This window comes from Anabas testudineus, chromosome 9 (assembly GCF_900324465.2).
Source record: "Anabas testudineus chromosome 9, fAnaTes1.2, whole genome shotgun sequence".
In the NCBI taxonomy this organism is placed as follows: domain Eukaryota; kingdom Metazoa; phylum Chordata; class Actinopteri; order Anabantiformes; family Anabantidae; genus Anabas; species Anabas testudineus.
The window spans coordinates 15566461-15625959 of NC_046618.1; the positions used below are offsets into that span (position 1 = coordinate 15566461).

The 59499-nt window shown below is 43.1% G+C and overlaps 1 protein-coding gene across 1 annotated transcript; it reads right to left on the bottom strand.

The window, feature by feature from the left end:
• Positions 1–3359: 3359 nt before the first annotated feature.
• Positions 3360–46397, bottom strand: ptch1 (patched 1). The gene is made up of 24 exons (XM_026343183.1): positions 45826–46397; positions 44084–44276; positions 31770–31959; positions 31497–31566; positions 31241–31332; positions 29581–29782; positions 29326–29447; positions 27416–27563; positions 25857–25988; positions 25563–25718; positions 25218–25316; positions 23988–24113; positions 21253–21371; positions 20105–20777; positions 19217–19526; positions 17792–17934; positions 14168–14351; positions 12803–13083; positions 11067–11204; positions 10773–10915; positions 7319–7418; positions 6820–7176; positions 6179–6728; positions 3360–6075 (listed from the first exon to the last, which is right to left on the bottom strand). Exons 1-23 carry the CDS (start codon positions 45994–45996, stop codon positions 6180–6182), a joined length of 4698 nt encoding a protein of 1565 aa, XP_026198968.1. The 5' UTR covers positions 45997–46397; the 3' UTR covers positions 3360–6075; position 6179.
• Positions 46398–59499: the final 13102 nt, after the last annotated feature.

Here is a 59499-nt window from a genome sequence, read left to right on the forward strand (position 1 = left end):
TTCCGATAACTGAGCTCTTTGCAATTTATCAAATGCTGAGCATATTTCTCACGTCATTCTCTGTAGGGTTATTTGCTGTTATTCACCACTGCAGCTTAAGGAAATGTTCTTTAACGCTTATGTAAGCCTGTCCGCTGGGGATTTGGACCTCACATTCTTCTGGATCGATCTAGAAGACTGCCTCTGTGGGAGATAAACCCTCCAGCCAAGTCAAACAGGTCCCTGGGTGGGACTGAACACCAGCACAAAAACCCATCTGAAACCACCCACCTTGAGGCTCCTTGCAGAATAGAAGAGAACAGAAGTGATGGTTTTGTCATGAATTGGAGCCGCTGTAGAAATGTACCACATGCCATAATAGTTGTTGTGCTTCAAATGAACTTGTGAGTATTGTCTCAAAGGAATGATATTTTGGGAAATAAGAGTATTCACTTGAGGAGAGATGAATGAAATAAATCAACTCCACTCTCATCTCAGTTTGTCATCGTCAGTATAAACTGTATTACATAAATATAGTTAGTAAGTTATAGCTGAGTAGCTCAGCTAGAAGTAGGTGAAACAGACAAGCTGGCTACTCAGGTATCAGTTTTTGTTTTTGTTTGATCCATGCATTAACATAAATGTAGTTTAGTTTTCCCTTGCGTCTAGTTGTTATGTGAAGTTAAGTGATTTGTCTTTTGGCAGTTCATCATCTCAAAAGTACAACAGTTATCTTCATTTAAATCTCTGCAAAAGCTAACGAGCGTAATGAGCTTTAATATTAGTAAAGCTGCTATTAAGCAAACTGTCTTTGTTCAAACGTGTATTGCAGAAGACACACACACACACACACACACACACACACACACACACACACACACAAAAGCAAACACAAGCCCAAAGTTGAATGGTTTTCAAGGTGTCTGTGAGGACTCAAACGTAAAACCCCCATTTGTCTGGATCTGGAGCCGTACCACGCCATGTGATGTTTCCTGCAGATTTATTCTTAAACTGTGTTTATAAAGAATGTGTAAATCTGGATCTGGATCTGGCCAGAATGCATGTGTGTATATGTATGTGTCCCATGCAGTCATGTCAACAGAGCAATCATTCATGTAGAGGAGAGTAAACACTTAGAGGGCTTACCCCTGCCAGAAGGTGATGATGGACAAGCTTTTCAGAGAGCAGAGTGAGGGTTGGAAAGAGGGAGAAGAAGGGAGGCAGAGGGACAGAAAAGAAGGACTGGAACACAGGAATGCACAGCTCTCTTTATACAAGTGCCTTCAAGCAAACAGTATGGTGTAAGCACAAAAGCAAGAGAAATAAGCGAATAAATAAAAGAAGAATGAAAGAAATGATTCTGTCTACTGTATAACTCTGGATAGGGAGCCCCATGAACAGTGGACTAATCCACTAGAGAGGGAACTTCTTTATTGCCTCCTCTCTCTTCCTCTTTTACTCTCCCTCAACCTTTCTCTCCCTCCAACCCCCTTTCTGTTGGCTGAGAGGACAGGTACAGGAAATACTCATTCATTAAAAAGCTGGAGCTCGTTAGCTTCAACAGAGCACTCTTCCCTATATGTGCATTTCCACCTCTGAAGGAAACTCTTAAGTGTGTGTGTGTGTGCTTATGTGCATATGTGGTATATAGAGGGTAGCTGAAGGAGGCAAAAGGGTAATGAAGGGCCATAGGAAGAGAGTGTGTTGGTTTGGTGACCTGGGGTCCTGCAGCAGATGAGGGGAATGCTGGTGAAAGTGGTCGTAACAACATTAAAGCTCACTGAACCATATCACATGCAAACAACCATGGGGTGGTCATGCATAATTCAATTCTTTTAGACACTTGCCCATTAAATCATTGGAATGATGTCTTTAAATGAATCCACTTTCATTTTTGTGAACATGTATTTGAAACTAAAATCAGCATTTTTAAGAATCTTTATCACCCTGAAGATTGTTGCAAGAGCACTATTCAAATTCCAAAACCTAAATAAGCTTTTAATTTCCGCCACATTATGATCTGCATGGGCAACACTTTTGTCTCTCTCTGTGTTTGTTCTGCTGTTTCGTCAAGGAACAGACTAAAAATGTCAAGTCCAGTTAGAAAAGTTCAAAAGGTGACACACAACACCCTGCCACCCAGCTTTTTAAACACACCCTGCCATTTGCAGGATGTCAGTCTGCCTCTTTGCACTGGTTGGGCAGTACACAGCAGCGTAGTGTGCCTTTATTGGCTTTAAAAGATAATAACATGCCTACTGCCTGCCTCAAACCACTGATCCAGGGTCAGTGAGTTCCTCAGCCTTTCCGAGCCTCAGGTTGAGGCTGTGGCTCAGGGAAACTATAATTCAGTATTTGAAGTTTGAACAAGAGAAAGAATGCTGCTAGTTATTTTATAGTATTTGTCAATGCATATGGTTTAATTGTATTTAACTGTATTTTCAATTAAGAGCTTTAGCTGTTCGGATTCCTGCAGCGATGAGTCTGAAACAATCTCTTACAGTATGAGAATAAATAGCTGCCACCCATGCAGTTGACAAGGCGCTCTACCTCTCTCGCCATCAGAGCAGCGAACTCAAGGCCACATGCCTTTTTTCATTACTCTGAACAGCCCAGCTGTATTGTAACTACAACCAATTTCCTTGCAGTCTATAAAGCTGTCAATCAAAATCATTCCGAACAGGGAGTGGAGGTAGGGGGGCGGAGCTGGGTGGGCTGTTGTGGAGGGTTGCAAGGCTCCAGGCCAGATGTCAGAGTTTTACACTGCAAGACCCCATTAGAAGGAAGGAAGGAAGGAAGGAAGGAGAAGATGGGAGGAAAGAGGAAGGAACAGAGGCGAAGGCATGTTTACCTGTTTCTATGCAAGGCTGAATAACCAACCTGGCTGTTACTAAAACAGAGTAAAAACCTATTCATTAACAACAGTTATAGAAAGTTTATGAAGTACTAGGAAATTAATAACATTTATTTTTGATAAGAAATCTGCATATTAAATTTTTTGGAGTTAAATAATAATAGCAACATTTAAGTTAAACAAAGATGATGTTGGTAGCTGGTTAGCTTAACTGACCACAAATAATGGAAACAAGAGGCAAAATCTGTGTACACCTCATTAGGGACAAAGAATATTATTATATATTATAATATATTTTCAACAATCATTCACGTAAAGCCAATAATGAATGCTCTGAATTACCATAAATGTATCTGCGATCTCGCATATTATTAATATTACGTTATTCTTTAGGAGTTATCCTCTAGTACATATTTCCCAAGGTCAAAGCATTCCTTTAAGTATAAAACTCAAAAATCAACACAAAGTCACGCCAAATAAATAATTTTAAATCTCCATTTATTAAAATTATAAACAAAGAGACAAATAAGTTATAATATTTTTATTTGTTAGAATTCTATCAGTGTTTGAACATTAATATTTAGAGAGCTAGTACAATTTTCTATTTTCATGGCTAGCCTTTGACAAACCCAAAAAACAGCTGTCTCTCTCCAAGGATTCGGAACATAATACTGAAGGGGAGGTGTTGATGTTGTCTCACAAGACAGTTAGCAATGAAAGTGTGCACCTTAAGGCTTTTTTTTCTGTTATGGTATATCATTACATATAAACTCTTTAAAAATATACTTCTGTCAAATACCTTGACAACTACTATGTACACTACAAAAATAAATTTTCATATAAATAAATTATATGGCATACATTTATCTTTGTAACTGAAAACAGCATACATCCATGCCAACTGAGACCAAAATGGCAGTCTGGAAGAACCACTGATTTTTTTTTCCTTTTAAAATCCTCTAAGAGCTATGATGAGACCTGTGGTGTAAAATGTTATATTCTCTTTTTTCCTATTTAACATTAGTAAGCACTTTATACAGATCAAACTCCATTAATGTAAAAACATTAAACTGTAATAGTGTTTTTTTTTTCAATAGTCTTAAAAATCCCTGCATTTGTTATCAACTGGCATCACAACAATAACAAAAAAAAAAAGGAAAAACAAAATATTTTATATTACAAAAATATAAATATCGCAATTGAATGTTGAAAACAAAACAAAAACAGATAAATGAAAAAACATTTAAAAATGAATAAAATAGTTGCCAGCTATGATTCTCTCCGCTACTGCCAATGTGACATTGGGAGAAAACAAACAAACAAACAAACAAACAAACAAAAACCTCAACAACAACAACAACAACAAACATAACAACCTATTTTATGCAAGCAGCTGACATAATATGGTGGAAAAACAGAGGAAAACTGCAACGATGTTCGAGGAAAAGCTCAAAAGGAGTGAGAATGTAAATGTGGAGGCAAACTGAGGTGTGAAGGGGTGAGTGGGGGGGTTAAAAGGCCTGGTTCTGGAGCTGAGAGGGCAGTTTACAAGAATGCATGTTGACAATGACACACCTGTACTGTACTGTAGATATAAACTGGGTAGTGCCTATAGAGAGGGAGGCTGGTGGTATTAACTCCAACCTATGAGGCTCTGGGCTATGCCATCTTTTCACGGCAACTGATAAAAGGTACAATTAGGGTTGTAGCATTACTGGGCCAGTCGTCTTTACTTTCTCTGAAGCAGAGCTGAGACAGAATGAGAGGTGTATGTCACCATTTACACACACATATAGAAAGACACACATAGAGCATCAGGCAGTCAGGTAATATAGGGCTTAGCCCTCAGCAGGCTGGATGGGCTAGCTTATTGGTTAGACAGAAATAAAGAGCTACATGAGGTGAGATATTCCTGTGAGTGAAGTTTCCATGAAGTCAAGTGCCATGTTGAATTAGGTTGTACAGTATAGAGTCTGAGTTTTAGCTTATCCACTTATCACAGCCACATAGGGTGAAGAGTAAGCACCCCACGATGACCCTGCTACAGAATCAGTGAATGTCCCTGTAATGGCAGAGTGAGTTTCTGAGGTGGGTTTACTACTTGGATTTCAGTATACAAGACAGACCCTGTCTGAGCCTGCTAGGGTTAAACAATACATAACCTTTTACAGTAAAATACGAATAGAGAGCAGCCTAACAGACAGTGACACAAAGCTGAGAGCAGAAACAGGTTTCAATGCAGAGGCAATAAGTAAAATAAACAAACAAACAAACAAACAAAAAAAAACAACTGCTTTTAAAGGTTCTTCATATCTGCTCGTCTTAAATAGCACGCATAGCGTGTCAAGTTAAACAGTAACTGTTTCATAACTACCACAGGTTTGTGATAAAAATGTATAGTTTAACATGCGTACCTTTATACAATAATAAACACATACACATACACATAGAACATCCACACACACACACACACTATATATATATATATATCTCAATCATAGCCCTGTTTGATAACTCTAACAATTCCCTCATATTTTAAATGAGTGTAAATGTTAGTCTGTTCTGAGGATGTATCTGATTTATAAGCCAGAAAAAAATGGGGTTGTTTCATACAGCCCCACAAACACACCCAAGCATGCACACACACACACACACACACACACACACACACACACACACACACACACACACACACATATATATATATATATATACATAGACAGATCACTTCTTTTGTTTAAAGAGACATTTGCATAGAGTTATAAATGTATATTATTTAAAAAAAATATTTTGAGCAGCAACAGTAAATGCTGACAGGTATTTTTGTCTAGATGAAGCTTCCTAATGGCACAGATCCACAGAAGAGTGAACAGTAATCAGAGATCTATCTCTCTTTCTCTCTCTCTCTCTCACACACACACACACACTCACACACACACACCATATAAAATGGCACCCCAGACTGTTAACATGAGGAGTTGTACAGCTCCTAATATTATAGCTACTTTTTGTTCATATTTACATATGTATACATCTTTTAAATATAGGTAGAAATATCTAAGACAATAGTCCACTGGGTTACAGTAAGAATGAGCACCATGATGGCAACACTGGCAAGTTTCTAACTGCTTCGGGCCAGGTGCGAGTCGGGCTGGGCTGTGCTGTGCGGGACTGCCAGGCCAGGTCAGCTGCTTAGTAAGAGAGGAGTCCATCTTTGGCCGTTGTACTTTTATTCTTCACAACTGAAAGCAAAAATGAGATCTTATTGTCAGTACAAAAACAAAATTTTCTACAAAGGACAGTCATTCTACATACATACATCTATGGGAGTATCTGAGAGCTCACCTCAGCTAGCCCGTCTGCCACTGTTGCTCTCAGCTGCCTCAAACTCCAAATCCTGTAGCTCCATAGTTTCCACCTTGACTCCTCTGGCCCCTGTGTGGGTGTCCAGTGGCACATGTGGGTCCTGGAAAACAGGCTCTGGGTCCACTGGTCCTGATGAGCAGTAATTGTCTGTTGCAGTGTATCCTGTGTATGAGGAAGCAGGGGGGCTCTGATTGGACAAGGGGGGTGGGTGAACAGCGACAGTAACAGAGGCTGACGCTGTTACCGTAGTGATGGGTTGACAATATGGGGTGGGGTTGGGGTGGTGGTGCGGGAGGTGGTGATTAGGTTGTTGGTTGTGTGAAGAGCGGGCTCTGTGGCCTGCTGAGTGTTCTCTATGACCATGTGAGCTGTAATGGCCCCCAGCCTCAGTAGCAGTTTCAAAAGCGTCCATACGCGGATGGGCTGGGGGTGGGGCCTGCCAGTGCAGCTGGCTCTTGGGGTCCCTGCTGCTGTTGCGCTGAGTGACCCCGGGCTGGGGCCCAGAATCACAACCCTGAGAGGGGACAGACTGTTGGATAAGACAATAAGTTGTTTAATTTCTAAGAGAAATAAAAGAACATTTGTAATCTGAGAATCACACATGGAAGATCTTTTCTTACCGAAGACACAGCATAGGCTGGAGGAACAGGCTGCCTGGCTGATCGCCTATGCCCTGATCCTGCTCTCCTTTCCTCCTCTGTTCTCGCTGCTCTGCCCCTGCTTGTCTGGTGGTGGTACTGCTGCTCCTCTGCTCGAGCTTGCCCTCTGTGTGAGGGCAGGTTGTAGTTCTGCAGATCCTGGCTGACACCAGACACTGTGGTGTAAGAGCTGTACTCTGAGTCAGACGAGTCTGAAGCTGCACCAGAAGTGGTGGTGGCCGCAGCGGTGTGGTGAGGACGAACTGAGAAATGGACTACGTGAGGAGGGGCCTCTGGGGATGGGGTGGGCAACCGGCTTCGACCATCGACTGGGGATACCTGAGGGGTGAGAAGAGAGAAGGTGAAGAGGGCAGCAGTAAGAGATGTATAGTAAAGACTGATGAAGCCCACGCGTGATCAGAACTAATCATATTTGTGATCATAGATTCAGGTTTTGGAATTTTATTTTTTACAATCTTACCTCTGGATAGGGTCCAAAGTATGACAGTAATACAGGGAGAAGAACCAATCCATTCAGTACTCCAAGAACTGTTAGGATGGCCAACACTGCAAAGAAATACCTGCAATACAAAACACAAGAGTTTTTTCTTAAAACTAAATTTAAAGTGCAAAGCTGGACACACATTTGGTACAAAACATCATATTTCCTTCTGGCTTCCTCTATGACACAATGTTAAACATACAAAATAGTACAAAAAAATATTATAATTACATGATGGGAACAAAGAAACAGAGTTGCTCAGACAAACAGTAAAGCAGAGAAACCAAGATGGCGAAGAAACAAAGAAAATACCTGTGCAAACCACAGAGGTTTCAACATAGGGAGACGTGTGAGATCAACCATAACACATGCCCAAAATGATACTTCTACAAACACACCATGGCCACTCCCCAAACACACACACACACACACACACACATATATTCAAACCCCCCACAGACGGGCAGACATGCATCGTGGTTTTGAAGAGCAAAACAGAAATGTACCTTGTGTGTTTCTAAGTTCTGCCAAAGAGGGTTAGTCTTTAAAAAAAAAAAAGGCGCAGAGAGAAAAGAAAGGGGAAGCATAATTAGCCGGAGCTGGTTAATTCAAAGGCACAGGAGGAGAAAAAAAAAGGAGGGGGTGGGGGGTATTGGGGGTGAGAGTGCTCTCTCTTGGGTGTGTGGTGTATAAGCAAACATGGAGAAAACAAAGCAGTAAGGAATGTGAAGGGAGGGTAGGAAGGGGTAAGGGAGGTTAAAAAAAGGGGGAGGGGGTTGGGGGGTGAAGGGGACACAAGAGGACAGGGGCCTCTCTCTCCTCCCCGGCTCTAAAAAAGAGAGAGAGGGGGAAGCAAACAAATGAAGTGAAGGGTATAGAATTTAAACAATTTAGTCTAGGAAGAAGAGAAGGGGACCCTCAGAGTACCACCCCTCCCTGGCCTCTCTCCCTCTCTTTTATTTCTTCCTCTCTCGTCTCTGCCTCGCTTTTCTCTCCCTTCTTTCCAGCTAAGCCCCTGTGAAATTCCCGGCCACTCCACAATCCCCTTCATCTAATTAAATCTCCAATGTATCAGGTAAGACCCCCCAATCTCCACTCCTAAATCCTCCCTCTCTCCCTTCCTCTTTCTTACCGATCGAGCTCTGTTCATTAGGGAAGGCTTTCCTCCTCACTTGGTTCTCCAGTGGAAGTTCTCAGGCTATCAGGGACACAATGATGAACCATGAATCCCTTGGCCTGATGCTTGACTCTATCGTTAGTGTGTGTGTAAGTGTGGGCTAACTGAGGTGTAGATGCACTGGTATGCTTTGGGAAGAGTTACAAAGGAATTTGTAATGAGTTTGGACTTGACTGTCAGATTGCGTGTTAATGAGAACAATCAATGCCACTGTTACCTGCCCTACAGGTGGCCGACACCAACAAAAATCACTTAAAAGTGTTATGTGTACTAGTCACGGGGTCCACAAGGAACCAAGTCCACAAGTCTACCCCCAGGAGAACACTGAACAACAATGGAGCACTTGGCATTGTTGCGAGAAGGAAGTCGCTATTCTCTAAATAGAACATGGCTGCCCATCTACAGTTTGCTCAAGACCGTGTGGATAAGCTAAAACGCCATTGGAATTTCTGTGGACCACAGTAGAACTGTTCGACTTGAATGAGACGCGTTATGTTTGGCAAAGACCAAAAAACCCATCCTATCATAAGAACTGTGTCCCATCTGTTAAACGTGGTGGTGGCAGTATCGTGATTTAAGTCTGCTTTGCTGTCTTTGGACTAGGACAACTTGTCTTCATTGCTGGAGCTCTGAATTCTCAGGTGTACAAAGAAATTCTACAGGAAAATTTCATGGTACTCGGAAACTAGATCATGCACCAAGCACAAATCATTCTAAGAAAGAGTGGTTATCGCAGAAATTGAATGCTTGGAATGGCCTTTTCTCTAAGAAGGATTGGGCTAAAATCCTTCCTAGTGGATGTACAAGGGTGATAATCAGTTACTGGAGATATTTAGTTGAAGTTATTGCTTCAAATAATGGGTAAATAATTGCCATTTGATTAGTTTCTCTTTATCTAGTTTTATAACTTGTCTGATCATGTTTTAGGTCATATTTGTGCAGAAATAGAGGAAATTCTGACGGGTTCACAAACCTTTAAGTTCCATTGTATAAATGCACATACATGTACACATGCACGCGTGCAGCCCACATACCAGGCCGAGTGCCCTGCTGGGGTGTTTAGAGTGAAAACATTCACAGGGCTGATGGAGAAAGTCAGGGAAACATTTCTTTCTGTGCAAGCAGAAAAATACAAGCTTGGCCTGTTGTTATTGCACCGTCTTGGGACACTGCTTTGTTTGTTCAGACAACAGCAGAACCTTTAAATGGAGGACTGAGCCAGAAACCAGAGCACACCACTGGAGGTGAGGAGAGAAGGACTATAGGCCTCCCTGTGTTTGTGTGTGTATATGTGTGTGTCTGTTTTTATGTGTCTCTCTTGAGTGTGTGTGTATGTGTGCGTTTTCTCACAGGCAGGCACGCCATCACTGACCCCCATAATTGCAAGATCAGGGAGCAGGTTGGGGGGGGGGATATATGAAGAGAAAGGGCAGAGGTCAAACTACATTGTACAGTTGCATATGTAGCAATGTAAGGAGCATATAAATTAGTTGATGAACTCAGTGGAAACTTCTTATATTCCAGGCAGAATTACTCATTTCTTTCCTTGTATGGCAGCTGGTTGCAACCTTTCTATCTCATGCTTAGAAGAGTACACCTACCAATGCAGATACCCCCCAGTGTGTCGGTTTTAATTTCCACTTCTGTTTTTCCACCACTGCACTTACTTCTTCCCATGATTATAAAAAAAGTCTAGTGAGGATAGTTTAACTAGCTGAGGGAGATTACAAAAGCCAGAGGACTTTTCTGCTCTCTCGGCCTCACCGTTTTTACTTTCTTCTAGTCCTCCGTCTACTTATAATTCTCTATCCTTTCCCTGGTTTCTCCTAAAATGTCAGGCATGAGAGACAGTAAGGCAGAGAAGAGAAGGATAAAAGAAAGAGTCACAAGGGGAGAGGAGAGTGGAGAAGGATAAAGGCCTTGTTTATGAGCTCAAGCCCATAAAAATGTACCAAAAAACAGGTATGTAGCTGGAAAAGGGGTGAGGTTTGCACATGGGGTACAAAATGGAGATGCGGGTGGAAGGCAATAAAGAGACCGAAGCAGAAAACACAGGAAGAGCGTGGCCTTCATGCATGATTGGTGTCTGAGATAGATTCCTGTGTGACATACAGGTTGAGGCATGGGCTCCACGGTCTACCAACACCACGCAGGCGCCATACGATAACCTTTAGATTAGAGCAATCCTATTTGCTTATAGGGTATATTCAGCTAAATTAATGTAGCATGCATATGTATGTTTAATTTTGTACTCACTTGACAATAAAGTCGAACTCAGAACCTGCAAGCATTAGGACACCTAATAGGGTGGAAAAGGCTCCATCGAGTACTGGTGCAAACATGTGCTCCAATGCCAGCACTGCCCGCTTGTGACGATCCCCTATAGCTGTCAGGAATGCCTGCAAAATACACACAAACAGAAAAAAAGCATCTAAAATGTAAGACATTAACATTCTTGGGGACTGGAAACTGCTAGTAGTTAAGATCATGTATTACTCAGAGCGTTTTTATTTTAGTTATTGTTTTTGTTATCGGTCTGTGTGTTCCTACCAGAGCCACATGGACGGTGAACTCCACTCCAATGCCCACAGAGGCTATGAGAATGACCACGGGGACAGCACTCAGTTTGATTCCCATCAGCCCCATGAAGCCAAACAGCTCCACAGTCATGAGAGACAATACCAACACCTGAAAAGAAATGAGGAGCGATTACAGCTAGAAAGGAACGTGTGTGATCAATCTAAAGCAGTTTTACACCTTTACTCTTATGGAGGATGGAAGAGAAATACTGTAGATATATAAACATACAGGTTATCCATTGTGTCATATTTTTAATTTGTACAATTTTTTAAAGGAAGCATAGTAAGCAGTACAAAATAAAAGAAGTTGATCCGTGTAAACCAGGCTAGACTGGACTGAATGTACAAAAGACAGATAAGGGGTAATAATACATGTGTGAGTAGCCACATTCACATTAATTTCCTTTGACAGTTTCAGCCTTAATAGACTTAGTACTTCTATATATACAGATATATATTGTTACTCTATAACCTCTCCAAGGTAGGCTATCTTAGTTTTGTAGTAACCATAGATGTGCGTGAAATGTGTGTGTGTGTGTTTACTGATGTGTGTGTGTGGAGGCTTCACAGCAAAGCAGGACAGGAGCTGGGAGTAAACGCCACTATCAGCTGACAGGTGTCAGGTTACATGGGGCCCAAATCCTTTGAAGAGGCCTGAGGTGGGCAGGGGAGGGAGCTGAGCGTATGTATATATATATGTGTGTGTGTGGGTCCATATACGAAGTGTAGAAGCACAGAGTGTGTCCATGTGGGGTATTTGGGGGTATGTGTGTTTGCTGTCAGTGTGTGCCTGGCTCTGTTTACACTGATCTGCTCACAAGGACAGATACATTAAAAAAACATTTGGTGGCAGTCAAATTCATATTAATTTCTTCAGATCTTTGCAGACTTAGTACTGCTACCTGCTACTGCTTTAGAAGCACGTGTCTATATATTTAAGATGGATTTCAGGAGCTCTAGCTAAAAGGGTTTCCAAAGTCTTAAGGTTCAGGGTCATGGTACTGGGAGTGGTCTGGTCCTGCACAGAGCAAATGGCTAAACTGACACCTCTCCATAACTTGCCTTTTGATCTTTCTAGTAAAGCCTGGAGGATGAACATGAGGTCCCCTCCTCCTCCATTTAAGGGCTCAGGTGGCCCGTCATAAAATACAACCCACCAGAGAGAAAAACCAGAGCACTCTGTGTATGTGTTTCAGTGTGATTTATGTACCTGCATGTTTACACGTTCAAACTGTATGTGTGCAAGTATATACACGTCTGTGCTTCAAGTGCGTGTGTGTGTGAAAATGTTTGTCTGTGCATATGAATGTGTGTTTGCACGTATCCTTGGAAACTCTTTTTGTGAGAGAAGGGGAGAGAAGTGTGGAGGATGGAAATTAAATCAAACTTTTAATAGGTTTAGTGTGGTAGAAAGTTGCTTGAGTAACTGTGTCCTTTCTACATTTATTTCAGCATTGGTGTCTGGGAGTGTTGCTCTAGACTAAACAGACTGGCCCTAACAAAACAGCACAAGATAAACACTGGTGAGTGGGGCTACAATAACACACAGCAGCCCCTTCTCCTTTCCGACTCTCATCTCGGAGATGCCTTCTAGACCACACGTAAAAATCAGGAAATAAAGGGGGGAGAGCGGGAAAAAGGCTTTTCAAATAACTGGAAGTCTGTGTTTTTTTTCTCTTCACATAAGATTTTAGGTCAAACACTCACTATGATGCCAGCTGTCCATGGGTTGAGCAGGAAGAGGGCACAGACTAGAAAGGTGCAGGCGAGCACGACACTGATGGACAGCAGGAGCCAGTGGCGCAGACTGACGTACTGTTCCCAGAACAAGAAAGGGTATCCGTTGGGGTAGGAGGGCAGGCCTTGCCGACTGTAGTTGCTGCAGATAGCCCGCACGCTCTCAATAGCCTCCACAAACTGCGGCGTCTCCCGGAGCCCGTTGAGGTAGAAAGGGAACTGTGCGTATTCGATGGGCTCAGCAGCTGGGACTGGATAAAAAGACAATGACAGAGGGTTAGGGTAAAAACTGTGAAAAACTGATAAGGGTGCAAAAAAGTGAAATTTTCCATGCCTGAAAATAAAGAATTAAGACTACACGGCACAAGACCCTATTAATTTGGAGGGATTGTTGGGTAATATGTGGGAAGTGGCCCTGGGAATACACCTGCAGATCCATTTGTCTATCCTACTGAACCTTCTATTAATTTAGTGTATATGTGCAAATAATAATAAATAATAAATAACCAGTATCAAGGTTTTCCCTCCCTAACCAACTTGTTCTATCTTTGCACAACTGTGTGTGTGTGTGTGTGTAGTGGGGGTGGGTGGAGCACTGTGAAACAGAGCTCCATTGACTCAAACTCAGCCCGTCTGTGGCCCAGCCTGGCTAATGATGGCCTATCAGTTCCAGACACAGCAGAGTGTCAGAGCTAACGTTGATTCACGGTAATTACGATGTCAGAATCGCCACTATTACCACACCCTTAACTTAGCACCGCCACATATAAAGCATAATATGGATGCATAAACACGCATACCTGCCTGTCACTCTGCTATGAGGTCATCTTTGGTGCTGACAAGTGCATTCATTCAGATTTAGCTTACAGCTTAATAACTAATAACACATTTCTGCATGTGTTTATCTATCTATATAAAACTTTTTTGGGGTGTTTTGAGTGGCCATATTCTATATTCCAGTCTGCAGGGCACTTGCTAACATGGTCTAGCCTATTATAATCTCCTCTGTATACATTTTCATTTGAACATATGTTGGCTTATAGCCAACACAGACGTGCTGTGGGGGCTCTCACACAGCCGGGCACTTCACGCTGCTTTTCCAATCGTATTACCCCCCATAAAGGACTACCTGCTTGTTATTAAACTAACGAACCTCACGAAAGTTAAAATGTCAGTAAGCAGCCAGCAAATGCAACTTATCCCATGTACCAAGTATGAACTTCACATTCTAATTTCTGCAATGTTGCATTTGTTGGTGCAAACAACATTTTAAATTTTACAATTGTACAGAAAACTGTGGGCCGTATTTTGTGAACTCATTATATGTTGTCTTACTGCTGAGGCGTGTCTCGGGCATGGAGTCGGTACGGTCGTGGAGCCACTCAGGAGGGTGTGGGCGAATGTTGGCCAGCGAGGCGGAATATGCCACAGGATCATTGCTGACCCAGGCAGTTAAGTAGATGTAGAAAGCCCCGGGGTTGATGATCCCATCTGCATCCACAAGTCTCTGACGAGTGAGCTACAAAAATTAAGAAGGAGATAAATCAATGATTATACAGAGATAATGAAGAGCTACTAAGCTGTTTGTTCTTAAAACACCATTTTCAGACATACACTTACACACGTTTCAGATGTTTAAATGTGGTCCTTCACATTTATACTGAGCCAGCCACGTTTAGAAATTTGAAAATTGAATAATTAGCAAACGGAAAATTGGTGGGGCTTTCACATGAAATCATATTTCGGCCATTTTGTATACATTGGACACAAAAACGTATTGTGGAAATAAGACATGTGGAACCAAAACATTCTACAGGTGAACCGACCACAGAAATGCTTATTTATACACATGCATGAGTGCAAGAGAACGGAGCAGCTTTCAAAATAAGAGTCAAATATTAGTCTCTCTCTCTTTCCAACCAAAGAAAAATCAACAAGTCAAACACTGGTCGCCTTTCTGAAAATTCCCGTACTTCTCATCGCAGCTTCCCAGAATTATCATGCCACATTAAAACATGGAAAATGTTGAATCAGCTTCTCCCTTTACATACAGTAGATACTGGCTGGCCAACCTCAGTGTCCTGACTACTCAGACTAAATCTCTGAAGGAAGCCTTGCAGTACTTTTCTGACAGCCGCCACTGCAGTTGAACGTGCCGCCAAATTAATTCTAAATAAAGCAATGTATTGGTAATTGTTAGAAGAGACAAGGCAGCATCATTTTTCCAGATGATGTCATCTGCTTGCTCATACTAAGGAGGCTGTAGTCTTGGTTGACCTGTGCCTTCAAAATGCCTCTAGATAAAATAATCCCAATCGAAAAACCCATGATCACATCGTCTGGAGGAGTTTTTCCAACTAGCACTTCAACTTAGCTCACTTTCGCCCTCCCATGTGGAAGCAGAGGAATGTAGCTTAGCATTGCTACATCTCGAGAGGTAAAACCATTACGGCACATTGCTGTGCCACTCTTCCTTCTACAACACAGCTGAGGTCTATGTCAAAGTTCATTCTGACATAAACTCCTTCCTCCTTCCTTGAGGGAGAGTTCTGGGGCTGAAGCTTAACTCATGGAGTAGGTTTTTTTTTTTTTTTTTTTTTTTGTGATGGGTGGGGAGAGAAAATTTGCTTGAGTTAGCGTAACAATAAAAAAAATTGGCTGGAGTCCCCGAGTGCGTCTGTGTGCAGTTAACCTGGTTGTTAACACTGAAGGAAATGCCACCCAGCAAATGGAGTAGAGCAATAAAAATAACACAACATCTGTACAAATGTTGCTCACACTTGCTTCTCCTGACCCCTACGGGTACTCAGAACGCCCGGCACCACAGACCAACCTGGCCCTGACAAGAAAAGAGCCCTTGATAGTGTGAGCACTTTTAAACTTTCCACTTCCTCCTCCCCTCAAAACCCATCTCCTTCTGCATCCTTATCATTCTATTGCCTTATTTTCAAACCACAAACACATACAACCTATCTCTCTCTGATATACACACACATACACAGACAACCAGCTCCATATGACTCCCAGGCGAGGCCTTGGTTGCCAAGCATGGACACAAAAGTTAGCAGCGACAGATCAAAGCCAGAACACTTCTTCACGGATCCGTGAAGTGGCATATCAAAATAAAATATCTACACTGTAGCTTTGCAATTTGCCAAGATTGGAAAAGATCTGGTCCTCATTTTCAGGCATGAAAACAGCTACTGCTGGAGGTGCACACACACACACACACACAGACACACAACAGACATAAGCAGAATACACACACAAAACATAAAAATGCACACATAAAGCTGCCTATAATAAATGTGTGTGTTTCAGCTGCCCTCACTGAAAGAGGACGCAGCACTGAAGCACAGAGGGAGGGAAAGGGAGGAAGAGACAGAAAGAGCAAGAGTGGTGCTGCAAGCAAGAGTTGGTGGGGGAAGAGTTTGAGGGAGCGAGAGAGCTGGATTCCGCAGGATCTGGAATGAATTTGACAGCAGGATACGCAACAACTGTATGTCTTCAAGCTGGCACAAGAAGCCCAGGCAGCTCTGCTGGCCGCCCTCACACCTCACAGCAAATACGCTTCCCTCAGAGTCACCGGACGTGACATCACAGGGCCGCACACCAAGCTGTTCTCTGCTTCCAGGCGACTAGCGGAAAGTTTGAGAAGTGGTTTGTACACATCTATAGATGTGCACGCAGACTCTTACATGGACTAGAAATATAAACAGACAACAACACTGCTTAGTTATACGTCAAAGTCGATCCTTGATGAAAACGATCACAGTGTGCCAAAAAAAAAAAAAAAAAAAAAAAACTCGGCTTGTTTTGTGTTTGGTGTTTGCTTAAATGCAGGCCAAGAATTTTGTTTTTATATTTCTCCAGTCCCTTATCTTCTGTTTTTGCTGTTTCCTGCCAAAGAATGCAGCCATGCATCCATGTATGTTGTTTTTTGTAGGTGGTACTGAACTAAAAACAGCATGCAATGCTCTGTTGAAGCTGAGCAAGTTTCCTCTGCACCACGAACACAATCTTTCCTCTCACTTCCTCCTGATTCTATCCCACTCTTCTTTCATTATCAACATGTTGGCATCTCTCTGCTGACAGAGGAGATATTTGATTTGACCTTACATGTTCCCTTATTGGTCTCCTTCTGAGGCCTAAGCTACTAAACAAGCTTCACCTGTATGATTGCTAGATGTCAAACACTCCTCAGTACATCAATAACTAAACTGGACACCAATGTCAGATGATTGAGAGGCCATAGTCCACTTTTAGCTCTGGAGCACTCATGAAGAAATCTGGGTAATGTTCTTCCTAAAACATCACTAGCTGCACTCAACTGAGCAGAATACAGTAAAGACAAGCAAGACTTCCAACAAGCAATATATTTGTATGTGTGTAATGAAATCGTTTGTCTTAATGTATCATTGAATGGAGGGAAAACAAGGACCCCCTTAAACACGTAGAGCTCTTTTCAAAACGCTCCATATAAGTTGTTGCCTTTTTGTCAAACTACCTGTCAAATCACTATTGATGCAGCAAACTTCTCTGATGCCCTAGTCTTAGGTTTCTCTGTTATCCACCTATTTGTTTTAGTCCTCTGCCTCCACATACTTCAAAAAAACGAATCACTGCATTTTGTCAGGGTCCCGCATGAACGTGCATCCTACACATAGAACTACCAAGCGGGAAAAATGCTTTGAATGAAGAGGTAATAGGTTTTTCAGGGACGAGCTGCAGCCCTATTGAGAGCTTTGATTTCCTGGGTTCAGTAAAGTCATCACCGGAAAAAGATGAACACAGACAGAGAGAGTCGACTGTGTCTCCTCAGCATAAGCACACAAAACATTAGAGTCCACTCCATATCTGCATGTGTTGCATTTAAATTTAGTCAGTGTACAATTCCTTTTATCTTAACTTTGATTTTACTTTAAATATTTGCAATATTGGTCCCAATCCTATACACACCTGGTTAAAGTTGATGGGCTTGTCCCTGCGTCCTGTCTGCACCAACAGCTTGTACGCCAAGACACCATCATCAGAGCCATTCTTGTAGCTGTTGAGAGTGATGCGGCCGGCCTCCCAGTCCTTGTCAAATGCCTGCTGGAGACCTGCGAGAAACCGCAACAAGACAGGTTGGTTAGATGCAAATGCTGTGGATAAAAATGTTACACGCACAGTTACCTCCATTTTTCAACAGCACACTTAGAAAGCCCAGCTAACAAGAAATTCCAACACAGTACAAGAAAGCTGCAACCTAACCCAAACCCTAAAATGAGTTTGACTGATTTAATATGATAACTCTGTTTTATTCTCAACCACCAAACAAGACTTCAAAGGCCTCAAATCTGCTGCTTTTGATTCAAAGCGATCATTAGGGAATATATCAGTAACATGTGTCTCTTTTTTCTATACTACTCTCTAATCCATATGTGTATTACTCCCCTCCTCTCGGCTCTCCCCCAAGGCCCACGCTGTGGTCCGTCTGTGGGAGATGTTGTTTTGGGTCTCGTTCCTTGGCCTGTCTGGCTCCAATTTGTCCCACCAATGCAGAGAGCAATATCAGACACAGCTCTCTCTCTCTCTTTCTCTCTTTCACCCACACACTCTCTGTGTGGTTTCCAGCCAGCTCACACACTGTGTGACTCAGACAATGTGTTTTATCACTAGGGGAAAGTCAGTGAGTGCGCTTCCTCACTGAAAATGAACCCTTACTTGGGTTGACATGTGGAAGGTAATAGTCTTGCACACACTGTCTGTTTTAGGTATGCAACCAGCAACAACTTAAACTGAGCACTGCAACCTTAAAAAAATGCGTATGGTTCTATCCAAAATTGGCAAATAATGGATTTGAAGTTCTACACACAGTGCTAGAATAAGTTGGATACATGCTTGTTTGAGTTTGCATTGCCAACATTATCTGCAACTTCCTCGACTGCCTTTTCCAAAATAATACATATTGCTGAATATAAAAAATATTGCTTCCTATTTTATCCTCTCATCATCCCCAGTTATGGAAGACACAAGTGATTTTGATCAGCTACTGTCAGTGTCCATTTCGTAATCCCTCCTACTTCTGAATTTGTGCCCAACATCTTGTTTCCCGCAGATTCATGTCAAAACACAGAAGAAAATAATGACTTCAAATCTGTTTCACAAGAAAGTAAATGATTCCCATGCCTAAGCTACCCTGAACAGTGATGTTAAATACGGTACCAATAACTAAACCATGTGTGACATCAGTACTAGGGTACAATTTAAGTAATCACTTTCTCTGAATCATATTGCTAAATGTGCCTAGTTTGTTGTCAAAAATCGACAAAGAGGGTGTGGCTCAATTCAATCTGGAGCTGGCCGAGGTGGTAAATATAAAATATGGAGCTTGATTTTTACCTTGCAGCCAGTCCCTAAAGTACTGAAGCCACATGCGAGGCAGCTGTCCATTGTCCTCCTTCAGCACATAGTGAACAGTGTGGAACCTCTGGTGGAGCTGGTGCAGCAGAGGCTGGTTCTGAGCATAGTCAGCCCGCTGCGTCACCACATACATGTTGTAGAAGGAGAAGAACTTGAACTGGGCACCGATGAAGTCATGCTCGCTGGTCTCTCTTGGCACAATGTCGGTCAACTCCAGGCCATCCCTCACCTGTGTGGTGCCATATAAACTGACTCCCAACAGGCTGAGGAACAGCACGATCACAACCACCTGGAGAAACAGAACGACAAATGAAACTTACTTTGAATTAACTTCAATAGTAAGATTGTTGAAAAATGTCAGACTGGCCAAGAAACAACAGTAACGCTTCTTTCCCCCATCGGATTTCAATTTCAGAAAAAATTGCCATGATGCTCAAAATATAAGAAAATTAAAACCAGATTGTAGGAAAGAAAAAGGTTTTCAGCAATAAGCATAGTGTTGGATTGAGGCATCAGCAGAGTGCTTGAAGTCATTTGGTAATAAGGAGAAACATTTGACAGTGTGATGAAAAGTCCAAGATTTTCTAATAATGTCAAGTACAGGCCACCAGATGATTTCAGTTCTGCACGGCTTTTACAGGACAGGCCACCCACCCGACTGAGGTCAGACTGTGTGTGTGCTTGTAAGTGACTCAGATAGGACATGACCACAATCCCCACCCTCGACTTCCTCCTACTACTCTACTTGCTCTGGTGAGTAACCCTCCCAATCAAATTATCACCACGGTGAGTCAGCACAGACAAACTTTTACCTTATACACAAAAGCTGCTCCCCTTCTTTCCCAAAACACGCACACATCAACTCACCTTGGTGGTGGGCTGCAGAAGAAATGGAGCATAGTGCTTCTCAGCAAAAGAGGCCAGTGTCCAGCGAGAGCAGGGAGGCTTGAGGCAGTGTAGGCCCATTGAGGCTTCTCCGAACTGGGACAATAGGTCCCGTGTGGAGCTGTTGTTCTCTGGGCTCTGGCCAGTCGATGAGGCTGCATCACCCTGAGGGACAGAGCTGGCATTTGATGTCTGCGCAGCGGTGGGAGGTGCAGGATGATGATGGGAGAAGCTGGCAGAACTTCGAGATGCCCCATTACTTCGCATGCCACAGTTGTTGTTGTTGAGGTTGCTGCTGCTGCTCCTGGTGCCACTGGTACTGCTGCTGTAATAGTCATTGTTGGGGTTGCTTCTAGTTGGAGCCGGGTTCATAGGCTGCACGGAGATCTGGGATCTAGGCTCAGCTGTGGTGTAGAAGGCCTGAGTTCGGGGGTCATACTCCGTCCTGAGCTGCACTGTGGACTGCATGGTGATTTGGGTCTGCTGGGCAAAGCCATGGCTGCTGTAGGAGGGAGGGGGGCTGCTGTAGCTCGGTGGAGGAGTGCAATACGAAGGAGGAGGGGTGCGATAGGATGGCGGAGGACTGTAGCGGCTCCCATCAGCCCCATCTAGGTACGCCTGAGGCTCGATCTGGATCACACGATTGGCACATGGGCTGAAGAGATAAAGAAAGTGGAAAATGTCAGAAGAAAATATGTAGAGAGATGTAAAACAAACATCATCCGATTTTGTCAGCCTTTGTTTTTGAGACGCCTCTCTTCCTCTCTGCCAGTAGAATGAAACATAAAGCTGAAACGGGAATTTAATAGTGTGTCTGCACATCTGTACGATCCCCATGCCAACAAGCATGTCTGGACTGGCAGGAAGACTGGCAAAGTTTAATAAAGTCTGTGACACATAAACAGACAGTCAAACAACCCAGCAGCCAAACAGAAACACTTAACTTAAGCAGTAATTAGATTTTGACCGAAGGGGAATTAAGATGAAAATATCTCGGAGACGACTGCGTGTTAAAGTTACTCATTGTCAGATCCGACATCACAGGAAAACATAAAATGAAGAAAGAACGAACAGGAAAGCAGCAGCTTTTAATCAGAGATGAAAGAGTGTGTTTGTGCGTTTCTGCACACCTGTAGAAGCAGCAGAAAATGTCAAATCGTCTGTCTTCTCGTCTGTAGAGGTCCATGCTGAGGATGGCGGGAAAGATGAGCAGCACCATGGCAAAGTTAAACACCACAACCACTGCAGCCTGCAAGAGACACAGAAGCTCTAAGGCAACTAGGTTTCACAATATGGATGCATAAGATTTATTTAGATTATTCAACAGAAGCACTAAATAAACAGAACATTTATTCCAGACTAAAGCTTAATTCTAGGGTTCAAATGCAATTAAACCTTCTCGAATAATATTCCTTTATTTCCATCCACACCTAACTTTCAAACTGCAAAATGACTGTGGGATGTTGTACAGCTCTAAAGAATGATCGTTTCCCCAATTCAAACACTGGGAAGCCTTAAATGCACCTTAGAATAACACCATCCGAAAAACCTGACGTCAAGGAAAAATGGCCTTTCAACACATTTTCACTTCCTTTCAAGACAAAAACACTGAGTGCACAGAGAAAAAGTGAGACGTGTGTGTGTGTGTGTGTGTGTGCGCAATAGAAGCCAGTACAGTGTTGTGGTTAAGTATTTGAAGGTGGTGCACTGGAGCAGAGGGTGGGGGTTGGGGTTAGGTTGGGGCCCTGCCCAGAGTACAATCTGGATCTTGCGTACTTGCCAGACCACTACACACACACACACACTCATATTCTCACACAGAGACAGACACACAACTCTGTGTGCCAGACCACCCAAGGAGCCGGAGGCCCGCGGGGCCTGAGGTGATGAGCAGGCGCTGCGGCTGTGCAGACAACACACACCCCTCATACACTTACACAAAAAAATGCACACACACACACACACACACCTACTGCCAGCTTAACAAACTGTACAGCCTCCTACTTAAAACCACACCTTAACACCAACCAGACACACACTCACACATCTTCGCCCTCCCTCATTCCTGAGCTCAATACTCAACTACAGGGAGAATAATGTGGGAGAAAAGGAGACAAACCTGGAAAAAAACCCATCCGAGTATAGTAGAATAATTAAATCTCAATTGGCCAACTAACATCCAGACGTATACAGTGTGACTCCATGCACGCACACACACACTCACACACACACACACACACACATATAGAGACCGCTAGTTGACCCCACAGTAGAGAGATTTATCATCACATCTGTCCTCCGTGCCTGAATGTGTGTGTTCGTGTGTGTTTTCGTGTTATCTGGACAAAATTCCTGTTGTTTTTTTTTTTTTCCTTCATACTGATGGAAGGAAGCACATGAGAGACACAAATGAAGAGAGAGAGAAGGTTTGGATTGTTTGTTTTTGTTTGTTTTAGACCACTTTTGAATTTGAGCAGATGTTAGTTCATGAACATTGCACCACCTTTATGGAAAGTAGCTGAATGGGAAATATAGCCCCCTAAAATGTGACTCAACCATTAACTCATCATATGGATTTAGCTTCAGACCTCTCGTCTTGATTAAGACTTTCCCCAAAGCAATATAACTTGCCGGCCTGTGTACCCACGCTGGCACCTACACACTGGGCTGCTGTGACTCAAGAGCTAGAGAGCCCATCCACCAAGTGTGGGGTCGGCGGTTTGATTCCCACCTCCTCCTGTTCCCTTACACCTATGCCTAATTTATGTTTACTGTTGCTGTACCAATACTAACTCCATCACCAAGCTGATGTGTCAGATAAACCTATTTACATTTATGCTGCCCTTACAGCATTTGTTTGTATTATATTACACACATCAACAGTTTAATCCGACCTTCTCTTCTCTTCACAGTGTGCATCTCTATGACAGAGTGAGTGAATTAATAATTCTGTAAATGATTGGAGGCATTCTGTCAGGCTGACAGACGTCTCTTTCTGTCCCAGTTTTCGACTGCGCTAGTGACGTCTATAATTACTGACAGATGTTAAGCGAAGTCAGAGCTCCCCCTTGGATCCCCTCAACACACAAACGTTTCTATAATTCTATAGTTCTGAGGACACTTACAGACATAATGCATTCCTTATCCCCTAAACCTAAACATACCCTTAAACATTAAAACTATATGTCTACCGCCAGCCATAACCTACATGTAACTCTAACTTCAACTCCAAGTCCAGTCCTTTGAAGTTTTATGGACCTATGGAAGTTTTAAAAATGTCCTCATAATGTCATAATGTCTTCACAACAATAGTACTGGACTAACATTGTCCACACAATAAAAAACACACACATATTTAGACACACACACACAAACAGCTAGACTACTCCCCTTTTCAAACCTCCCACACAGTTACTACAGGTCTCTGCACTCACTCAGACATACCCATGAATTTATGCGCACACACACGCACGCACACACACACACACACACACACACACACACACACACACACAGAGGGATTCAGTTACGTGGCCCTTAGCCACAATCTGGACAGACACTGGGCCCACCACTAAACAGCCTCGAAGAAGGAGGGAGAGAGCCTGATAGATTTAACAATGCACCCGCACACACACACACACACACAGACACACACACTTTCGTTTTGATGAATGAAATCAATAAAACAATGGTCTGGAAAAATCTGGAGTCAATGAGGATTGGAACCAGACTATTAGTGAGAGAGAGAGGCCCCACACGACTGAATTCTCTCTCTCTCGCTTCAACACATACACATACACACACACACACACACACACACACACACACACACACACACACACACACGCTTACTGCAAGGCCATACCTGTAGAGAAAATGCCCTGAGCGCTGGGATGGGGATGAGGGCTGCCATGAAGAAGGCTGTGACGTTACTGATGGAGGTGAGAGCCACGCTGGCCCCCGTCCGCTTCAGACACTCCCCTGTACGGTCCTGACAAAGACAGACAGAGAGGTAGATGAAAGGAAAGGCAATGAAACACAACTCTTTTGATCAGATTATAGCCAAAGGCAAAAGTGTAATACTTGAGATTATGTACAATTATCGTAACACTGATATGAGTGACAGTGATTGCGATGTTTCTTGAAGGCTTGAAGTGCTTAGATAATCCACCTGGGCCTGTCTACTGTTTGAGGAGTAGAGGGAAAAGGTGCAAGAACACAATGACCCGCTGCCTCTCAAAGCAAATCAATTTGAAGCGAACTCACTGCTAATAAACGACTTTCTTTACCATCTCTTCTAGCAAACTCGCACAAAAAGAGCAGTGACAAGTAAGCAGGCACACCCCTGGAAAGGCTGGCGGCGAGTGTGAGAAGATTTGAGGACGTGCAGGACCACACAGGGAGTGTTTGCAGGCATATGCATCCTTGTGTTTGTCAGCGAGTGTGTGTCAGACAGGAGAGATCAGGTTCGGCTCTGTTTAGTTTTCATCTCAGCCACACAAAGGAAGCTGGGGGATGAGGGAGGTACTGAGACGAGGTCTGGGAGGGAAGGGAAGCAGGGGAAAACACAAACAAGCAAATACATGCCTGTGTTTTCCCCCTCTGGAGATGAAGAAATATCCCACTCCACAAAAACAAATACACACATACTCATGTGATGTTGCAGAAATATACACTTTATTTACACTGCAGTAAACTGTTGATTTCCCTTTTTGTGGTGCTTAATTCCACATGTGCGTCTGCACGGGGAGGAAAAGTTGTGGAGATAATGCGTGCTTTGAGTAGCCTACCACACAAAATCCTTTGTTTTATTGTATTAAAGCACATTATACACTTGAAATTATGGTTTTAGTCCAGTGACGTCAATATATACATGTGTGTGATGCAGACGATTCTGAAATTAGTGTTTCAGAATCGTCAAATTTTGGCTATGCAGTTATGAAAAAGGAATGAATTCATATGCAGCACTGCTTGGATAAGCAGGCTGAAGCGGGCTGAGCGTGGCAGAGAGACGCTTTCACACATTCCTCTACGGGGGAGATAAGACGGCAGAGAGGTAGGAGCCATGTGAGCAAGAACGGGACATTCGCCTCACCTCGAATGGGATCCTCTTGTTCTGTCCGGTCTCACTGAATGCATGCGCAAGAAGGAAGACATCATCCACTCCAACTCCCAGAGCCAAGAAGGGTAGCACCTGTGTCAGACACAAATCCCATGAGCTTTGTAAGCCAAAAAGAGCAACACAGACAGTACCACAGTTTTTAGAATGTGCGCATTTCCCCTCATACTTTCCCTGTTTGAGAAACAACTAAATGATAAACAAGTCATCAAAGCTAAAAGTATAAAATAAAATGTTTCCTCTGTCGTTTTGAGCATCAGTCTGCGCTTCTTTACTAACAGACCAGAGTCACTGGCCTATCCAACGATAGGTGTCAGTTACCTGTGTGGTGGCAGCATTGAAGGAGATGCCCAGGAGAGAGCAGAGGCCCAGGCCAGCGGCCACAGACAGTGTGACAAGCAGGACACCTGCCAGCCCTACAGCTCCCTGAGACTTGGCACAGTCCCACCGCAGCATGGTCAGACAAGCATAAGCCAACTGGGTAAAAACAGCAACAACCAGAATTAATGGAGATCTTCCTTTTTTTTTTACTTGTACATCCCGTTTCTGTCTTCTTCAATCTAACAAAGCCGTTTACAAAATAATTGATTTGCTTTTTTCAATCTCCGTTCTCACCATCAGCAAGTATCCACTAGCAACACGGATGACACTGATGTCAGAGAAAGACTTCAGAATGTCCTCCAGAGTAGTGGTGGTGAAAGACAGGACCTTCTGAGACGAGTTTGCTGTCACACTTTGCAGTACGGCCTAGAAAGGGAGACAAACAGAAAGAGGTTAATATCGAGGTGAAGAGAGCAGGAAAGGAACATTAAAAATAGTCAGAGACCATTTGCATACATCATTTTTGCCCCCTCTAAGAGGTTTGATTTAAACTAAATGAGTGCAAAGCTCTATTATTATATTAATAATAAGAAAAATGTCTTCTGAACCACATTCTTCCTTTGATATACCACCACCAATTTTCCACACACACGCAGCTGATCTTTGCATACTGGCTGATTTCAATGCAATTAATACCTCTTAATACCACTTCTCCATCTGTTTAATAATAATTCTACCCTCAATGCGTATCCCTGAAGGAAAGAGGAGCCTTTCAGCTTCCAGCCTGCTTGACAAATGACATGTAATATACAGTCATGTGTGTCTCAAAAAAAGACAAATTGCAGGCCTGAATAAGGAGCTCTGCCTCTGTTGTGGGAGGTATTTGGGAGAATCTGTGGATAGCACCATGACCCATCATCTGCCTCTCTCGCTATCTCAGGGAAGACAGCTGGCTTCAACATTGAACTGCAGTTACTGCTCAGTGGGGAGCAATGCTGGCTGACACACATTAGGAAACACACACTAGATCACACATGCACCCGAACCCAAGTGTGAACTTGCACATGTGTCGAGCGCATACCGATATGCATGCGCCTATTCTTCCTTCAGACGAGCCTAATTGTGCATAACGCACACCACAAACACACACACATTCACACACAGAGTAGCACTATTTGGCATCTTTTACTTATTTTAAGAATTTCCATTGATAAAAACACTGTCGGAATAAACAGCTCCACCACTTTTATCTGCGATTCCTGTGCCCCAAAATGAATGGTTTACACATGCACTTGTATAGACACACACACATACACACACACCACACACGCACACAAGGTCACGCCATGTCGAACAGAGTTTGGGGCCCCCAAAACAAAGACCAGATGATGTCACACATGAGCCACCAATGGGGCCACAGCTGGGAAAGCAATTGTCTGTGAACTTTTGAGTGTGTTTGCATGTGTGTTTGTACATGAGTATGTGAAAGAAAGAGAGAGAGAGAGAGGGAGAGAGAGAGAGGGAGCGCTAGCGAGAGAGCAAGAGAAGAGAAAGCGAGATATCCAGCACTCCCTTAATGTATTCCAGACATTCTCTCCCCGTTGCTCGATTGCTCCTCTCTACTGAGCAGTGAGAAGAAAGCTTTAGTCCTTTACCACACACCAACAGAGGTTGTAGTATCTATCAGGGGCCCAGGCTTTGGATGGGGCCTTTCCATGTTCACCTGCATCCGGCCAGTGATTTACAACGTGGTTGTAGAGGACTTAGGGTACATTTCTTTTCCCTGTTCCCTTTCCTTGTCCTCTTTTCTGAATCTTTCTCTCTCTCTCATTTCAGAGTGCTTTGGCACTTACCTCAGAGTATCTCCTCTGCCAGGCTTCCAGTATAGCTGCAGCCTTTTCTTCATTCCAGTTGATGTGGGAAACCACATCGTAGCCCTGAAAGTGCTCAAACATCTGCTTGGGAGTCATCAGGTGAAACATGGTCTGTAAGGCCTGGGCACTGGAAAGGAGAGAAGGAGGGAGTGTGGCAGAGCGGGAGGGAGGAAAAAGATGAAAAGGATGAAAGAAGAAGAACAAAAAAAAATGAGGTCAATGGGGTGCAAACCTTCCGCTGGCTACATCAAACTTACATCGCAAAATCAAGCAGGTGATGAGCTGGCTTTCATAGAAAAATCTAACAAAGCTGGAACCTGTATTAAGAACACCAAACTGTATTTTTGTTTGATTTCCATCAACAACTAGCATGAAAAAGCTCAGGGTTATTCGAACTCAGTCCATAGATAACAAACACTGTATGCTGGGTAAGCTTTGAGCACTTGCGGCCGCCCAGAAATAACAAACCATCTATCACGAGCGCCAAGCCGAGAGGGAAGAAGAGAGAAGCAGAGAAGATGGAATAATCTCAGAATGCCTTTAAAGCAAACGGACAGAAAATCTGCTTCATTTCTAAACCAGGACGTCCCAGAACAGAAAGGGTGCTAATTTAACAAGTAAGTGAAGAGGGGAAATGGGATAAAGAGATGTACTAACCCTAACACTGGAGTATGTGGGATAATAAGTCATTTTACATAATGGTGTGTTAAGTACACCTTCTCTTTAAGGAGGATAGTGTTTCGTGTGGTTTGACTATTGAGCCCACTGCCCCAAGACTTCAAGGCTTCATCTGCCATGGACTGTGCAGCACAAACGTGCTCTAGTTAAAACGCCTAAAATTTTGTATTTCTAACTTCCAGCTTTGGTCAGAATATATTGACCCAATATGATAGTGACAAGAGAAGTGTGTGTGATCCTGTCGTCGAGTCAACCTGTGTATTTTCAATCATCGGATTCTATGAACCAACATTAGCTGGTCGCTCTCTTTATGAATGTGATCTCTGTAATATGGTGATAATCGCAGTAATGGTGGAAGTTAGTAAACAAGATGTAGACATTTAGTGCCGGCAGTAACAGCCCGATGGACAGAGCAAGTAAACCACACAAACGCACACATACAGGCAAGCAGGCACGCACAGACACCCTAATGACCCGAGCTTGCCAGGAAAAAAACATAACCACAAAACAAACAACACACCCCACTGTACTCAGTACGTGTGTGTGTGTGCGTGTGTGTGTGTGTGTGCAGGTTTGCCTTTGTGTGCATAGGCATGTGTCATCCAAACTCCACTTTTAAATTAAAATAAGTGGTCCATTAGCAAGATGTTGGCTAATTTAAGTAGCTTTCTGCTGTTATAGGAAGCTTCTTATTGCTCAATAAAATGTGTCTATTTTATGTTTTATATTTACATAAAAATTGTGTTTAATGTCATATTTTACTGAATTCTGTTTTGGAGGGTATACAGCTTACTGCCCACATAAGACGGTGTATATGTCCATGGGTAGACCACATAATCTACAAGTTTTAGCCTGGTGCCTGCGCTGGAAGTAAATCCATGTAACTCAAATCACTGTATATTTGGACAAACTGGTTAGGCAATAGATCACTCTATGCGTGCACGTGTGTGTTTGTGTGTGTGTGTGTGTGTGAGTGGGCAGTGTCCAAGCAGAACCGGCAGAGCTGAGCAGGAACAGCTGGAGCTCTAAGATTTCACTGGAATCTGCTAATGACTGCAAGATTTACAGCACGCAGCGCACACGCATGCACGCACGCGCCATTTTCTGGGAGCATAAAGGAACAAAAACACACACACTCTTTCCAGAATAAGTGCTGCAGTGATCACAGCAGTGTTTATGAGGGTGTGTATGTGTAAGCATGGCTATGTTACCTGAGCAGGGGCCCACTGCCATTCTTGGTGGTCCCTCCTACGATCAGTTCCTCCTGCCAGTGCATGTACTTCCTGGACAGGCCGTGGCAGCCACCACTGAGGGCCCGCGCCACGTCAAATGGCTAGTGCAATAAAAACAACGTGAGAAAATAACTGTCAGACGTTAAAGTTAAAGGACTCGGTTTTACTAATTGCATCACACTTATATAGATATTCTGAACCAAAAGCTTGAGCCCACTTTATCTATGCTCCTACCTTTGTTGAGTTCTTATTGGGCGCAGTAAGGGGGCAGTCTGGGTCAGCAGGGTTGAGACAGGGCCTATCCATGTAGCCATGTCCAACATCTGCTTTTTCCAACATTTCCTCGAAGACTTCCACTGGGAAGTTTGCCTTTCGTAGCTCCTCAAGGAACTCCTTGGGGTCAAAGTTGGTCCACTGCACTTTACTACGGTGGCCCCTAGGGATGGCGCACATTTATTTAGAAAATACAACACAAATACAGATATGCAACAAATAGAAAAGCACCAGCAAAAAGGCCTGTGAATCTGGGAAAGCCCCCTGGTAATCTACCACTGGCTTTCTTGTCAGACACATTTTCATATATGTTATAATGTATTTCATAAGATCTGGTGTTATGGGCAAAATATAATATGCTACTTTATCTCCTTTGTCAGCAACAGCATCTAGTTCTATCGCTGCCGAGATTAGTGTTGACAGATTCGTCAGAGATTCAGCACAGCGCTGGAAGTCTCGTTTTTCTAATGTTGACGCTTTCATTTTTGTGTGTGCTTTGTCGCTGGGGACCACTGTACTTTATCTCTGCAAAGTTAACAGTAAACAGGAATTCTGTTAACTGACTTTAACTACGTGTATTGTAAGCCCTGTCTGCACCACATTTGTTATATTTATGCAGTTGGTAGAAGAACCGCTGTGTGGGGTTGCATTAGTTTGAGGTTTAAGAGTAATAACAACACAAAACAGCCACATTTCTTAGATCAGACAATAATCTCTTTCTTGCTAGGTGGCAGAAAACAATATCTGGAGAACAATTCCCATCATGCAATGGCCAAGTGCTGAAAACCAGTCCTTGTCTCTCTATGCACTAAAGGCCTAGCACATTCCAGTCCCTCTTTCGCTGAATCTCTCTCTCTGTCTGTCATTCAGACCACATTGTATGTGCTTAACCAGGCTTGGGTTATTATTCACAGGCTCCCAACCAGAACATAGTAAAAACCTTATTTACCATCTGAGACCAATGGGCAATACACACAGACATTCACATATTCTGATAACAGTGACTGCTGATTCACTTCCACACTTTGACAAAACACATGCATGCACTGATGGCAATGGCACACACCATGTGCATGTGCACACACACACACACACACACATGCAGAAGTAAATGTCTGCTGAGTATTACTGTAGCAGCAGGCCATTAGCAACAGAAGGGCCAGACAATGGTGTGAGGCCCAGGGCTCGAGAGAAACTATCGCCAGCGATACGCATGCCAGCAACCACTACAATAGAGCCTTCAGAGGGGACGAGTTCAGTACACACACACACACACATGCACACACACTCGTGTTCCTCTGTGGTATCTCTTTGGATGGGTTGAGTGTGTTTAGGCAGCTTCTACTAAAAAGGGTAAAAACAAGATCTCAAACAGATCTTCTCCCTCTCGCCCTCTATAGCCTGAAAACAGCCTGAACATAAATCGTGCCATATAAACCATTTCTATAAGCTCCATGCAACGGCTCGGCTTTCAAAATCAAAAAACATTAAGCAGCATTCGGTCATTTGACTGAATACTTGAAACATGTCTGATGACACGCTGTGTTGGCATGTCGCGATCATGATGACACTTCATAAAATACTGATTCTAGTCTAGTAAAAAAGATTTTAATGCACTTACGGGAGATAGACCATCCCAGACTGGAGCTTGGCTCCCTCCCAGAAACAGTCTAAAGGGGTGATGATAAGGCAGGGATGTAGCTTTTCGATGATCTAATTGGACAAACACACAAACATAACAAGAGAGACACATATTGACGCCGGGAAGTGGAAATAGAAAAAGCAACAATACTGAAAAAACCAAGACTACTTATATTGGTGATGTTTCAATTCAAGGAGTGAGGAAGTAGGAGTCATACTAATCATGTGCATCTTACCTGATTCATAAAATGAGTTTCTGTGACTAGTTCTCCTGATTTGTAGCATAGGTCTTCTAATTTCCATTGTCTGGAAAAAAAAGAAAAAATGAATTTTTGTCATGACCATGTAACACTCTGCCGACAGAATGATAATAAATGGTAATAAATCTTTCATCGTGATGCCCTTCTGCTAGTACTGTTATCTAAAACACATCAGTTTCATATATTTGTTCTAGGCGTATAACATCATATTGCGCTTGATATGAGTTGTCCTTAAGAAGAATGAATTACCTGTTATAAAGGTAAACATGAACTCTGCTGGCTTGGATAGCTGATTCCAGGTGCTGCAGGAGCGCCTCCACCGTTAGAACATTGGCTCCCTCCTCCCGCGGCATCTGAATCATCAGCTGAGGGTTAAACATGGCCTCCTCGCCTATCTTCTGTCGCGTGTACTTCAGTTCCTGGTTCACACGCCCGCCAACTGGATTAAAAAAAAAAAAAAAAGATTGCATATGTTTAAAGTCAAACCTGGCAACCCTCTTTGCAAATATACAAGCACACTCTTATTGTATGTACATGTATTTCTACCAGATAATTCAGATTACTATTTAATGCGTCTTAATCACCACTTTTCTCCTTTTACAGACTTGTTTTTTATTTTAAGCCTGCTGATTCCTGACATTGTTGTCTTGAACTATGCCTGTGCCACCAAAGAACATAAAAAAACATTGATGGATAAACTTCATTCAGCATATTCAGCTGGCCTCTGTGCTGCCAGCTTAAGCATATTAATCACTGCAGTAATTATCAAATGGAAGGCTTGTACCTATTTGCTTAGTGCAATCCAGGTGGTGACTTTTTTTTGGCCAGGCGGTGAACATCATATGTTTTAGAAACATTTTGTCTCACAAACACACTACATTGCAGTACAAATATTCAGATTTCAGATTTTGCACAAACAAAGTCAACGTTTCCGTTCAAACGTGCTAACAAGTCGGCACTGCCACACCACGTTAACAGCATATGTGTGTGTGTGTGTGTGAGACATTGTGTGTGTGCTTGATAAAGAGAAAGAGGATCTCTTCCAGGCTTCGCTCCCAGTATCGTGGATGGACTAAGCCCTGTGCGTGCACTCTGAGCTCTCTACTAGCCCGAGCTACAAAAGCAGTCTTTCAGGCCCTTTAGCTGCCCTGCTCCACCCCAGTACAGCCAAGTGAAGCCTGGCAAAGTCTCTCTCACACACACACACACACACACACACACACACACACGAACAAATGCAGGCAACTGCACTCATGCAAGTTTGGGCAAAGTATCAAATTTTCAATCAAAAGAATAACAAAAAAACAAAAAAAAAACGTGATCCACAAACTTTAAAGCAATATCAAAGCACACTTTTCTTTTTTGCATACTTCACACTCCATTCAGCCTGAGATTTGTGTGCGTGCCTGCATGCGTATCGTTAAGTTCAGTGTATCTGTGTCTGATTTACAAGCAGATATGAGCCCTTCCATCATCGGTGAACTGAACGCTCAGTGAAAGACCGGGCAATTTATGGTCATCTTCTTTCATTTCCTTTGCAAACGCAAAATGAAAAATACCCAGCGAGGGCGCCGACTGTGTGAAAAATCTGTAACATTTAACAACTTAATCCAATTTAACAATTCCGCTCGATTCGTGCAACAGCAGGCATAGATTGAATATTTTCGGCCCGTTGTAATGGCATTAAAGTTGAACATAAGCATGCCTGTTCTGCTGGGCTGGACCACCCAGTCAGACCAATGGAACATGGAGGGAGGGGGCCATGTCTTGGGGCATTAGGAAAACACACTTGATTTCTTTTTTTCTGGACCCAAACAGCATTCCCATCTGATCCTGTCTGAAGGCATGTTTATAATACTCATCAATAATAGCAGGCTAAGGCTAACTGGAGCGACATGCTTTCCACTGCAAGGCCAGCTTAGTTACACCAAGCCCTCTTTGAGGGGAGCACGCATGGAACTGATTTAGAGCTGACAGTCCACTAACAAGTCATCTTGTCTGGTACACTCAACACTCAAAGGCAAAGCTAGTACGAGGCTCGCTTTGACTGGCCTGCCAACAGGAAAAATAACAACACTGGTATATGGAAGGAGCAGTTTTCAGTGTGTGTGAGGAGATGATTAAAGGTGTGAATAGATAAAGATGGGAGGATTGATGTTGGAAGGAACTCCCGGGCCGTTCTGACACTTCGCAAGCTGCGGACCGCCACTCAAAGACCTCGGGTTTACAGCAAGCAGCCAGGAATGGGACAAGTCAAAGGAATGTATTCTTTCGCTACAGGAAACAGCACATTACAGCCTCGGGCTTAGAGAATTCCACACTTCGCGAAGCTACAGGGTTTTGGGGTCAACACTCACACAGCCTCGGGGTGAAATTAACACCCCAGCTGGACCAAGAAAATGTGTGCGAGTATGTGCGTGCGTGCGCTCTGGCATACGTGCAAGCATGTGCACAAGAGTGTGTGTACACACAGCTGTGTTTCTTCAATGACACATATTCCCGTATCCCTTCTCCCTCGAAAAACTGGTTGACCCCAGCATTGTGCTAATATCTTGAAAGTGTCCCCCCTCCGAGATCGGCTGCTTTGACCTACAACCCATGTGTCACTTTCTTTCAAATGCTTTTCATACCAGCTCCATTGCTCACTTCATCTTGTTGTTTCTTTATTATAGACTTTCTATACTTTTCTCCTCAATTTATAATTAGGATTGTTGATTATTTGTTTATTCGCGTAGACAGTGTTCATGTGATGTCACCACAGCCCAATAGAAGTCCTTAGACATGCTTAACAGATAGAATAAGAGAAGAAGTGTAGCCAGCAAGTGTTTGGCCTTTTTACATAATAGAAAATGTGAAAAGGGTATCATTATATTCTGACTTTTATATAGTTCATCGACAAAATAACTGTCAGGTTAATCATTAACAGCTCTAGCCTTGGCTCTACATCAGTTATTTCATTAATTGTGTCAGCGCTGCCCTCCACCAGATGTCTCTGTAATTCACACAACTGTGAGGAGTTCATGTGCGCTGCCACCTGTGAGTGTGTGCTATAGCTGTGTGTCTGTTACAATACCTGCATGAGTAGGAGTGTTGTGAGAATGGAAGGAGACGAGTCCTGTGTGTCTCACTGTATTGGATCCCTCAGTGTGGGTATTCAGCGTGTTGCATAACATTAACCCCTGGTCCCCCCTATTCTCAAAGTAGGGGACGGGGCCGGTGGGGATGAAGGGAGAGAAAGTAGGTTTCTAAGGAACTGACATCACCCCCCCCCCCCTTCTTTCAGTGCTGAACTCCCCCTCCTCTTTATACTCTCATTTTCTCTCCCTTTGCTCTATTCAGCTCTACTCTGATTGGCCAGATCATGATGGCAATCAGCCCGGCCCCTGTGTCAAAGCCAGCCCACCCCCCATTTTCCCTTGCCAACTTTCTTTCTTTACCATGCAACACACAACACCATGGCCCCACCCAATGCACATCTCTTACGCCTGACAACGGAAGCATCCCACACTTTCAGGGACAACATGAAGCCAACAGCAGCAAACAACCCCAGCAACTCGAGTGCGATGCTGGTATGAAAAAACACACATATCCATGTTACTCACGTCCTCCTCCAACACATACAAGAATGACATTGTATCTGCACCTGAACACATCACGTATGTTGTGTTTGTGTATGGCTTAACACACACATGTACTATAAATATCCTCCACATACAGCTAAACAAATCTGTGTGTTGATGTGTGTGTGCACAGAGAAAGGATTAGCTGGATTAGGTACCCTCTCAGCAGGGACCCCCTGTGGTGAGGAGGAAGCCGCCCGAAACCAGGTCAGCTCTCTGCCACCAAGTCTACAGCGACCTCCCATATCCTGAAACCCCTATACTACAAGACGTCTACACAACTCTTTGGAAAACATCTACACGAGGACATTTACACAACAGTTTTCTCAAATGTAGTTTCTTACACAAAACAAAAGTCATAAAAATGCTTTTATTTATTTATTAAAAATCCAAGTTGCATGAGTCTCTCTGCCATACATAATAAGAAGAATGAGATGCTTTATTGATCTCATTGGGTAAATAGTTGTTGGACAGCTGTATGTAGACGATGCACTCCTACACAGTTTCAATGTCTTGCCCAAGGACACCTTGACATCTGGCTAGGAGGAACTGGAATCTGAACCACTGACTGTTTATACACGACTGCTCTACCAACTGAGGCACTGAGGCACCATTTGGATACTGAATCCTTATAAGTGGTCAGTCTTTTATGAATGGTTTAACAAGCTCTCAAACATCTCTCACTTGACATGGCTTGGTCCGTGCTACTGGTCAGTACGTTCAGGCAGAAGTTATTAAAGTAAGAGTTGAATGCGTGTCACTACCTCCTATTTTCTTGCCTTTGCAGTTTTTTCTCACCTGCTACTGCTGATCACCTAACAGAACTGAGAAGAATCCACCTGTTACCGTCTCCCTTCACTGTTCGTCTGGTTCTACCTTCTACAATCTGCTATCACTTAGTGTTTGTCACTAACTCGTGCTTTGTTTCTTGGATTTTCCTGACGGGTAAATATCTGCTGCTATATATTATTACTGTTCTGTCAAAACTAAGGCTAAATGTAAGTATCTGCCATGAGGCATGATCTAGTTATAAGATTAAGATTATATGAATATCATTTCCCAAAATATAGAAAAAATACTTTTAAAAATTGAAACTGTGCCACTACTTTTACTTGTGACTATGTTACTATGGCCAAGTAACAAAATTCAATTTGTGTTGATTCCCGTCAAAGTAATGTCACAGGCACTTATAGTATCTGGAATGACTCATACAAGAGCAAAGACATACTTCTACTAGCCATTAGTTTCTGCTCCATTGCAATATCCACATTTTGCAAGAAGTGGGCTTTGAAGGGTGTCTTGCATTTTTTCTAGCATTAAAAGTCAAGTTGTGGTGGCATTAAAAGTGGTTGTGGTAGCAGCTTACACAGCAGTATCCATTGCATTAATAGCAGTTTTAAATGTAGGAGTTCTTCAATGCAGGTGTGCACACATCCACAAATATGTGGTGAAAGGCCTCAGTGAGAACCAAGACCCTAGCTGACCCACGGTGAGCACCTCTCACCCGCTCGCTTTCTCGCTCCCTCCCTCCCTAATTTCAGCTTTCACAGGGGATGGGGGGGCTGCCACACAGAGAAGGAGTAAAACAAGACTGTGGGTTACTAAAGAAGACAAAAAGCGGAGAGGATGAGGGAAAAGAGAGAGGAAGAAATAAGAAAAAGTGAGTGCAAGTGCTCCAGCATGCAGCTGTAGCTGCATGAGCAGACACACAGCTACAGCTGCCCCCTGACACAAATGTGACACCCCAGCTGCCAACCCCTGCCCCCCCTCCCCTTCCAAACTCCCACCCATATCACCAACCCTCACCCCCTCCCCAACTCCATCATTACCATATGTATGGATCTTCTCGTCCCTGATTATGCTAATCACCTGTCCGGCCCCTGCAGCCCCTAAAATGGGTGTATTTAGCAGTCGGCTGGTTCCCAATGCATCTTCCCCTGGGCCCGAGGTGTACATTCACACACTCCTCAATGGGCAGATTCTTCCACGTTGCTGCCTTCATTCAGGTCCTACTCTCCCCTCTGAACCCCCCACCTCCACCCAGAAAAAAAAAAAAATCCTATTCATTTCACAGAGCAATGGAAAGAGTAGTAGATGGAGAAAACCTCTGACGGAAAGTCTATGTTTGAAGCATGTATGTGTGCAGCGGTTGTTGATGAATAAAAAAAAAAGATGTATTAATTGGTGTGTGAATAAGAAGATGTCAGATTGGTGTTACTGATACCGTCACTGTGAGTGATGTAAAAGCATTAATCACTGGAGATTAGGAGATCTTCAAAATAACAGGAAAATAAAACCAGACTTCCCAGTCAGGAAAAAAAAAAAACACTCATCCTATATCTCCTGTTAAGTGCCTGTCAAATTCAAGCCAGGTGAGCCCTCTTCCCTCGCTGCATTTACTACCGTCCGATTGGCCCATAGCCCAGCCATAACCGACCGTGACATGAGCCTGAACAGCCAATCTTAAGCAGCCATCTCTCTGTCATTTCCTGGAAAGATGGTCCATTATTCCAGGTATCCCAAAATCACACATTCCTAAGTGTGGAACAGAAGACAGACACAAGAACAGAGGGCGCTTGAATGGAAGAAAGAGAGTAAGATGAAGAGAAGTGGTTTAATTAGTGCAGAGAAAGTTACCTTGGCAGAACTCGATGGTCACCATGGTTTGGTATGTTTTCAAAGTTGTCTATATTGGTACCAATATGATAACACAAGTTTCCCTATCTATACCAGCACTTCCATTAGGGGAATAGAAAACAAGACTTTTTATTTATCAAAATACCTTTAACTGCTAAATGCACCTGGATAAATTGTATATTTCTGCACACTTTGGGGGCAACTCAACAAGCTGTAAACAGTAAGACTGACCTATTACCACTCTATAAAGTTACTTTAGCTACATGTGCAAGAAATCACCTATGTATATTAAGCATCAAGCCAAGATGAAGCAACATTAGCATTAATCTGAAGTTGTGTTTGTGCACGTGGAGATTCACACCAACATCAGCCCTGCATTAAAATAAACAGAAGGCTTTATGTATGTAGGGAAGTTTTGTTTCAAGACAAAAGTCTTGGATGCAAATGTTCAAATTCATATTCTTATCATCATGTTTCCCTCATCTTTATTTTTTTTACTTAGACTTGCAAGAGACTAAGTAAACTGAATCTGTAGGAAATGTTTCATATCTCTCCATCTTTCTGCCTTGTATGTGCATGCGTGGTATAATTGCTGTTATTGCCAGATTCTATGACGTTGTGCTGTAGGAATTGCAATGAACTATACTGTTATGTACGTAACCCATATGTGCCAGAGGGGCTAAAAAAAAAATAAAAAATTCCAACGACACTCACGCACGCACACACAATTTGGAGATGTTTATGGTGCGTTTGCATGAAAAATTCTCTAAGCTGCCGTCTGAGAAGCATCAATCCACACCCCAATCTCTCTCCTGGTCTACGGTAGTTACTGCAGCCAAAACACAAACACACTACCGCTACTATACTCCTGCTCCTTCCCTCGCTGCATCCTCCCCCCCTCCGCCCCAATACACACACTCTCTCCCTCTGCTGTTTTGTACTTTCTCCACCCCTCTGGCAGTCAGCGCTGTGAGGGAGGGAAGAGAGGAAAGGGGAAGAGGGAGGGATAGGAGGGGAGGGGAGGGGAGTGAAGGGAAGGAGGGAGGCCAGACCACCCTGCTCTCATGGCAGGGCTGAGTGTTTACATTGCCGTGGCTCACTCTGTAATACATCTGGCATTCTGAGGCCACTCTCTCCAGCCAGGGATGGGGGGGAGTGGTGGCGGAGGGGAGGGTGGGAGGAGGCACGGGTAAAGAGAGAGACCTTTCTGGCAGAGAAAAGAGAGGGATAGAAGAGAAAGAAGGAGAGAGAAAGAGAGAAAGAGAGGCTGGGTGGGTGGGGTGGGGGTGGTGGTAATTCTCTCCACAGTCTCCTGTGGTCGGTCATTCGCAGGGCCCTGGTTTTTGAATAAGAGCGCCTGAAAGAATGCAAAATGTAAACAGTGAGCTTGGAGGCATCTCAGGATGTCGTTTGTGAATGGAAGCGCCTTGAGACACACACACACACACACACACACACAGACAGCACAGTTCATGAGCATATCTTTAAAAAAGTTATTTCACATTTACTTAGAGCACGTTGGGCTAAAATACACAACCCAGCTTTTCCAACGAGAGCGAGGTTACGTTGAGAAAACAGCGCTACAAGTCTGTGTACAGTACCAGAGGCGCAATGTTTCCCCACAGTAAATCCCTCACCAGCTAGCCTGCACTTTTCATCAACTCGTAAAGTTTAACACAACACGCTGGAATGTTATTCCTTCGACAGAGGCTTAATCCTGTTTGTACTGAACTGATAAACACAGACTTAATTTGGTCCAGTAAATGTAAAAAGTGTGCATCAGTGTGTGTCTGTGTGTGTGTGTGTGCAAACTCCCAATTATGTGAGAAAGGGAGAAATAGATGGAGAGCAAAATATAGATGACTACATAGCATATATTCTGTGCAAACGAGGAAAAAACACTGGGTGTGGGCACATTTGTGTGTTTGATTGCTTGCGGCTGCTGAGTGAAAGCGGCTGGAGATAGAGGAAGGAAGTCAAAAGAAAAAGGAGAGAAAAAGAAAGAAAAGGAGGAAAACAGATGAATAAAGAAGAGAAAATAGCAGAGAAGCCCATCAAAATAGCTCACCATGCCAGCCCTGGTCAACCACCTACTCATTCACAGAACCAAAACTCCAAAGCCTCCCTGCACATGTGAATGTATGTGCATGTGTGTGTGTGTGTGTGTGTGCGTCCATGCATGTATCAATGCTCCCATACACATCAAAAGCCGGATAATTCAATCATGCAAACCACAATCCTCTCAGTGGAGACGCCACATTGAGGGCACTCCTCCTTCTTCTCATCTTCGTCCACAAGAAAGGATGTCAAGGCTTCTTCCGCATGCACTTAACATAATACCGCTCCCTTCTCCGCCGCCATTACCAGCAAAACAACAAAACAACCACCAACTCTGTCAACTCAGCTCTTAATCACACTAGATACAAAACAGACACGCAAGAGAGGGAGGAAAACTGGTCCTATCAGACTTTATTCTGAAATCTAAAATTGAGCTCAGGATGCAAACAAACACGGATTAACACAACTGTCAACACACTGATTTTATATATGTGCAGTCAGACACAGAATAAATCATGTCAAGTTTGAATTCCCCTCCTTATTGGTGAGTCTTTCATTGCAGCAGCAATGATGTCTTCCACTAATGCTCAATGTGGACTCTTATTTAAGTTGGAATTACTGTGTAGTTAGAATTCAGAAATAAAAAACAAGAATGAGATCAGATTCACTGCCCTCTGCTGGAAGACAGATGTCAAAAGGTTAAACACAAATGTATAAACTGAAATACTCATAGACTGGTATCTGGAAGTTGAGTCATGGCAACTGGACTGACTCAACTTCCAGATACTTTCATCTGGATGAAGCTTCACCAACACTGATACAGTGGAAGTCTCCTACTGACATCTGGCTCATGAGTCACACTTATACATACACGTACATCTGTATGCATATGAAGACATACAGGACAAAAACAATGCCCGGTGACAGCTGCAACCTCTGTCGCAACCCTCCCCTCCCTCCCCCTCTGCTGGGAGTCTTCACTCTGCACCCAAGCCACAGGGTGAGTATCAGGTGAGGTTTTAAATAGTGGGGCCTCTTCGAGATGACCTCAGGGTCCCGAGGGTCTAACCCTGTGGCCCCTGGCCTCAATGCTAATGCCCCCCAAGAAAGTGCTCTGGGACCTGAGGTGTCCCCTCAGTTTGTAGCTTTAAGAGTACAATCTATGACAGCCCTATAGCCCAGTGCAGGCCATAAATCTGGAACCATAAACGTGTGTACAATGAAAACAAAAGACACCCCTGAATGCTACAGGTTCTATTCTCCCTTTAGTCTATGTTAAAACTACATTTTTTTAATGTAGACAAGCCCAGAGTATAGGACAGCACAAGCTCATCCGCTTCACCCGTATGCACCAGAGCTGAAGCTTCAAAAGCCTCATTTCCAAATGTTCTCCTCCCTGTACCCTCTTCCTCCCCCCATCAACGCAGCCACAACCACACAACTAAATCCAGCCCCTCTCTCAGCACAGAAACAGAGTGAACGAGTCACAGGCTGTACCTACAGGAAGGCCAATGTTTACGTGATACTGTTTTAATTAGAGGCAGGCAGCGGTGGTATTTTCTTTACAATTTGGCCTGTGCTTGGCAAAACCCAGATTGCCAAGGGATGGCTCCATGTTCCATTTGCGGCCAGGACGGACTCTAAAGGGGTCTCAATTCGCTCCTGGTCTCTTCTCTCAAACGTGGCTTATAGTTTTATCAACGCAAGATCATCTAAAACCATCTACAATATGAAATTGAAACCACCAACAGACTGTGTTCTGAAACAGAGTGAAACACATAAGGGGAACAAGCCTAATTTGCATGGGGAGTGCAGGACATAGGACCACAATACTACGACTTCCGGTTTCAGCTAATAATTTCCTGTGAGCATCACAGTGGACATAAACACAGCAGTTATCCACAGTGTGGATGCAATCCGCCCCAAAATACATGCATACATCAACATCATCACTTTATGTGGGCTGTGCAGGAAAAAAAATACTTTTAAAAGGGCAAATATCACTATTTAAATGTTTAGCAAAACAAGCCCCCGCACATCCGTAGAGGTTTGACACAATCGCCTCTTTGTGCAAGCGCGCGTCTCACCCCCAATTGGTCTCTGTCGCATTGTCTAATAAACAGAACTTCCTGTGTCGGAGTGTTTATAAACAGTGCTCAGTGAGCGCCGTGTGAGAAGAGACAATCCCCGCGAAAGCTGCGGCACGTGACAGCGAGTAGGATAAACACACTATCCAGCTCCGGTACGCAGCTAATGGGAGTCTGCTGTAGACCTCAGCCTCCTCTGCACCGCCACCAGGAAGCAGCTGACGACAGACACAACAGGAGATCAGTAACGTGAAAATGCAGCTCCGGTCAAATGCGACGGAAGTGAGAGATATAATATGAGCTGGGTGAATTGTGTGTGTGTGTGTGTGTGTGTGTGTGTGTCCACAGGCCACACAGCTTCCAGGAGGGGTCGTGCACGGGTCACCTGCGGAGGGCAGTTCCAAATGAAACATAAACAGCCGCTCTGTCCTCTCCTGTTCTCCTGTCTTTTTCCCCTCTCGGACGACGGGCCAGTCCCCCAGCACGACCCAGCACAGCGTTCCACGGTTCCAAGCAGAACTGATCTATCCCTCAGCTGTGCAGTCTAATCTAAACAAACAGATCTCTCCCTACCAACATCTGGAACCCCTCATGTACCGAGACCTAGGAAACCACTGCAGCCCAGTGTCTTTGTCAGCGTCTGTGTGTGTTTAAGAGCGAGTCTCTGTGCAGCAGCAGGGCCGGTGGGAGTCCATGTTGTAGACGTCTACCAGAGCTTGCAAGACTTGGTTCAACTCTTTGTCAGGTTCAGCAAAGAGCTAACCTCTCCCGGCAGTGCCAAAACGTAATGGTGTAACTTCAATGAGTGACAACGGGAAGAGAATCTCTAAATATGACAAATGAACATTGCAACGTGCAGCCAAAAGTTATGGCTGGAAACTGCTTAATGTGTCTATCAAAATCGAATAGCAAAATTTAATTGGATGATAAACAATGATTCTTCACATATAAAAAAAAAAAAAAAAATTCAAAACAGTCAGTTTTTATTACTTATCTGGGACTCAGTACCAGCCTGCAGCATTAATAAAGGATGCACTTTTACGTGACCATGGTGGGACACGTGTGAATGGGTGTGGAGACAGTGTGTTCCTCTCCCTACAATCAGGAGTCCTGTACCGAAGAGGCTCCCCTCTGCTCAAACTACTGCCAACTGCGTCTGCGCCACCGATTAGAGAAACACACTGTGTCAGACCCATGCAGCACCAAGCAAAGGAAAAAAAAAAAATAATAATTTGTGATTAAGATAGCAAAACTGAGGAAAATAGAGAAATGGCAACAGCTCGAATAACATGCATGCAACATAACGCCAGAAAAAAAAAAAAACAACTAAAATTACTTATTCAGTTTCTCAGCAGCAAAATCTGATCCTCCATTCATGACTCTCACAGCACACTCGAGCCCTAAGTGCAGGAATGTGGATCAAAGGAAAAGAAGAAGAAGAAGAAAAAAAAAAAAAGGCACAGCCCCTTCCCCTTATCCCCCCCCCCCAAAAAAGCACCACCCATAAGCACAGTTCCTTTTTCCCTTTAAAATGTTCATTCTACATAAGTTGAGAAAATCAAAACAGAAGAAACAAACCAAAAAAAAAAAAGTGAAGTGTGGCCATCCACTCCACAAACACCAGTTCCTGTCCTCACTCCGCTTTTTCCCTGCAGCCAGAGACAAATCTTTTTGGAAAGTTGAGAGCTGTCCAAAACGGGACCACACACAGTCTCTGAGCATTGGACTGCTGGGGGCAGACACACACACACACACACACACACACACACACTCGCACTCACGCACGCACGCACTCACACATTACAAAATGGCGGCTTTGACAAAAAATTTCCTCTATCCCAAAAAGCTGCTTATGAACTTCCTTACAACCTGACTCCTGGGTGCCCACACACACACACACACACACACACTATGTGTGAGCTTCTATCACGGTTTGAGAAGCTGCATGATGAATTATTTTATTTATCTCAACATGTTTGACTTGGCAACTCGCCGGGGCCTAAATAATAAACAGACGCCTGGTTTGTTTAGTAGCAGCCACCAAGTCTCCCTCCTTCTAAAAGATCCTATGTCATACCAGAATGCAATTTTAAAAAATAAAATCTACACACACACACTCAAACAAATCAAGTGTACAGCCAATAACAAATCAGTGTCTTACCTTCTACCCAGAGCTTCTCCACATCCGTCTCCAAATTAGCTGCCCTTAAGCCCACAGCGAAAGCTCCAAAAATCATGAGGCCCACAACTAAAAACTTTCCGCAGTTCTTTTGTATGTAACAGCCGAGCCTAAATAAAAGTCTCTGGAACTTCGCTCTCAGCCACAGAGGTGCTTTCCTCCCGGTCGCCTTCCCCTGCAATGAAACAGGAATCCTGAAATTACTGTCAACCACAACACAAAAACACTGCACTTACCTGGACAGGTGGATCTGGAGAGTTTAAAAAGGTGTTTAAAGTTAAACAAGCAAAGAAATGACCCCCCCCCCCCTCCCTCGGTATAGTTCAACAATCTGAGAGCTCAGAATGAACTTCTGGATTAAATTGCAAATATGTCTGTGATGAATATTCTTGAGAGAAATGGGAGCTGAGATCAAGATAATTCACAAATCAATTCAACACACGTCGACAGTCGTGCGCTGGTAACGTTTAGTGAAACTGACTGAGACGTACGCATCTGCCAGGGACTGCCTGGAAAACCGCTGAAGACTCCCCAGAGTGAGAGCCACAGGTTCTGTCATATCAGTAACACGCAGTAGTCGTGCAGAAAGTGTAACATTAGCAGGAGACACGCAAAAGAATGATATGTTAATCCCCTACAGGTCACCCCCCCCCCCCCACACACACACACACACAAACACACACACACAGGCTGATCCGCTTCCATCACCGCACTGCTCCAGGGATGATTTATGAAGATGCTGATCCAAAACAACTGACAGTAAGTGTCACATGTTTGTCTTGCTCTGCTCCAAAACAGGTCTGCAGCTGGACCTCCAGAGTGGGTGGAAGTAAATAAAGGGAAGATAGCTGTCAAGCCACAATTATGCAGTAAAGTAGGTGGACTTTTGGTAATGAGCCTCTCCTGTGTCTCTGTCTTACACTCATATTTTAGTCTTGAAACTCTGCTTAGGATGCTCAGCATCCACTCCCTATGGATGGATGGAAACATATATAAAGTGTAATGAAGGCTATGCGTCATGGATCACTGAAGTAGCCTGCATCAACACCCACAAACCAAACAGGGATGTTAAATACCCTGCAAAGGTGCCATGTGGTCAAAGCCACAAATACCACAACACACCACTGCACTGTCCGTCCCGCAGCCCGTGTGTTCCGGCCTGCGTGGGGAGTGGAACAGCCGCCGCAGGGGGACTCACAATAGTTGTGAACGGAGAGGGGGCAGCCACATGGATCTCCCCCCCGTCCTCCTCCTCCTCCTCCTTATGCGAGTTGCCCACGTTCAGATAATGTCAGGCAAACCTTCATGTTTGTCGCCGGGAGCTTTTCCAAGCAGCTCATGAGCCGAGAAACACCGAGTTGTAGACGTGTTTGGACCAGCCGACGATCCGCGCTGAGTGTGCGCGGACGCGGCGTGTTTCGCCTGCTCCGACACCGTTAGGAGGCTGCGATGTTGGACTTGTAGCAACGGAGAGGGTTGCGTTTTGCAAACCCAGCTTGTTGTGCATCCTAAAGCAGCAGCTGCAGCGTGCGAAGAAGCGGATCGCAGCACAACGCAAAAGAAAACCACTCGCTTCAGCCCCCTGCGTGTCCACCACCACCCCCCCTGTACCCAGCCCGTCCCGTTACCTAGCAGCCACCTGACATAGTTTGGTCACTTTTTCTATGAACACGGTGCAACTAAAGCCACAAAGCCCGTTCCTGTTAAGGAGGAGAAATAAGCACCTCTGATATTTGCTCCAAGGCAAAGCCCGCATCACAGTAGCTCGGCCGCTGCAAATACTCCAAATCCAGCGGTGTGCTGCGGGTATAGTTCCCCCTGCTCCTCCGCGTTATCCTCGGCCGATCGGGGTCTCTGCTTTCCTGCTCGGAGGGCGCACTAGCAGCCGAGGCCATGTTGCGGGAACTGTGAGATGGTTACCGTTTCCCACTTTACTGTATTTCCCCGAAAGCGCGTAGCGATATCCCAAGGCAACAGAGTTTCACTGTCGGAGATCTCACACCCGCGAAGCAGGACTTCATACTCCTGTTGGAGACGGCGAGTCAAAGTCTGCGCCTTCCATCCCAACATTTCGCGATCCGGAGGTCTCTACCGCTTTCACCGCATTCACCGTGTCTCTTCAAAAAATCCCAAAAAGTGAGTTTCTCTCCAGAAAGGCGAAGCGCGCAGAGTGGTTCCCATACACAAAAGTCATCGGCTGAGAAACCGCGACGGTCGCAGCATTCTGGTGAGATCGATGTGGTCTTCCCCTGGGCCGCGCGTCACGGCCAACTCTGAGATTCAACAGAAGAGGAGAAAAAGACCTCTCTCCATTTGGAGGCAGAGGAGGAGGAGGGGTGAAGAGAAGAAGAAGAGGAAAAAAAAAGAAAAAGAGTGGAGATCCCGCCTCTGGGGCTGTCAGATTGCAGGACTTTCTTGCATCTGATTGGTTCCAGAAGGGCAAAAATTACTCAGCAAACACGACTATTATTAGCTGCTTAGCAACAGCTCACTAAAGTAGAGGGACCACCCAGGCAGAGAGACCTCATGTGTGCATCTCCGACTTCAGGGGAGGCTCCCTGAGAGCCAGCCCCACTTGGTGCGTTTGGTGTTTTTGGGGGGGTTTCATATAGGAAACTATCAGAGAACTATCTCCCGGAGAAGCACATGGATATATAGCCAGATACATACTCTCCGTTGGGAGGAGGTCGAGGAGCTGTAGTTTTTTATTACTTTTATGTTGTTGTTTTTTTTTTTCCTCTCAACACCATGATCGTGGTAGTTGAGCCTCAAATTACAGCGGCTCAAGGGGAGGTCCTACAGTGTGGTGTCCATGCAAATGTCTGCCCCATTATTACATTAAGGCTGGCGTTTATGGTGTTCAAACTATACATGTAAGTCATGTTATTAATTCATTCTGACAGAACATAAATTAAAATAATAAACATTAATATCGGATATCAATCTTATTATTAATTATCATGTTCATAGTGTTGACGATTGGTAAGCGGCGCAATTACGCATGGGATGTTTCTTTATCCTCCTAATCTTGTATTCATCATCCATTCAGTGTTAAATAGTACAAGTTATATTTCTAAAGATCTCGTTCAAAATAATATCTCATATAGACCAGTCGCAGAGACAAATGCACAATGTCAGTTTTGCTCTTTACGCATGACATGTTAAACGCTCGGACATTTGAAATCCAGCTACACAGGCCTACGGCTCTAGCTGTGGATCTTATCAATAACTTGTCACGTCTGTATATGGCGCTGGTATATTGTCTGGAAATATATCATTTATGAAGCTATAATCAGGTTATTTAATATATCAGAGAGCCATACTCCCGTCTGAGCATGGTGCTGCAGACCTCAAAGTTGCACAGCCAGAGTTTAAAACCTGAAAAGCAAAATGTAAATCAGAGCTTAGCCACTTAAACCTTTATTAACAGTAAAGCTGTTGTAACAAAACAAAGGTATTGGAGGTAATTATCCCGTGAGCATCAGTAGCTCAGACTCCACACCTGAAACGTCCTAGGTGGACAGCGGCTTGTCTGGCAGTCAGCTGTGCACTTACCATCTTCCGTCCAGGTGGGCAGAGCTTTACAGACAGATCTGTGAGGGACATCCTCCCCCCCCGCCAGTTATGACGAAGAAAATCTGCTACAGGGGGAAAAGATCGCATCGTAATCCGTGTTGGAGGAAGGCATCTCGCACTGCGTCGGAAAAAAGTTGACTTGAGAATTACAGGGCGCATCCCTTTTGGGCCACGTGGGTGGTCCCGTTCGCGTCATGGGCATGGACACTTTGACTGTCACGTGATTAGCCCCAAAATCATAAACAGTACCAACCCATGAACTGCAACAACCTGTGTCATAGCCAGTCAGACACACACACACACACACACACACAGGACAAGACAGCACAGAGTTACATGCTACACTAAATACCACTGTTATGAAGGTGCACAGGTGCATGATGGATGCACACAAGCTCAGACACAGGCAAAAAAAAAAGAAAGATGGATAGATAGAGGTGCACACATACTGCATGTGCACCACAATTATCATGAGCCATAGGCACCCATAGGTACACTCAATAACACTCAGTTCCTATTATTGAGTCAGTTCATCTATCTGGAGTGACCCCAGCTGGATTAAGATGTTATATCTGATGTTTTTCTTCCTGAAAACCTACACGGTGTCTGTTTTTCTGGCAAAGGTTATCTACAGCATTTAATCTAATGAACATTTTGGTTTTTCCATGGTATTAGAAGCGTGGGTGGGTGTGGTGGAGACAAACAGTATAATTTCACTGGCACCAGACATGCCTTGTGTGGTGTCTGAATGAGCATCTATGGGGGAACAAAGTTAGACTGTGATGCCCCCTAATGCCCCTGAATAGAATCAGGCCTGTCTACATGGTAGGTGCCCCTATAGCAAGAGTCATAACCACAGCCCCATATCTGTGCTAGACACATTCAAGTTGTTATCATGACGGTAACACTGTAGGAGTCCATTAAAGTGCCGTAGGCCATTGTGGAAAATGGTCCTCTACTTCGAATACTGTAGTGTAGAGGCTGTAAAGATATGCCAGTAAAATGCTCTGGGAGATTATATTGCAAGCATCTGTGTCAACTAATGAAATACGTATGCACATAAAATGCCATAACACCCTTGACCAAACATGAGCATATTTCCCTTTTTTCATTTACCATGATGTGCTAATATGGATCAGATGATGTTCCATAATTGTTCACATTAGGAATGCTACCAAGTGCGGAGAAATGTATCGCAAATCGGCTTATTTTGTCATTGCAGGCAAAAGTTTCCAACGTTTGTGAGCGAGGAGGGCAACGAGTTCATTCAGGGCCTGCGAGTTGAGTGTAGCGAGATCTGAAGATTCAGTAGTGGCATGTTTGTCGTCTCTGTTTAGCTGTGAAGTGAATTCACTATTTACAATGATTAACATTAAAAATAAAGAAAATATGTGATCACGACTTATTCTAATTGTGCATCTAATCATTTGATGTAGTCCTACTGCACCACTGCACATTTTCCTGAAGATGTGCTGCAGCACACACACGATTCCAAACTTCTCTTAATGGCAGATTTAGCTGTCATCTGTCCCTCAGTAGAGCACGTCAGGTCAGTGCTTCGAGGCTCAGCTGCATCCTGACTGCTATGAAAACAGGTATAAATATGTCCATTACTCCCAGAGGATGAATTTATATATTTGGTGATGTTGACATCTTTCTCTACTGTTACCATCACTCCGACGGGTCAACGTGGGATTCAATTGGATTCCAAGCTTCCTGTCAATGTGTCCCTAGACGTGTCTCTTGAACCCCTTGGTGTTGTTGTTTTGTCCTCGTGTTGTTTGTTTTACCGTGACAGTTCATATTTATCTGGTTCTCTTTTACATCCACATGGATTCCTTAACGAGGAAATGAGACGAAGCATAAATGTAGGAGCTGGAGGAATTGGGCTTCGATCCCAGAATGACTTCATCAACTAGTCATCTTTAACCCCTGGCAGGTCTGTTCACACCCCTCTAGGCTGGTAGGTGGCTCGAAGCCAGGAGAAAAAGCGGAAAAACCTTGTTTAGTGCATGCTCTTATTTATGATCTGCAGGTGGATTACAGTTCATAGCCGAAGTGTGCCAACACATTAATATCCTCAAATGAAAACCTGAGATTCCTTTAGTGCAGATCCATTGTCAGGCTTAATGTGGAGATCTGTGGAGGTTTCTAATGAAGTTTGGAGCAATTTCCATAAGAAACGATCGCCCTTTAACTCTGATTTCTTTTTTTATTCTTCTTCTATATTCTAACCACCGTTCCTTTTCCCAGTTAACTAGCACACAGTTAAAGCTTATTGGTTCAGTAACGATGCCCGGAGATGATTAGGCTCTGTGTTTGACATTGTTCGCATTTCGATCAACCCTCAAGTCAAGTGCAGCGGAAAAAAAAAAAAAAAGACAGAGAGGGGAACAATAGCTGAAAGAGAGAGTGAGAGAATGCAAACAAAGCACACCTCTTTATTGAAAACAAATGCACTCCCAATCCCAATTAAGTAAGAATGTCCTCTCTCTTTCGGCTCTTCTGTCTTTCCTTCATTCCACTGACAAAAAAGAACAGCATGGATGCCTGGGAGTGACAGATTCTCTGCACAGTACTGATGGTAAGAAATATGCATATGCAATTACTTTACTTTACTGTCTTTCTACTTTTGTCACTATATAACACCATAGTATAGATTTACCAGGATTTTGCAAGTTTGTCTTACACAGTACCTATATGCCCTCCTTGGATCGTTTAAATAATAATTGCTTTCCAGGACCTTTGTCATTTTAGTGGAAATTCCATGCAAACCATCTCCTCTCATTCATCCACCTCACCATTTTCAATACATGTAGTGAGCTCATCACAAGCCTCACTTCACACCACGCCAGTCTAGACCTTCATCGAGGCTGTGCTTCACTTCTTCGCCACCACTGCTGTTTAGATTCCATTGAAGGACTATTTCCGCACTACCTATGTAAAACGATCATATCATAATGAGGTCCAATTACCAGAGACTCCTCGTATACCTCGAAAAATGTTCCTGTTGTGTACTCTATGTCAAATAAAGTCATTTGTAACTTTGAGCCTATTTTCCGATTAGTCTCTCTTGACTGAAGTTTAGTTTTGGTCACACATTGTTTTCTGTGCAATCAGGGATTATCACCATAATGAAATGGTTTAGATATTCAAGCTAAGTTGAAGGCTTGTTTAGAACCTCTCTGATTGCTGACCGCTTATATTTCTTGCCCCAGTGGAGCATGTTGTAGCAATGTCACTGTGCTGCCAGATGTTAGTAATTACTTTGGAGAATGCAGTGTTATCAAAAGTAACAGGAACAATTTCCAGAGCTACAACGTTTAGACCGAATTTGTATTAAACTGTAATCCCGCTTTAAGGTGCATGTTTCTATGTGCAAGGCTGGACATGTTTACAGCGCCCCCTTCACAGTATTCCTATTAAGAAATACAGGTACCACTTTCAATATTTCCTCCTTCCACCTTGATTGAGTTTCTGGCTCTCACTGGTCCATCATGGCTGCCTGTGCAGCAGTAGGGGCTGAGTGCAGGGCAAGAGCCTGCTGGGATGTTTATGTTCCAGCTCAAGGTTGTCTTCAATCATACGCAGAGCTGTTTGACAGCACGCTGCAAAGCCTGGGTTCCGTTTTCCTCTCCCAGTTTCCGGGCGGGCTTTGCGTGCACAATCGGAGACAATCCAAGAAGGGCACTTTCACCGTTCTCCATCTAGCACCACTGGAATTGTGAACCGAAGAAAGAGAATGCGTATGTTTGACGGACCTAAACTCTCTAGTTAAAATATCAGCTTGCATTCATTAAAATACAACTTTAAAAAAAGCTGATTTTGTGTTTCTTCTGCTCTTTAACATAGAGAAGCTTGCTCACATGAATATACTGTATGACTCACACTGATATGGCCAGAATAAAAAAAGGGTTTATTCAGAATGAGTGCAGACAGAAAGTGTGTGACTTCAAATGAAAAATTGTACATTTCACATTAATATTGATTTTGATTTCAGGGCATTTAAACACTTTTAAGTGCTATTAGTCTCATGTGGATGTCTGCTTCCCTGTTTGGACAACATTCATTTTGAGATCTGGGATAGACTATGTTGGAGCTGGCTGATATTTAGACAAGGCAGAGGTCTGTTCTGCACAACTGGCTTGAGAAGCTGTAGTTTTTGGAAGTGAGTTCGGCCTCCAATGTTAACAGGAAATGTGTGCTGCTCTGAATGTATACACACGGCCTCAACAAATAAGCAGTATAATACAATATCAACGCTGTGGCTCCAGAGAAAGATGGTGGGGAAAAGAAAGAAAGAAAGTGAAACTCTATCTGAAATGTAGGCAGAGAAAACAGTCAAACAGACGGAGCTGACTTCACAACAAATTCATTTTTATAAACTGTATGAAGAAAGAAGCGACATTTTGGCTGACGGACACACACACACACACACACACACACACACACACACACACACACACACACACACACACACACACACACACACACTCACAAATAAATACATTTGTCACAAATTCTAACATCTGCATTTTTGCACAGTTTGAATGCACACATTCACCTTGGTAGAAGGTTTGCTTATTTCCATTTGAGCTGAGGTGGGTCTCTGTGGGAGGCCCTGTGGAAAATGTGACACATTTAAAGGTAACAATCTCATAAGCAGTCCAGACCTCTGTTTACTCACCCTGATCTGCTGTTCAGTTTAGAGTCCTAACAACAGCGGGAACTGTTACCTTCCTCAATGGAATTCAAGCTCATAAACAAGCTGCATTGACTATCATTAAGATGAATTATTCCAACAGCAAAGCGTATATATGTATACTTTTGTGTTCCTTAAAGACTCTACAAAACAACAACTACAACATTTAACCTGTCCATCCATGAATTTTCCTAACTGCTTGTCCAGTTTAACCCTCCAAACTAAACTAAAATTTGCTATAGCTCACACAACAAAGCCATTATCTGTGGTGTGTGAGTGCTTGCTGCTTCTTTTAATTGGCAGATTTCAAATTAAAATCCCACCCCTTTGTGATACTAGAACCTCATGAAGTTGTTATGAAATTACATAAATATCTTTATATCTAAAGAGTAAAAAGAACTCAATTTTTAAGTTGTGGAGGATATTATTTATGTTGGAAAATACATTTTCTACATTTTGTATTGGATTTCTGGATCGTATTGACCATCCCAAGACATTTTAAGAAAAGCTAATGAGGAACACATCAGCGTTGAAATGTTGGAACTTGGTTTAGTTTTTATGAATTGTTGCTCCCTGGTTGAAATATGTGGATACAACAGGGGGATGTTAATTTTAACAGTCACAGCTTTTGTCCAAGTTCCATTTTCACAAGTGTTGTGCATTCATAATCCCCTAATTACGTACATGTATGTACGTGTAAACGGGTTGTAGAGAGAAGGGGAATGAAAAGACAGAGGAAGGGGATTTAAAAAGTAGATAAGGTTATGTTCTACGTCGCTACTTGACCTGGAAAGTATGTGTTGACAGCACCTGCAGTCAAGCCACTGCATCTGCATTAACTCTCCCCTGGCTCATCAATGCGCCGTCACAGCCGTCATATGCTTGTTTTCCCTGCAGTACCATGAGGTCATAGCTTAAGTGGCCAATTAGCCCAAACACAGTTCAATCTGGGGCATCTCCAGAGATAGCGAGAGCAGAATGAGGAAAGGGAATTTATGGTTGCTTTGCAGGACATCTGTGACTAGATTTCTGTCTCTACCTTATCCCCGTCATCTTATTATCACACCTGCTTTTTCTGTGTGTGTGCGCTTTTTCTGCATCATGTCTCTGGGCGTCCAGGCTGTTTTGCTAAAACGTCTGGTGGGCTTACTGTGAGGTCTGACTTGAGCAGGGGAAAATAGCTGTCATAATTACCCATGCCTGTATCTTTCGCCTAAAATCCCTGTTTCCTAATTACCGTCTGCTAACAATCATCTTGCCTAATTTATGCATATTGGCCAAGATGTAGGCATGCCTGCTTCTAACTCTCTCACAGTCCTGGCAAAATTGCCGATTGTGAATATTCAACCACAATTGGCTGAAATTAGACCACAGGATGATGTGCAACAGCATTTCCAAGCCAGGTGTGTATGGATGTGTAAACAGATGATAGTGATAAATAAGATTAAAGGAGGTTCGAAGTAGCGACAGTGTGGAAGTATATGGAGAAAGAGAGAGACTGACTTGACGTTTCCAAACGGAGTGGTTCAATGTAAACACAGCTGGATGTAATAGAAGCGCATTTATTGGCTGCATTTTAATTATTGCTTTGACTTTCCATAGACTGCCAAGGACTGTTGTGTATACATGCTGTAGAATGTGCTGTTGACAGCTTATCCGAATTCAGCCTTGCTTTTTGCAGCAAAGGTGCTAGCTAAGACGTCTTGGCAATCCTAAGAGAAGGCATGTGCTCAATTCAAAAGCAGCATTGTTTGGGATGTTGAAGTAAAGTCAAGTGTGATGTAATTAATGCCCTGCGAGTGTCTTTTGCAACCATCTCTTGCGGTGAAATAAATTACGAGAGGGTTCTGGATAGGAGTTAAAACAGGCAGGTTCAGGCTTTAAAGAATTGAAACAGCTTAACTAAAAAGTGGTGCTGGTAAAATCTATTTCTGAGCTGATATAGAGCAGTGCTTGCAGGGTTGGGTCTGGAAGCACCAGATAAACACTCATTCATCTAGTCTTCTCACCACTATTCTGGTTTGTAGCACAGAAATGTCAAACAATGTGAAACAAAGTCGATGTGCCTCGAGGAGAATGGCAGACTGAAAGCTGTTTCCCGCTGTTATTGGTAGTGTGTCACACGATGACGGAGAGCGTTGACCCAAAACATCTCAGAAGTACAACTTTAGTTCCATCCAAATTACAGATGTCATAGCATTCATCTCTGTCCACACATCATAACATTTTAATGGAAAGTTCAGCATAATGCAGAGCCGCCCTGATTCTGACATACACTGTAAGCCTGTGTGTGTAAACAGGCTTTAAGGAGACACATACTCAATATTTGGTAAGACGTTTGGTCAAATCCAACCAAGACAAACGCTTTCTCTTAATAGTTTTGACATAAATTGTAATTATCAACAATAAGTTGAACTTGCTGGCAATCAATTACGTGGATAACTTCACTACAATATCCTTTACTGACCTTTAAACTGTAGCATTTCTGCAGGTTTTGGATCAAAGGAAAATCACATCAGTCACAATAACTGAGTTGTACATAGAAAAAAAACAAATTCACTACGGGGCTAATTAAGCTGTTCTTGATCTTTCAAACATATCACACAATTTACGTGAACCAATGGAGTCTCTCTGGTGGAAGTGCTCATTTTGTTTAAACACACTTTTTATTTGTGTTGGCAAAAAGCTGAAGTCCAAAGTTGCGGCTCAGTTGAGCTGTGAAGTCGGTTTCTAATATAATAACAAAATAAAACAGTAAAAATAAACGAGTATTTAATCCTACAGTAATATAAGCTGCTAAATTAACCTGGTAGACGTTTTCAAATAGCTATGTTTAGCGAAATGTGTGTTAAGTTACTGTAAAATGAAAGGAAACAACACGTTTTCACCAAAGAGTGGAGAAAAAGGCTCTGGTGAAAAGGTCTTGCAGTAATTATCCTGATATCAAGATGAATTATCGTTGTTGTGAGTGGTCATTCCAAAAAGGGACTGTGTGTGTGAGTAAAAAACCTGCTCACACACAGTCACAAGCAACATAGACTAGTGAGTAAGTGTCTGCTTTAGTAGATACACACATGAACACACACCATTAAAAAACAAAACATATTAGCTCCCGCAGACAGTCATACATGCCTGACATACCACAGAAATGCTCACACAAATACGTGAGTCACTGGAACTGTCCACCTGTAACATTTGATCAGAGACCTCCCTCACACAGCACATTTCAAACACACACAATGTGACTCCCCGACGACCCCTCAGACCTCTGAACTTAGGTGAACTGATGGTGTGATTCATTCTCTTTGTGTGAGGTTATTTCCTGTCAGAGAAGCTGTGAGGAGTGAAAGGGGACGTACTGGTTGACCTCAGCGTAACACAGCCGTGCAACACAAATATGTACATTTATATATATATCTATACATTTTAATTAACAAATAGCTCACAATAGTAGTAAGCAGTTCAATACCTGTTAGAAAAATAAACAATAAGCGTACACAACTATATTATGCACAGTATATTATCATAATTCACTTTGATTTTGTCAATAATGATCCTGCCCTCTTCTCTCTCTGAGATAATAATATTATGGGAAATAGTGTCATCACTGTACTTTTAACTGTCACCCTGAGATTTCCGCTGTACTTTTACTTCGGAGTAAGCAAGTGAGATGAACAAACTCCCACAAGCATTACCATCGCTGCACTGAGCCATAAACCTGAGTGACATTTTCAACAAACAGCCGTTTACATGTCAGATCCAAAATGCTCTTTGTTTGCAGTTTATGTCAGAACGAGAGGCTGTGTGTATAGTTCTGACTGAGAGGGGGGAAAAAAGGCCAGAAAAGTGAGGAATCTGCTCGGAGCTGTGTTTGTAAACAAGACAAACATATTCAGCATCTCGAGAGTCACATCTGGCTCTGGTCGAGCTTAACGCGGGGCTCTGATTGAGGGGCCCCGGCAGGCCCCATTCTTTCTTCAGAGTTGTGCTGTAACATGTCACTGGAAAAAACAAAATGGATGGTATGTAAAACACTGCCATTTTGTGGAACAAAAACATAAATACACAAAGTATCATGACCCGTCAAAGTGGTGCCTTGAATACTGTTATGTGTTCACGTTGCAGCGTGTGTGTAACGTGTAAAAGAGAGAATTGTTTTAAATTCCCTGCAGATATTTGTATCAGGTTTATGTTTTCTCTTTAGATGATTAGGCTCAGCCTGGGTCAACTGTCCGGGGTGCAGTTGTATAGTTTTGGACTATTTAGAGTAGACTATTATTATACTCCATCATCATGGGGCGGCATGTAGCTCAGTTGGTAGAGCAGTTGTCTATGAAGCCCAGGGTCAGCGCTTCAACTCCCGGTTCCTGTAAGACACACGTAAAGGATATGACATGCCTTCTTTTTGTGGAACACTGTCGGCTATTATTAAGTCTTTTTAAAATTTCCATTTTTTATTATAAGTGATAACAGTAATATTTTCTTTTTAAGTTTTAGTTTGTTTATTCTGTGTGTCAGATGTAATTTGAATTGTCGGTTATATCAAAAGTGTTTTAATTGATTTAATTGGTTCCATGAATCTTTTTTTTATGTATGATTGCAAATTGAATGAAAGCGGAGTGAGACTATATAACTTGTGGAATCACTTTGTTGAAAAAAATCGCATGTGTTGTGACATATTTGTACCAAGACAGCAGTAAATATTGAGGTGTATTTTCAAAGGTACACTTCAGCGTCCTGAAATGAAACAGAAACATCTCACGATAAAATCCCAGCAAATGCCAGATGGATTTTTAGCTTGCATTTAGGAGACAGCATGGAGTCACAGCATATACACAAAGAACAGTTATAGCTCCCAAAAACCATTAAAAACCATTGTGCTGCAAGGAGAGAGCCCCAAACCTGCCCCAGGGGAACCTACTATTCTTCTTTTTACAGGGAAGACTTTAATTCATTGAGACAAACCGAGCAATCGTTATATTTTACTGTGTATCATAAACATTCTTGCATACTGGATGTGAATGGTAAATGTGTCTGGTAAGATTGACACGGTGGGTGAACACTGGGATGTGACATTGAAACGCACACGTATGACCATTTTTTCCCTTTGCAGAGACAAGTACTTAATAAAATAAATAGGTTGGAACAATAATTTAACAAATGACCATTAAATATTTGAATATAAGAGAAGTCAGCTATGCTATAGCCCAAAAAACACTTAAATGCACCCTTAAAGATTTACTACAAGCGTAGATTTGATGTTTTTAAGATTGTAAATGTTATTACTACATTACAGACATATAGAAACATTTCATAACCCACACTCTCAGTCATGTTAGCCTCAGTTCTGAATTGAAAGTTACGGGATTTACTGCAGTGCTGTGCATGCGATCCCTTTAGTGTGCACAGGTGTACTGAATAAACTGGTAACTGTTAGCACTGAACTGTAAACGCTTTAAGAGCTAGTTGAGTGAACAACACCCATGCAGATAAGTCACTGACCCTTCACCAGGCGACACGTCTCCATGGGCTACTGCAGTAAAGATGAGGCCCTGAAGGAAAACTACATGCCTCAGTGTGTGTTTGGTTCTTATTGTGTTTTAAGTATGTGTGTGTGTGCACGTGGGTGTATATGTCACATAATAGACATCAGTGCAACCTATAACCTGCCCCTCTCTGTACCTCTCTGCATCTCTGTCCAATCGCTTTCTGTTTCTTTCAGTAAACACTGACATGACCAAAGAAAGCAAAGTAAAAACAAGTTTTTTATTGCTAGGAGACATTTCATGTATGATATGCTAACAATACCTCATCACCAGGTCTGTATTTTGGGGTGAATTAAAGGGGTAAAGGAAGAATAAAAACCTGTTTTGCATAATGTGTGGTATAGAAAGTAAGCATGGTCTGAATGATTTGGGGGGTTTTGCCTTTAGTATGTGTGTATATGCTCTTCTGTGTCTTTGCAACTTTGTGTGATGGCAGGGTGACCAATGGTGCTGACATCCTGGTTGCACCAAGGGTCATGTGGAGCTGATGACCTCAACAGATGCTGTATTTCTGAGAAAGACAGTCTGACACCCCCACCCCATGTATAAACAACAAATGTATCCATTGATATTTGTGTTGGATCCACCCACTGTTGAAATGTGGTTAAAATGTGTAATACAGAATACTTCTACTAAAGGGTAAATGCCCTAGTCATATTCCAAGTGTGGCAAGTGCTATTTAGACCATGAAGCTGACCAATGTGAAATCGCCTCTGGAGCCAGAGAAACGAGAGCCTGGTTTGGTTTATTTCATAAAAACTCAACTTTCTGTGTATTCATACTTTCACGTACAGTATAAAGACATGTTCTTACCTTGTCAGGTTCATTTTCATAATACTGGACACATACATCTTCAGCTTCCTTTTTATAAATGCAGCCGTTGGCTGTTTTCACATACTGACCTGATATAGAACACCAACATAAGCATTATTAAAAGCTGCTTAAAACAATTTGGTGTATTTCTTCCCATTTATATTTTTCTTATTCTTTTTATATTTTCTGATATTTTTTTACAACAGGATTATAATCTTTTAATTTGCAATGTCTCTCAACACTTGAAAGAGTTTACAACTCACAGTGTCGTAATTTAATATTAACCTCTTAACCTTTCTTTGCTTAAAAAGCCTCTGCATCGTGTTTCATAAACTATTCTCACTATAACATTATAGTATATGTATGTATGTTGTTTGTACTGTGCATATTATGTTCTGGCATCTTTTTCCCACAATGTTAGTGGTGGGAATAAAAGAAAAAACATGTTTTAAACCAACAGATGACAGATGGAGTTCAATCAGAGTCTTTATTTGAAGAAGGGTGTGTGGGTCTCTGTATTTGAGGCACACAGCAGTGAATGCATTTGTAATCCTGTCTTTTTAGCACCAGACCTTGTCGTTCCCAGCCTTTGGAGTACCTGTGACTGGGACACAAATTTCACTAAAGGGGCACAAAAGGCCTCTGGAAATGATTAGAGGCCTTTAAGGTCTCACTGAGTGTTGATTGTAAATGAGCATGTGCATGTGTTTGCTCGGATTTGTAGGTACTACATTCACACTTGAGTACACATTTCTAAAACT

Coding starts and splice junctions, on each gene's coding strand:
- ptch1 (XM_026343183.1), bottom strand. CDS start 45,996: ATGGCCTCGGCTGCTAGTGCGCCCTCCGAGCAGGAAAGCAGAGACCCC. Junction 24,114..25,217: donor ACAAGAGGATCCCATTCGAG/GTGAGGCGAATG, acceptor TGTCTTTGTCAG/GACCGTACAGGGGAGTGTCT. Junction 14,352..17,791: donor AGCCCATCAACTTTAACCAG/GTGTGTATAGGA, acceptor TAATTTTTGTAG/CTCACTCGTCAGAGACTTGT.